Source organism: Nomascus leucogenys, chromosome 14, assembly GCF_006542625.1.
Source record: "Nomascus leucogenys isolate Asia chromosome 14, Asia_NLE_v1, whole genome shotgun sequence".
In the NCBI taxonomy this organism is placed as follows: Eukaryota; Metazoa; Chordata; class Mammalia; order Primates; family Hylobatidae; genus Nomascus; species Nomascus leucogenys.
Window position 1 is genome coordinate 11,750,534 of NC_044394.1, and position 60,948 is coordinate 11,811,481.

Sequence of the window (60,948 nt, forward strand, 5' to 3'; positions counted from 1 at the left end):
TATCATCCACATAATCTAACATATAATTTAACCTGTCTAGACATAGAACCAGGAAAATATGACGCATAAGAAAAAAAGTAAACAATGGATTAAGACATTGAAATGGCCCACACGCTGGGATTAGAAGATAAGAAATTTAAAATAAGCTATTGTAAGCATATTCAAGGATTTAAGGAATAGATGGTCATAAGAGTGAATATATGGAGAATCTCAACAGAGAAGTAAAAACGATAAAGAAATAATGGGACAAATTTTAGAACTGAGGGACAGAATATCTTATATAAAAATGACATCGTATGCACATACCAGTAAATTAAAGATGGCAGAAAAAAACTATCAGTGCACTTAAAAACAGATCAAGAACAATTTCCCAATACAGTTAAGAATACAGAGGAAGAAAAATAATAAAAATAGGGCCAGTCTAGAACTAATATAATTGGAGTCCTAGAAAGAGTAGAGAAGGAGAAAATGAGACAGAAAAAGCTATTTGAAAAAGTAAAGACCAAAAGTTTTCCTAATTGTCAGCATATATCAACTTACAGGTTTAAGAAACTCAAAGAACAGAATAAAAATAAAGAACCAAATGCAGACATACCATAGTCAAACCACTGGGCAAAAAAAGAGTAAATCTTGAAAGTAGCTAAAGGGAGGGAGAAAAATAATGTACATACATGGAAACAAATAGACAGATGACCTGTCATCAGAAATGACAGTTTAAAAAGCAATGAAACCACATCTTCAAAATAAAAAAAAAAACCTGTCAACTCCAAATTCTATAACTAGAAAAAGTAATTCTTGAGAAAATAAAGATTTATTCAGATAAAAGAAAGCTTCGAACATTTGTCATTAGCAGACCTAAATACAAGAAATGCAAACGGAAATTTTTCAGGCTAAAGAAAGATAACAACAGATGGAAATTCTGAACTACAGGAAGCAAGGAGAAGCTCTAGGAATGGCAAGTGCATCAACATGAAAAACTAAGGCTTTTTTCTTTTAGTTTTATAACAAACAACTGATGGTTTAAATAAAAAATTAAGTGTACTGTTGATAATGTATGTAAACTATTCTAAATTAATAGCTCTGACAGGAGACTAAACGCAACAATTTTGCTGCAACATTTCTTTATGTTACATGAAAACGTTGACTGTTAACAGTAAGTGGACTGCGATAAGCCCAGGATGCTGATTATAATCCCTAGAGAACCACCACATCATATGAAGACATTCTTCTAAAATGCCAATAAAGGAATTAAAATGGAACGCCGAATATTGTTCAGTTAATATAAAAAGGCATGAAAGAAAGAACAGAGGAGCAAAAAATGATGGAACAAATAGAACATAAGAGCAAAAGAGGCCGGGCGGTGGCTCAGGCCTGTAATCCCAGCCTTTGGGAGGCCGAGGCGGGCGATCACGAGGTCAGGAGATGAGACCATCCTGGCTAACACGGTGAAACCCCGTCTCACTAAAAATCAAAAATTAGCCGGCGTGGTGGCGGCGCCTGTAGTCCCAGCTACTCGGAGAGGCTGAGGCAGGAGAATGGCGTGAACCCGGAAGGCGGAGCTTGCAGTGAGCTGAGATCGCGCCCCTGCACTCCAGCCTGGGCGACAGAGCGAGACTCCGTCTAAAAAAAAACAAAAAAGAAAAAAAGAAAAAAAAAGCAAAATAGTAGGCTTAAATCCAACCTTATCAATAATTATTTCAAATGTAATTTAAATACTCCAAATAAAACACAGATTGTCCATCGGTATATTCTGTTGTATGAATATACCACATTATCTTTATTCATCTGCCAATAGACATTAATAAAAGTACCTATAAGAGATGCATGCCAAATATTATGGTATAGATAAGCTGAGAGTAAAATAATTTCCAAGTATACCATGGAAACAACAAGCATAAGAAATCTTATGTGGCTATATTAATAGAAGAAAAAGTAGACCTCCAAACAAGCAATATTACAACAGAAAGCTATTTCATAATGATAAAATGTCAAGTACTTATGAAGACATAATGCTGTATTGCTAACTGATAGAATAACTAAAGAAAGTTAAGATAAAATAATTTTGACAACAGCTTGACCTAATCAATATTGACCAAGAAGATAGAATATATGTTCTATTATGCTACACGTGAAACATTTATCAATAGACTATAGACCACAAAATATCCCTCAAGAAGTTTCAAAACACTGTAATCATAGAAAGTATGCTTTCTGACCATAATGAAAATGAGTTGAAATGGGTAAAAACAAGCTACCCAGGAAAGTCTACACTACTGGAAGATTTAAATACACCTTAAAATGCCCTTTAGCTCAAGGAAGAAATCATGAGAAACACCTTAAAATACATTGAACTGAATACAAATAAAAATATACTATATCAAAATGTGTGGGATAAAGTTAAGCAGACCCAGAGTAAAGTTTTTGTATAAATGCTTATTCTAAAAAAGAGAAGTTCAAAACAAGTGAACTAATTTTCTACCTTAAAAAGAAAATCTAAAACAAGAGAGCAAATTAAGTCCAAAACAAGTAGAAGAAAGGAAATAAAACAGAAATTAGAAATCAATGAGACAGAAAACAGACACAGGAGAAAATTAACATGGCCAAAAGTTAGTTCTGTGAGAAAGAAAGAAAACGCAAATTATAAATATCAGGGATTAATGAGATTATACAGTTGTAGACACAAGAGACATTAACAAGATAATGGAATATTGTGAAACATTTTATACCAATTTTCATTACTTGGATGAAAGGGTGAATTCCTTGAAAAAAACATAAAAAAATTCACAAGATTAAATGGAACATATGAATTGACATTTATTAAAGTAATTAATTGTCAAATACTTGCACATAAAAACATAAAACTAAAGAAAATAAAAAAATAAGCAAACTCCAGATCCAAAGAGTTTTGCTGGTGAATTCTTTCAAACATTTAAAAAAAATAAAATGTTTAAATTATTTCAGAAATAAAGAAGGGGGAAATTCCAAACTTGTTTTATGAGTCAGAATTCTGATACCAAAACTACAAAACCCAGGAATGCAAAACTGATTTCAGCTTAAAGAGCTATCACCATTCTAATCTGTGATTCTAATGAATTTGGCTATCTTAGATACTTTATACACGTGGAATCACACAGTTTGTCCTTCTGTGACTGATTTCCTTTACTTAGCATTAATGTCCTCTAGGTTCATCCATGTTGCATATTGCAGGGCTTTCTGTTTTTAAAGCTGAATAATACTCCGTTCCATGAATATACCACATTTTCTTTATCTATTCATCTGCCAATAGACATTAACCTTATTCCCACATTTTGATTAGTGTAAATAATGCTGCAATGAGCCTGAGAATCAGAGAATCATCCCAATTTCAATCCTTTCAGATAAATAACCTGAAGTGAGATTGCCAGATCATATAGTAGTTCTACTTTCTTAATTTTTTTGAGGAGCCACCGTACTGCTTTCCATAGAGGCTGCACAGTTTTACATTCCCAGAAACACTGTACAAGTGTTCCAATTTCTCCCCATTGTTAACACTCATTATCTTTTTCTTTAATAAGATCATTCTAACAGGCTTGAGGCAATATCTCTGTGGTTTTGATTTGCATTTCCCTGATGATTAGTGATGCTGAGCATTTTTTTCATGTACCTGTTGGTCATTTGGATATTTCATTTGGAGAAATATCTATTGCTGATTAAAAAAAGAAAAAACTCTCAGCAAGCTAGAAAAAGAAATTTTCTCGAAGTGATGGAAAGCATCCACAACAAAACATATAAACAATATTATATTTAATGGTGAAAGCGTAAATGTTTAAACCACATAGATTAGGACAAGAAAAGGATGTGTGTGTTCGTCACCTCTATTCAACATTGTACTGGTGATTCCAGATTTTGAGTATAAATATTCAGGGGACAACTGTTGTCACTGAAGCCCAAATCTTGGTCATCCTCAGAAAAAAAAAAAAAAAAAGTTGATTAGGTTGTATATAATCTAATTCTACTTGCTTTGGGCTTAATTTTAGAGAAATTCAATTAAGTTGCTTAATTTAAGCAACTTTTGCTTAAATTAAGCAACTTAATTGAATTTCTCTAAAATTACAGCTTGTATCAACTCTAGAACTTATTGGGCACCTCCTAGGACATAAACACTGGAATTTGGTGAGAGACATCAGGTAGGAAAGAGCCTGGCTCTGACATAAATTCAACACACAGAGGGGGACACATGTTATGAGACTGACCTGCCTTCTCCATCTCATAAAAGGGGTTCTTGTTGCTGGTAACACAGATTAAACTATTTCAATTACATTCAAGATAAAAGGATTAGCAATTGTATGTAAGATGAAAAAATCACCCTCAGGAAGACAAAAGTCTCACAAAAGGATATTTAAACTAGCCAACACTTTGAAATTTAGGCAGAGATCGCGCTTTCTGGGTGAACTAAAGTAGCAAGAACAAAGTAGAGGCTCCAATTCTAGGAAAAAGGGGCCCTAATAAGGTTTACGATCCAGAAACTCAAGAAATCCAGACAGAAGGATGCAGTCTCCGCATTCAAGGCAGTAGCAATACCTGGATTACTAAGCCAATCCCCAAAGCAGGAACTCATAAACACAAATTGGATTGAGGAAGAAGCTTGCCCACCAGAAGATTTAGGTTATTACAAGGTAGAATGTGATAGAGAAAACGAGCATGGGACTGGAAACAAAAGGAGGAAGCCCCATGATTACAACTAGAATATAACTGTCAGAGATGGTGCGGAAACAAGACTGAAGAGAGAACTCCTTAAACCCCACGTGCCTTACGTCAGGACTGATCCTGGACACAGGCTGGAAAGCATAGCCTGCAAGTGCTGAGGGAGGAGGCGTGGGCTCAGCTGTGAGAAGGAGAAGGACATACAGCTGAAAAGCAGATACGGGTCTTGAAATCACGCAGAGGGTTTGGGCCTTTGTTGCTCTCTGCCAGCAGCTGCCAGTAGTTCTCACACTTGGCTGGCATCAAAATCACCTGGGGCAGTGGTGGGGAGGGGGAGAGTGTTGTAAAACCACAAGTGACCAGGCAGAAAACACCTGTATGTTTTCCAATTCAGTAAGTACAGAAATCTTAATTGGAACAAGGGGAGGTCAGACATTGATAGTGCTGTGGACTGCTCCAGGGACATAAGCATGATCTTTAGAGAAGTGGCTCTAACCAGTTGAGGGCAACCACTGGACAGAGAGAGGTCCAGACCAACCGTACACAGAGACATCATGCAATTACACTTTAGCAACCTCTCCAAATAACATGTCTCTTAGTGAAACTTGGGAGGTTGAAAATTAAAAACATAAAATCCAGTGGCATTTATGTATCCTAGGCACTTACATTTGTCTGGTTCTTCCACCTTGCCTTTGCTTGGTTAGAATTTTGGGTAGATAAGAGGTGGATTTACATGTGCTGGTGTGAGAACTTTGATACACTCATTTAGACATTGACCTACTATCTTGATGTTTGAAAGCTACAACCCAAAGAAATTTGTCTTTTTACATAAAACAAATTCAGCCCTTGCCTTCCTTATAGATTACATCTTCCACTAGCAGTAATAAAAAAGTAACAATATGCATAAGTCAAAGTATCTTCTTAGATCCTCTGTAGTGTTTTATTATTTAGTTGTGTGAATTAAAGTAACTCTCAAAATTTCAAGGATGCCTGAGAAGCAATTCATGTTCAAAGGCTGCCCTCTTGTGACAATGTGTTGTATGTTTTACTGTAAAAGTAATCTTCTTTCACCTTATAACCTCTACAATCCAATTCATAACAGCATAAAAAGGAAATAAAACCTTACATAATTTTGAATTTTAGAAAGTACCTTGTTTATATGGCTCCTTTAGAGAATGAATAGTCAATTTGGTAAATATTCCAGTGAGTTGAAGATTTCAATCCATCTCACTTAACTAGCTTGATGGATGTATTTCTAAACCTATACGACCCACTCCTCTGCTTTTAAAAAATTAAAGTTAGCTGTAGATTGAGATGTCAGTGACACAGTTTATAGAACATAACTTAGATTGTCATCTACATTACTGTAACTACAAATACCACCCTCAGATTGAAGAATCAGTTTTATCAGTAAACATCTCTAATTGAACTACAAATGGTGTATGTCTTCTGGCTTTTACAAGCTCTTGGTCTAACGCAGGGGATATATGATGTAAAAATTACAAAACAAGGCCACGCGCGGTGGCTCACGCCTGTAATCCCAGCACCTTGGGAGGCCGAGGCGGGTGGATCACAAGATCAGGAGATCGAGACCATCCTGGCTAACACGGTGAAACCCATCTCTACTAAAAATACAAAAATTAGCTGGGTGTGGTGGCGGCGCCTGTAGTCCCAGCTACTCAGAAGGCTGAGGCAGGAGAATCGCTTGAACCCAAGACGCGGAGGTTGCAGTGAGCTGAGATTGCACCACTGCACTCCAGCCTGGTGGCAGAACAAGATTCCATCTCAAAAATAAATAAATAAATAAATAAATAAATAAATATAAAATAACAGTGACTATAATGTTTTGTGATGTTAAACTTTGAGAGCTTTTTTTTTCTTTCTTTTCCCAAGTCCCTTTCCCAGTTCCAGGAGCAGTTATTCTAAGCTCATTGACGTAAAGGAATAGAAAGAAAAGGTTTGGTGGAAAAAATAATAACCTGCTATCATTTCTGTCTTTTGTTTTTTAAAAGCTTGAGCATTTGGGAGAATTTGGAAAGATTGTGGAGTAAGTGCAAAGAAGGAATTCGCTAACAAAAATTATATAGGGTAAAATGAGTTTTTTCCAGGTTAGAAAATACTCACTCCCTACACTCCTACCTTCCTTTCCCATAGTTAAGAAGAGGAAAAAGCAAAGGCCTCTTGGTAGCAGTGGTGACTTAGGCAGTTTCTTAGAAATATTCTAGAAGGCATAGTCATCTTTAAAAAAAAAAGCTACAAGGATATGTCTAAGCAGAAGGGACCATGGGCCAAATTACGAGTAGATTTTTGCATTCCAGATATGGTAAAGAAGAAGCAGGAAGCCGGTGGGCCTAAACAGGCCACACAGAAATGGACAAGGAATAGGCCAGCAGCAGCTTGTGGGGACAAGATGTCAAGCCCCAAATGTTAAACCCACCATCCATCCTCCAAATTCTGGCTCTGTTTAACAAGGCTGTGGTCTGGCACTAGGTGCCACCTCAGTGACTAAAGCATAATTCCCCGTCTCCTGGGAGTGTTGACAGCTGACTCCTGGCAACAACACTCACAGCACAGTAAAGTTCCTTCACCCAAGTTCATGTCCCTTCTCAAGGCATCCCACATCCGAGAACTGCTTGGTACAGAAATATAATGGCCTGGCTTGCTTGCTCCAATTTGAGCTCATTAGGTAAACTCACCAAGATCCCTGTAGAGCGGGCTGCGGCCATGATAGTGATTGCATTCCAGCCAGCTTCCTGCTCTGCCCAATCCTATTGCTTTCACTCTTCGCAGGTGTTGGGAATATCCATTTCAACTTCCTTGCATGCAAATCTCCAACTCCGAGTCGGTTTCCTAGGACACCTGACTGGTGACATCTCTATCACTATCACAGTACTTAGAGGGGAGCATCTTAAAATGATTTAAGGCTAACTGCCCTAAGAGCACAGACAGATGGTGGCTTAAAATAGAATTTAAGTGGGTTTAAAAAAACATGAAAAAAGTTGACATTGCACGCTCATATGAGCTTATGGATCAAACCATGCATATGATTTCTAAGATCCCTTGTGCAGTATATATTTGCACTGTTTATAAATGACATCCCCTTGAATTGAATTCAGTGCAATTCAAAACAGTAATTTGTGGGAAAATTAGGTATGCAGATAGCCTAGACTCTACAGAGGCTCACATCATTTGGAGAATAATAGTGAACTGGCTGGTCTATGAGGGAAGAAAACAGTGAATATAGACTACTAGTGAACAAGGATATTTTCCCATATATATTCAAATTAAGGTGAATTTCTTTACAGAATTATGCCTCAGAAAAAGTATTTCCCTATATATGAATCCTCACAAGTTTTCCTACGATGAGTGCTTTTGTGATTATTTTGAATAACGAAGTAATATTTAAGGAAACTCTCTTGCCCTGAATGTACTTTATGTCAATTGATGTTGCATATAGAGATCATCAGAGTCAAGCTACAAGAAAAGGAGGAACATTACTTAGCAAAGACTTAGAGAATTAGTCCTAATAGTGTGAAATCACAATTTCAAGTGAGGGAATAAATGCAGCTTTTAATGATTACTTAAATGAAGTTTAACTGTAGCAGGATCTACAAGAAATTGGCAACCTTTGGCTCCGGTAACAGAAACTCAGGATATACGCCTTTCAGGGCTTTTGGATTCTGCATCATATTGAGAGAGACTCCTTTAAACAAGCAATAGGAAACTTCCTGTGACAACATAATAAATTCAAAAAGTTCTGTAACTCAGACAATGTAGATAGAAGTGAGGACTTTGGCCTAGACAGCCCTGTTCACTCTAAAGATGGATTAAACAATGAAAAAGATATTGATATCAAAAATTCAATCGGGAATTTGATTAAAGCATTTCATTAAATGTGATAATTTCTTAGTATATTATCTCACATATGCAATATTCATCTGTAACAAATTAAATACAAGTAAACATTTGACTATATTATCTGCAGCATAATTTACATATCAATTTACATATTCAGTTTTGCTCACGTGAAAACTTGGATCTTCTCAAGAAGAAAATTTGTGAAATCTTTAATTCCTCATCCCCAGAAATGTAAACAAGTCAATATCAATACTGTAAGTCAGTGATTTGTTCCTAGGAAGACAGTAAAAATTTTACAAAAATGTTTTAGACCCCTTCTCATTGTAAACCTAGAAAACAGAGAAAGGCTCTCTGATGGAAAAAGACACACCTTAGGGAGGAGGACATTGCAATGGGAAAATGCCTGACAAAATAAACTATGTAGATTCAAATGGTAATGGAAGACAAGGTCTTTAAAAGAAAAACGATCAACCTGGAAGCATGGGGGAGTAGAAACAAATAAAGGAAAAATGAAGAGGCTTATGTAATTGTTTCGATATAGTTATCTTCAACTATACAGATCAACAACAAGGTCTTAACTCCTTTTATATCCATGAACTGGCTTGTCTTCATTGAAAGTAAACATTCAAAGCCACTGTGATTGAACTAAAAAGTCAGAGTAACATTTTTGTACTCTCCCAATTTATTCTTGATTAGTGACTAAGGTATTAGGTTTCATTTCTTCTCAGTTCCAATAAAAATCAACTTTAGTTTCTGCTAATGCCTTTTCATAAAATGTAAAATACTGATTACTAATGATTTTCTAGTGTTGCGTAATTTAAAAAAATAAGATTTAATTTTCCCAGTAATAAGCAGAGTTTAAATTTTTTTTTCCACATAAGTTTATCATTCAAAATTTCAGACCTTGCTATAATTGCCACAAAAAAGTCTCGATGTCACCTCCTCTGAAAACTATTTTAGGCAGAATAGATGGGCCAATCTGAGTCACAAGCAATAACTGTGTCTTGTAACTCTACGTACTATTATCCAGAGTTTCTGCTGTGCCACAGTGGTGTCTAGAAGAGGAGAAATTTTCCTTCCTCCGGTGTTCCGTTTAATTAAGAGGGCTCCACATAGCAGATGAGCTCCCAGTGTTAATTTAGTCAAATTCTTTGAATTCACTTGGCGTTAATTTCCCCAGTACACACCCTGCCAGTAGGATGGTTGGACTAGAAGGGATTGTGGTGTCATTTGTTTTGCATAGATCAAACTAAAATTTCTTCTCCATCCAGCTTTTGTGGCAGAGAATTTGTTAACAAATTTGTTCTTTTCCAATTTCTACAATCGGTTCCCTAAGACAACATATTTTCCTTTGCTCCCATTTGGCCTTGGTCAAGTATCATAGCCTGTGTCATCAGCTAAGTTATAGTAACTGTAACCTAAAAAGACACAACAGGTCGTGAGCCCGGGTGGCCATCCCCTCCCTGTGTAAATCTGTGGGCACAAAGAGAAATGTGCTCTTACTGAATACAGCATAATCCTGTACGTTCTACAAATGTTCTTACTTATTCAGGAAATTATTGACGTTTTGTGGCCTAACACAGCAGTAATTTTCATAATTATGCTATGAATACTTAGGAAATATAGATCCTATAAAGTACAGATTTTATGATATAGCTACTTGGTCGTTCTTACTGGTGTTATTATTCCAGGATCATTTCTACTTTATTTACGGGACTTTTTACTTTGTCAGAGGCGATTTCAAGTCTCTCTGTACGGTCATGCTTATTTCACTTTGTATTTCTTGAGTTTGTCCAAATTTTATGTATTTCTACAGTATCTTATTTGGGACATAAAGATTCCTAAATATTATATATTTATTATAAATTGTATCTTTCAATATTAAGATTTCCTAATTCTGACACTACAATTTCAATTCCTAGTTTCTTCTCTTGTTTCTTTCCCAGGTAATATTTTTTGCTGTCATTTTACTTTCTGCTTTAGGTACTCTCACTGGGTCTATAGTATATACTTGCTGTGTGTTGTGTGTGCTTTTGTGTTTTCATAACACACTTTAATGATCTGTTTTTCATGATTTCCCCCAATTTTTGGTTGTAATAGGTATTTTTTCAATTTCTGACATGAAGGTTTTTTCCCTTATTTTTAATAGTTTCTATTTTATTTGAGGCTGAGGCACTAGAATCACTTGAACCTGGGAGGCAGAGGTTGCAGTGAGCCAAGATAGCACTACTGCACTCCAACCTAGGTGTGGAGAGACACTCTCTCATTGAAAAAAAAAAAAAAAAAAAGACAAGCCCTCAATTACAAACTTCTTTTGGAGTCAATCAGAAGTTATTAAGTGCTATAGTTTGTCTGATACAGAATTAAACATTTAAAGTTTTTTGTTTTTGTTTTTTTGAGATGGAGTCTCGCTCTTGTCGCCCAGGCAGGAATGCAGTGGCGCGATCTCGGCTCACTACAATGTCCGCCTCCCTGGTTCAAGCAATTCTCGTTACTCAGCCTCCCAAGTAGCTGGGATTACAGGCGCCTGCGACCACACCCGGCTGATATTTGTATTTTTAGTAGAGACGGGGTTTTCCCATGTTGGCCAGGCTGGTCTCGAACTCCCTACCTCAGGTGATCCACCCGCCTCGGCCTCCCAAAGTGCTGGGATTACAGGCGTGAGCCACCATGCCCAGCCACATTTAAAGTTTTGACATAAACTTTAGGGTTGGTAAGAGCATTAAGTGAGTTAATTGCATACGTGTTAGCTATTGCATCACAAATTACTGAAATGTTGTAGTTTACTGTCAAATTATTACAAGTTGCTAAAAGTAGACTTGCATGGGAATCTAAAGTACAATAAAAATAATGCTTAATTATTAGCCAAAGTGCTCTCTCAGCTGAAATGTTTACTCATTGGTCTGCCATGAATGCTTTCAAATACCAATCATTCTCTTTGGTGTTCAGGAAAAGATCAGTATCCAGACTTAAATTTGGGAGCTCTGAAAGGAAAGCAATGAACTCTCCCTCCAACACTTTCGGATGTTTTTATGGACTACCTCAACCCCATGGGCCCCCACGGTACCCTCATGATACTTTTGGGAACCATGATGTCTCTTTCTTCTGAAAAGCTCAGTGCTGCACTCTGGTACTATTGCCTGATATTAATATGTAGTTATTTATTTTTTAACTTTATGTGTATGTCTGATCCTTCCCAACTGGAATGGAAGCTCCTCAAGAACAGGATCTGACTTGGCACAGTGGCTCACGCCTGTCATCCCAGCACTTTGGGAGGCTGAGGCAGGAGGATTGCTTGCGCTCAGCAGTTTGAGATCTGCCTGGACAACATGACGGAACCACATCTCCACAAAAAAACACAAAAATTAGCTGGGTGTGGTAGCACTTGCCTGTAATCCCAGCTACTCAGGAGGCTGAGGTGGGAGGATTGGTTAAGCCTGGGAGGTTGAGGCTGTAGGGAGCCATGATTGTGCCATTGCACTTCCAGCTTGGGCATGCCTCTGACTAAAAAAAAAAAAAAAAAAAAAAATAAATAAGTTACAAATTAATATCATACGAGCCTGTGCTTCAGTACAGTGATTAGAAAGGTCCTAAAAGGCCCTGATGCCTGAAATATGTCTCTCAAAGACATGCTTCTGTGCCTCAGATTCTCCACTATTGCTTACTTCTTTTATTTTTATTTACTTATGTATTTATTTATTTATTTATTTTTGAGACAGAATCTCGCTCTTGTTGCCCAGGCTGCAGTGCAGTGGTGTGATCTCAGCTCACTGCAACCTCCGCCTCCTGGGTTCAAGCAATTCTCCTGCTTCAGCCTCCTGAGTAGCTGGGATTACAGGTGTCCGCCACCATGCCGGGCTAATTTTTTTGTATTTTTAGTAGAGATGGGTTTTCACCATGTTGGCCAGGCTGGTCTCAAACTCCTGACCTCAGGTGATTGCCCACCTCGGCCTCCCGAAGTGCTGGGATTACAGGTGTGAGCCACCACGCCCAGCCATGTATTTATTTTTTTGAGACAGGGTCTTGCTGTCTTGCCCAGGCTGGAGTGCAATGCTGTGATTACGGTTCATGGCGGCCTCGACCTCCTAGGCTCAAGAGATCCTCCTATCTCAGCCTCCTGAGTAGCTGGGACCATAGGCACCACCACATTAGCCACCACGCCTGGATGATTTTTTTTTTTTTGAGACGGAGTTTTGCTCTTTTTGCCCAGGCTGGAGTGCAATGGTGTGATCTTGGCTCACTGCAACCTCCACCTCCCAGGTTCAAGTGATTCTCCAGCCTCAGCCACCCTAGTAGCTGGGATTACAGGCATGTGCCACCGCATCCAGCTAATTTTGTATTTTTAATAGAGATGGGGTTTCTCCATGTTGGTCAGGCTGGTCTTAAACTCCCCACCTTAGGTGATTTGCCCACCTCAGCCTCCCAAAGTGCTGGGATTACAGGCTTGAGCCACTGCTCTTGGCTGATTTTTGTATTTTTTGTAGAGATGGGGTTCCACCATGTTGCCCAGGCTTCACTTGCTTTTGTTAGATAAAATGTTGTCTCCAGGCCAGATGTGGTGGCTCACACTTGTAATCCCAGCATTTCAAGAGGTCGAGGCGGGAGGATCCCTTAAGCCTAGGAGATTGAGACCAGCCTGGGCAGCATAGTGAGACCTCTGTTTCTGCAAAAAATAAAAAATTAGCCAGTCATGGTGTTTCGCACAAGGTACTTGGGAGGCTGAGGCGGGAGGATTGCTTGAGCCCAAGAGGCTGAAGCTGCAGTGAGCTGTGAGTGCACCACCAGACTCCGGCCTGGGCAAGAGAGTAAGGCTCTGTCTCAAAAACAAACAAACAAGGCTGGGTGCAGTGGCTCACGCCTGTAATCCCAATACTTTGGGATGCTGAGGTGGGCAGATCACTTGAGGCCAGGAGTTCAAGACCAGCCTGGCCAACGTGGTGAAACTCCGTCTCTACTAAAAATACAAAAATCAGCCAGATGTGGTGGTGTGTGCCTGTAGTCCCAGCTACTTGGGAGACTGAGGCACGAGAATCACTTGAACCCAATAGGTGGGGGTTGCAGTGAGCCAAGATCATACCAATGTATTCCAGCCTGGGTGATAAAGCAAGACCTTGTCTCAAAACAAAAAACAATAACAACAACAACAAAAACAAAAACACAAAGAACAAAACAAAACAAAACCAAAGAAACACAAACTTTGTCTCCAGAAGGCCTCTATTAGAATCTAAATACCTAACCTTCGAGGTGTAACTCACTAGCACGTTGTCTCTCTAACAGTTTCCTAGCAGACAGTTCAGGTCTAGGATTGTATCCAGGGACAGAGCTAGAGAAACCGAAGCCCCATTGTGGGGATGCTGATGAGGTAGACCCCTCAGTGAGGCCAGTGAACAGATAAGTCCACTGGGCTAGCCACCTGTGAGATGGGGCAGAGGAACACCTAGATAGGTTAAAGGGCATCTTGACACAACCAGAGTTTATCTGCAGCGTAGTCTTCACAAACCAAGCCAGAACCGCATGAGAGTGAATTCCCATCTGGCTTTGGGGGACAAATGACTCATCCAAGGCTACACTCACAGCACTGAGTGGCGACTGGGAGCCAGTGAGCTCTGCTGACTGCTCCACTTTCAGAAATACTTGCAGATCTCAATTATCTAATTGCAATTGCAATGAGAACCAAAGCAGGGGAGCAGAGATAAACAATTTCTGAGGTAACCAGACGGCCTTATTAACTCAAGTTCTCACCTAAAATTGCCCTCAAGAATCCTGTGGGAATGGGTTGCAGTGGTGTGGCCCTGGATTCACAGCCGACAGAGCTTCTGAATTCTGAGTGATCTGTACACAAACACACCTCTGCCTGGGTTACACGGTAAGGGCCTCATGTACATAATCGCAGCATGCTTTCCTAGAAATCGCTTGGTAGCGTGATGGGTGGGATTCAGAAGTCAGCAGGAACCCAAAGTGAGTGGAGGGTCATGGCCATGAGTCAGAGGCCTCTGTCCTTCAGCAGCCTCCAACAGGAAGCAGACAGGGAAGGTTCCTATAGTTACAAGGGCTTGGCTGGTTTATTACTTTCATTCTAATGGGCGTTTTTACAAGGCATAAGCAAAGTACAAAATATTTTATAGCCATTTGGAGAGGAAGTCCGCCACACATTTCAAAGAATGAATGCCCTCTGTAAGGATGAGCAGCTAACTACAAGCTCCTTTTGGAATTGACTAGAAGTTATTAAGTACCACGGCTTACCTGATACTCAGATAAATATTTCTCCAAGTTTTGACTCCTGAGAAGTAAACTTCCAGGTTGACAGCACCGAGGCTATGTGGTATACTAAAAGGGTGTGGGTTTTAGAGTCCCACAGACCTAGGACCAAGCTTTATGGCCACCATTCACCAACACCAACAACAGGATCTTGGGATTTACTTAATTGTGGTTAACTGGTTTTCTCATTTGTGAAATAAAAATAAATGATACCTAGCTCACAGTCTCTGTGAAGATTAAGTGAGATAATATGAAAGAAATCACATTGTACTTAACAAATGTTTCATGTTCTTTTCTCCTCCTTTATATGTGTTAAGCTGAATTAGCAAACTACTAAGGAAGATTTCTTTTCTTTTTTTTTTTTTTTTTTCTGAGATAGGGTCTTGCTCTGTCGCCCAGGCTGGAGTGCAGTGACATGATCATGGCTCACTACAGCCTTGACCTTCACCTCCCAGGTGCAAGCCATCCTCTCGCCTCAGCCTCTCACGTAGCTGGGACACAGGCATAAACCACCATGCCTGGCCAATTTTTTTTATTTTTAGTAAAGACAGGGTCTCACTGTGTTGCCCAGGCTGGCCTCAAACTCCTAGGCTCTCCAATCACATTCGGGATTAGGTAAAAAATTAAAAACAAAAAAATAAAAAAGAACTTCTGGGCTTAAGTGTTCCTCCCACATCAGCCTCCCAAAGTGCTGGAATTACAGGAGTGAGTCACAATGCCTGGCCTAAACCACTCACTCTTTTTTTTTTTTTTTTTTTTGAGACCGAGTTTTGCTCTTGTTGCGCGGACTGGAGTGCAATGGCACGATCTTGGCTCACTGCAACCTCCGCCTTCCTAGTTCAAGTGATTCTCCTGCCTCAGCCTCCTGAGTAGCTGGGATTACAGGCGCGTGCCACCACGGCCAGCTAATTTTGTATTTGTAGTAGAGACGGGGTTTCTCCATGTTGGTAAGGCTGGTCTCGACTCCTGACCTCAGGTGTTCCGCCCGCCTAGGCCTCCCAAAGTGCTGGGATTACAGGCATGAGCCACCATGCCTGGCCTTTTTGTTGTTTTTTCTTTTTTCTTTTTTTTTTTTTTTTGAGACAGGGTCTTGCTCTGTTGCCCAGGCTGGAGTACAGTGGTGCGATCTTGGCTCACTGCAACCTCTTCCTCCCAGGTTCAAGCCATTCCCCTGCTTCAGCCTCCCAAGTAGCTGGGACTACATGTGGGCACGACTGCAGCTGACTAATTTTTGTGTTTTTAGTAGAGACAGGGTTCTACCATGTTGGCCAGGCTGGTCTCAAACTTCTTCTTTCTTTCTTTCTTTTTTTTTTTCCTTGAGACAGAGTCTCACTCTGTCACCCAGGCTGGAGTGCAGTGGCGTGATCTCGGCTCACTGCAACCTCCACCTCCTGGGATCAAGCAATTCTTCTGCCTCAGCCTCCCGAGTAGTAGCTGGGACTATAGGCGCATGCCACCACATCCAGCTAATTTTTGTATTTTTAGTAGAGATGGGATTTCACCCTATTGGCTAGGCTGGTCTCGAACTTCTGACCTCAAGTGATCCACCCACCTCAGCCTCCCAAAGTGCTGGGATTACAGGCATGAGCCACCGAGCCCAGCCCTACTTAGGAAGATTTCTGGCCAGTAGCCAAATAGGACTTTGAAAATCTTTAAGAGTAGGAAGAATCTAAAAAATAATCTTCAAAAAAGAAAGCAGCATGTTTCATGAAAATGTGTAATTATGTAGAAATGGTTGTGGCCAGCCAATGCTAATTCTACTAATTCTGTGTACTAGAGTTATCTATATGGATATGTAGAAACTCCTCGAGGGAATGTGTGAGGATGGAGAATTCATCTTGTTGACCATGAATCTCTACAGAACTAGTACAGAGCCTTATAGTTTGATAATTCATTAAAACAGAATCATTTTATATCCCCTTCCCACTAACTGGTTCTGAAATACCATTCTCCTTGGATAATTTTGTTTTTTTGTTTTTTGTTTGTTTGTTTGAGACAGTCTCACTCTGTTGCCCAGGCTGGAGTGCAGTGGCGGGCACCATCTCGTCTCACTGCAACCTCCACCTCCCAGGTTCAAGTGATGCTCCTGCCTCAGCCAACCAAGTAGCTGGAATTACAGGCATGTGCCACCACGCCCGGCCAGTTTTTGTTTTTTTAGTCCAGTCGAAGTTTTGTCATGTTGGGCAAGCTGGTTTTGAACTCCTGGCCTCAGGAGATCTGATTGCTTTGGCCTCCCTAAGTGCTACGATTACAGGCATGAGCCACCGTGCCTGGGCTCTTCAGGTAATTTTGGATCCCCTAAAGGCTCACCCACAGGCCGGCTCTCATATTTTTGCCCACACTTTATGTTCAAAACATGCATCAGTGGTTACCTATGCTTTCAGACAGAATATTCCTACAAGAGTGAGCCAGCTTGCACCACAGACAAGGCAAACTATGCCTGTGTCCTTATCTATAGCTGCACAATCCCACTGGTTAGTGATCTCCATTCCATGGACCCCCTGCTGTCTCATACAAAGCATTTCATACTTAAGGATAGAAGCAAACTGCCATGTCCTCTATGCCACGATGCTTACTAATCCTTCACCACTCTGAGATATTCTTGGAGCTATTTATAGCTAATTTTCCTGGGCTGACTTTTGACCAAAGAGGAGATGGAAACTTGGTTCTTAACAGTGCTCCAACTGTGTGATTCAACTTGGCTGCATTCCAGCAAGTTCTGTGAGTTGTTAATGGAGGTGAGAAAGGAGTGGAGTGGGGAGTCACAGGGATGCTAACTGTAGATTTGCTTTTTCTCTTTTTTTTTAAAGTTTGTTTTTAGAGACAGGGTCTTGTTCTGTTGCCGAGCCTGGAGGGTAGTGGCATAATCATGGTTCATTGAAGCCTCAAACTCCTGGGCTCAAACGATCCTCCCACCTCAGCCTCTCAAGTAGCTGGAACTACAGGTATGCACCACCAGGCCTGGCTAATTAAAAAAAAAAAAAAAAAATTGTAGAGACAGGGGTCTTGCTATGTTCCTCAGGCTGGTCTCAACTCCTGTTCTCAGGCAATCCTCTGACCTCAGCCTCCCAAAGTGCTGGGGTTTCAGTTGTAAGCCACCATGCCCAGCCCTGTAGATTTGCTTCCTTTTTTTTTGAGACGGAGTTTCGCTCTTGTTGTCTAGGCTGGAGTGCAATAGTGTGATCTCTGCTCACCGCAACCTCCACCTCCAGGGTTCAAGTGATTCTCCCGCCTCAGCCTCCTGAGCAGCTGGGATTACAGGCATGCACCACCACGCCCAGCTAATTTTGTATTTTTAGTAGAGACGGGGTTGCTCCATGTTGGTCAGGCTGGTCTTGAACTCTCAACCTCAGGTGATCTGCCCACCTCAGCCTCCCAAAGTGCTGGGATTACAGGTGTGAGTCACAGCGCCCAGCCTAGGTTTGTTTTCTATAGGACTTTATATTGTTATCCTCATCACCACTATTTTAACAAGCTGCTAGTTTACCTAATAAATCCTACATGAAATAGAAATGTGGTCATTATTGGCTGGTCCAGTGGCTCACGCCTGTAGTCCCAGCACTTTGGGAGGCCGAGGCGGGTGGATCACAAGGTCAGGAGTTCGAGACCAGCCTGGCCAACATGGTGAAACCTCGTCTCTACTAAAAATACAAAAATTAGCCGGGTGTGGTGGTGCACACCTGTAATCCCAGCTACTGGGGAGGCTGAGGCAGGAGAATTGCTTGAACTCGGGAGGCAGAGGTTGCAGTGAGCTGAGATCGCGCCACTGCACTCCAGCCTGGGTGACAGAGCAAGACTCTGTCTGGGCGGGGGGCATAAAGAAGAAGTTTTGAGACCAGCCTGGCCAACATGGTGAAACGTTGCCCCTGCTAAAAATACAAAAATTAGCCAGGCGTAGGCTGGGCACGGTGGCTCACACCTGTAATCCCAGCACTTTGGGAGGCCGAGGCGGGCGGATCACAAGGTCAGGAGATTGAGACCATCTTGGCTAACACTGTGAAACGCCGTGTCTACTAAAAATACAAAAAAATTAGCCAGGCGTAGTAGCGGGCACCTGTAGTCCCAGCTGCTGGGGAGGCTGAGGCAGGAGAATGGCGTGAACCCAGGAGGCAGAGCTTGCAGTGAGCCGAGATCGCGCCACTGCACTCCAGCCTGCGCAACAGAGCGACACTCCATCTCAAAAAAAAAAAAACAAAAAAAAAAAAATTAGCCAGGCGTGATGGCGGGCGGCTGCAATCCCAATCCCAGCTACTTGGGAGGCTGAGGCAGGAGAATCGCTTGAACCCAGGAGGCAGAAGCTGCAGTGAGCCACGATCACACCACTGTGCTCCAGCTTGGGCGACAGAGCAAGACTCCATCTCAAAAAAAAAAAAAAAAAAAAATGTGGTCATTACTTTATCTATTCACAACACTTCCCTACAGACTCCTGGAGTTCACCTTCTTTCCGTAAACAAGGGAACCAACCAACAGACATGACATATCCTCCCTCCCCCACTACCCTATCCACATTCTTGGTTTCCTTTTTCTTTCACTTCCTTCTGGAACTTGAGAGCTTGTTTGGAGGTTCTAGCAGGGGAGCACAGCTACTTGTATACCCTTGACTGAAGACCAGTCCTCCTCTATCGGGGCTGGTCGTCCTCCTCGACCTAACATGCAGCTTCGGGAGGGACGCACATGGAGCGGTGAGAGAGGAAGGGGACGCCTACCTATCCAGCCAGATCAGCTGAATCAACCCTGGTGATCAATGGGGTGACAGATGTCGTAGGAACCTTATCAAGGTGGGTATTCTGAGTCAGTTTCGTGTACAGTGATGATGTGTGTTATGTATGGCTCAGCCAGACTATGACACTTGACAACTCCCTCATCCTGAGTAGGAGTACAAATAAAATTAAGTTTGTGACATGTAGTTCATTCTTTTTTTTTTTTTTTTTGAGGTGGAGTCTGGCTCTGTCACTCAGGCTGGAGTACAGTGGTGCAATCTCAGCTCACTGCAACCTCTGCCTACTGGGTTCAAACGATTCTCCTGCCTAGCCTCCCAAGTACCTGGGATTACAGGCGCACACCACTATGCCCAGCTAATTTTTTTTGTATTTTTAGTAGAGACAGGGTTTCGCCATGTTGGCCAGGCTGGTCTTGAACTCCTGACCTCAAGTGATCTGACTATCTAGGCCTCCCAAAGTGCTGGGATTACAGGCGTGAGCCACCACGCCAGGCCCGTTTAGTTCATTCTTACTACACACCTTGATTTTCCATGAACATCTCAGGAATCGGAACATACAGATAATTCCAGAAAGGAGAGGAATCTGTGTATTTTTCCTTTTTTGTTTCCTTATTATGCCTTGTGATAAGCCAATGCATGAGTTCTTAACCAGCTCCATGAGAACCCACAGAGACAGCCTCGTTTGACCCAGTCTGGTTATCAGAAGAGGGAAGTTCCTTATAATTGTGTATGTATACCTGATTGGTTCACAGATGTCCTTAAACATGAGAACCACTATGTCTGAAAAAAACTCTCAAGTTTCACTGGGGCTGTTGCACACCCTATAAATGACCCATCATAAAGACCTCACCCCTCTCTGATAGGATAAGGCAAAGGTTAAGGTCCATCCTGTTAGCCACACTCTATTCCTTCTAGCTAGGCCAGAACATAATATCTGGAACCAACTGTTCCCTCTCTCAGCTGGCTGTAAGAATGCTGTATGCTTTTTTTTTTTTTTTTTTTTTTGAGACAGGCTCTTGCTCTGTCGCCCAGGCTGGAGTGCAGTGGTGGGATCTCGCCTCACTGCAGCCTCTGCCTCCTGGGTTCAAATGATTCTCCTGCCTCAGCCTCCCGAGTAGCTGGGATTACAGGCACGCGCCACCATTCCAGGCTAATTTTTATATTTTTAGTAGAGACGGGGTTTCACCATGTTGGCCAGGCTGGTCTCGAACTCCTGACTTCAGATGATCCGCCCACCTTGGCCTCCCAAAGCGCTGGGTTACAGGCTGTATGCTTTTTATAGTGTTGGGTGGTTAAGTCTTACACAAAGTAAATGCCCAGTAAATACTTATTACTGGTCATGACTCAACCATTCAGGTTGTTATTAAGCTAAGACCAGTCACCCCACAGTCCCTGCCATACCATATGCTCCCAGAGAGAGCACTTCTGGCCCTCCCTATGATGGCTGCCACCACCACTACTTTGTAGGGAAGAACAGTCATCCTGACGGTTAGTCATCCCTAACCTTTGGACTAACTATTCACAATTCACTGTAGGCTGATTTCTCATTGCGCCTTATATTCCTATGTGCCTCAGTCACTAGAAGAATAAGCCTTCTAGATCATCCAACATGGATAGATCATCAACAGTGGATACTATCCCAGTACCCTGAGTCCACTGCTAATCTGATCAAGCCCCTCTCCCTCCCCTTCCCAAATTCTTCCACTGTGCCTTTGCAACTCCGTATCTGTCGCCATCAAACGTCTTCGTAGCCTCATCCTCTTTGAATGTTCCCTTCACCACTTGGCAATAAATGAACCTGGCTGTCCCTGAGCACCCCATCTCCTGAGCAGTCCTCTGAGGTAGAAGCTGCTTTACTTTTCCCCTGACATTTCAGGCTCCTAAGGGCCAGGGGGTGTAGTAGGTTTCCTACTTGCCATTTCCAAACTGTTCCTTGCCTCTCCTCCTTCAGACACACAGCTTCTTTGAAGCCTCTCTGATGACCCCCTATCCTTCCAGCTCACTTACTCAAGAACTCCCACTGTCTCAGTTCTTCAACTGTGTCTGACACCATTTCTCTCTCTTCTCTTGTCTTCACTTCCCAACCTCACTTAAGTTCCAGGGCCCAGCATTTTTATTCCACATTTGCAAATACTGTCCACAACAATCTTATCCTTCTCTCTTCTATCATATTTTATTTCTAGACAGAGTCTCGCTCTACAATAGTCACTTTTAAAATTATTTATTAGCCAGGCGAGGTGGCTCACGCCTGTAATCCCAGCATTTTGGGAGGCCAAAGCAGGCAGATCACCTGAGGTCAGGAGTTCGAGACCAGCCTGGCCAGCATTGCGAAACCCCATCTCTACTAATAATACAAAAATTAGCCAGGTGTGGTGGCACATGCCTATAATCCGAGCTACTCTAGAGGCTGAGGCAGGAGAATTGCTTGAACCTGGGAGGCAGAGGTTGCAGTGAGCTGAGATAAGGCCACTGCACTCCAGCCTGGGCAACAGAGCAAGACTCTGTTTCAAAAAAAAAAAAAAAAAAGACTACCATTCAGACCATTCAGCGAACTCCAGCGCCCAGGTGGCCTGGTCCTCCATCTCACCCTTTGCTCCACCTTGCCCTTAGCCTGAGCCCCCCTGCACCCTGCTCCTTCTCCCCCTGGCCATTTGGGGTCACAGTGCACCAAGAGAAGAGGACGCCACCTTCCCGGTCTCATCCCTACTCAGGTGTGCACCTTTGCTAGGGCCCGTGCCTCCACCCAGGTCAGAGCTTGGAGATTCACCCCCTTGCTTTCACGTTTAAATAATATGCAGGCAAGGGCCGGGTGCAGTGGCTCACTCCTGTAATCCCAGCACTTTGGGAGGCCGAGGCGGGCAGATCACGAGGTCAGGAGATCAAGACCATCCTGGCTAACACAGTGAAACTCCGTCTCTACTAAAAATACAAAAAACTAGTTGGGCGTGGTGGCGGGCGCCTGTAATTCCAGCTACTCAGGAGGCTGAGGCAAGAGAATGGCGTGAACCCAGGAGGCGGAGCTTGCAGTAAGCCGAGATCACGCCGCTGCACTCCAGCCTGGGCAACACAGCGAGACTCCGTCCCAAAAAGAAAAAAAAAAAAAAGATGCAGGCAAAAGGCTGTTGTAGAATAGGCGCTGCACACTTGTTCATAAGCACTTGGTAGAAGCACATAATAGGTGCTTAATATTTACTGAAAAGTCTAGTACCTAGTAAGTGCTCAAAACTTGATGAAAGGCCAGATGCGGTGGCTCACGTCTGTAATCCCAGCACTTTGGGAGGCCAAGGCGGGCGGATCACCTGAGGTCAGGAGTTTGAGACCAACCTGGCCAACATGGTGCAACCCGTCTCTACTAAAAATAAAAAAATTAACTGGATATGGTGGCATGCACCTGTAGTCCCAGCTACTCAGGAGGCTGAAGCAGGAGAATTGCTTGAACCTGGGAGGCGGATGTTGCAGTGAGCCGAGATCTGGCCACTGCACTCCAGCCTGGGCGACAGAGACTCTGTCTCAAAAACAAACAAACAAAAAACAAAACAAGCAAAACCTGGTGAAAATAAAGCACCTGTCAACAATGCTTGGTGCCCAATGCCTGGCACTTAATATGTGCTCCATGAGTGGCAGTTCTAATTGTTGCTATATTCTATCAGTGTTCCACACTAATTGACATAAACTTTACAAATATGCTGAGTTGGCCAGGTGCAGTGGCTCATACCTGTAATCCCAGCACTTTGGGAGGCAGAGGTAGGAGGATTACTTGAGTCCAGAAGTTCAAGACCAACCAGAGCAAGATGGCAAGACCTCCAACTACATTAAAAAAATAAATAAATAAATAAATAACATTCAAACTCCTAACCATTCCTTAAGGCACTGTATAAGCTCACACCTGCCCTCTCTCAGTCACCAAATCTCCTCTCTCAATCACCAGACTCCAGCCCCATTGACCTCCTTTCTGTTCTTCCAGCATACCTTGTCCATCTTATCAATAGCAATATGAGACATTAGGTCAAATGTGTTCCTGAAATCAAGATAGGTTATTATTTAAAGCAGTAGCTCTCAGTCAAAAGTGGTATTGCCATTCTCAGAGGGCTGGGAAATGTGTGGAGGCTTTTTTGAGGACTGTCAAAATGACTAAGGGGATTGAATGGGTAGAGGTTAATCTCCATGAAACGTTATGAAGAATATCCTATCTAAAATTCCAATAGTGCTCCATGTAGAGATATTTAGTGCAAAACATTCTTGTGTCCACAAAAAGACTTGTGTAAGAATGTTCATAACAACTTTATTCATAATAGCCCCAAATTGGAAACATCCTGCATTTTGCTAATCTGCTGCATTACGTTGTTGTTGCTGTTGAGACGGAATTTCGCTCTTGTTGTCCAGGCTGGAGTGCAATGGCAAGATCTCAGCTCACTGCAACCTCTGCCTCCTGGGTTCAAACAATTCTCCTGCCTCAGGCCCCTGAGTAGCTGGGATTACAGGCATGCGCCACCACACCCAGCTAATTTTGTATTTTTAGTAGAGACGGGGTTTCACCATGTTGGTCAGGGTGGTCTCAAAGTCCCAACCTCAGGTGATCCACCTGCCTTGGCCTCCCAAAATGCGGGGATTACAAGTGTGAGCCACCGCACCTGGCCTTGCTTTTAATTGTAATAGAGATCACTTAATAAGCATCTACCTGTTAATTAACTAAACATTATGTTTAATTGCTTACTATATAGTGCTTTATATTTTACAAAAGAATTTAAAGTGGAAAAAGATATGAAAAAGGGTTTTTTTCATGGTAAAGGGTTAGAAGTTTTGCTTTTGGAGACAAAGCTAATTTTTAGGCTGGGTGTGGTGGCTCACACCTGTAATCCCAGCACTTTGGGAGGCTGAGGCCGGCAGATCACTTGAGGTCAGGAGTTTGAGACCAGGCTGGTCAACATGGCAAAAACCCATCTCTACCAAAAATACAAAAATTAACTGGGTGTGGTGGTGCATGCCTGTAATCCTAGCTACTCAGGAGGCTGAGGCATGAGAATTGCTTAAACCTCGGAGGCAGAGGTTGCAGTGAGCCAAGATCCTGCCACTGCACTCCAGCCTGGGTGACAGAGCGAGACTCCGTGTCAAAAGAAAAAAAAAGTTGGCTAGGCGTGGTGGCTCACGCCTGTAATCCTAGCACTTTGGGAGGCTGAGATGGGCAGATCACTTGAGGTCAGGGGTTCCAGACCAGCCTGGCCAATCTGGCAAAACCCCCATCTCTACTAAAAATACAAAAATTAGCTGGGCCTGGTGGCATGTGCCTGTAATACCAGCTACTTGGGAGGCTGAGGCAGGAGAATTGCTTGAACCCAGGAGGCACAGGTTGCAGTGAGCCAAGATCGTGCCACAGCATTCCAGCCTGGGCAACAGAGTGACACTCCGTCTAAAAAAAAAAGAAAAGTTAATTTTTAATGACAGATATAATGACATGGTAGAAATTTTACATATACATTTACATATTATATATATATTAAGGTGAATTCTGAATGTACAGATGCAAACTATTGTTATAAACTTAAACCAACTAAATATTATCCCCCACTCTGTGGAGTATATCCTATGAACTCAGGTTCTTTGGGATATGTGAGAAAAATTAATGAACAAGTAGCATAAATATAAAACTATTAACAAAGAAGATCTAGAATAGAGAGGGATTTGCTGCATAGTGGTTAAGGACTTTTACTCTTCATTCTATATAAAGGACTTTTGTTTTCTACTCATCTATTACTCATAGGATAACAAAAATTTTTAGAACTGGTAGTCTAATTATATATATATATGTGTACATATATATGTGTGTATATATATGTGTATATATATATGTGTATATATATGTGTGTATATATATGTATACATATATATGTGTATATATATATATGTGTATATATATATATATATGTGTATATATATATATATATATATATTGTTTTTTTTTTTTTTAGACAGAGTTTTGCTCTTGTTGCCCAGGCTGGAGTGCAATGGTGTGATCTTGGCTCACCACAACCTCCGCCTCCTGGGTTCAAGTGATTTTCCTGCCTCAACCTCCCAAGTAGCTGGAATTACAGGCGCGTGCCAGCATGCCCAGCTAATTTTTGTATTTTTAGTAGAGACAGGTTTTCACCAGGTTGCCCAGGCTGCTCTCAAACTCCTGACCTCAAGTGATCCACCCACCTTGGCCTCCCAAAGTGCTGGGATTACAGGCGTGAGCCACCGTGCCTAGCCTGAAAATATTAATAAATGTGCTTAAATATGGCATTAGAACTACAAAAGATTCACAATTAAAACATAAAATGAGTAATTTTGAGCAGAGAATGACAAATTGAGAAGGTGTTAAAGAGGTATTAAAATAAACAATACCGGCCGGCGCAGTGGCTCATGCCTGTAATCCCAGCACTTTGGGAAGCTGAGGCGGGTGGATCACCTGAGGTCAGGAGTTCGAGACCAGCCTGGCCAACGTGGTGAAACCCAGTCTCCTACTAAAAATACAAAAATTAGCCAGGTGTGGTGGTAGGGCCTGTAATCCCAGCTACTCAGGAGGCTGAGGCAGGAGAATTGCTGGAACCCAAGACGTGGAGGTTGCAGTCAGCCAAGATCATGCCACTGCACTCCAGCTTGGGTGACAGAACGAGACCCAATCTCAAAAAAAAAAAAAGAAAAAGAAAAAGAAAAAATACCCTGGATCGGCCGGGTGTGGTGGCTCAAGCCTGTAATCCCAGCACTTTGGGAGGCTGAGGTGGGCGGATCACCTGAGGTCAGGAGTTCGAGACCAGGCTGACCAACATGGAGAAACCCCATCTCTACTAAAAATACAAAAAAATTAGCCAGACGTGGTGGCACATGCTTGTAATCCCAGCTACTCAGGAGGCCGAGGCAGGAGAATTGCTTGAACCTGGGAGGCGGAGGTTGTGGTGAGCTGACTGAGATGATGCCATTGTGCTCCAGCCTGGGCAACAAGAGCAAAACTCTGCCTCAAAAAAAGAAAAAAAAAAAAGAGAAAAGAAAAAATACCCTGGATGTATACTCAGATACAATGAGTCAGAGATTCGTCTGGTATTTTGTCATTTATTTAATAATTATGCTTACTCAATTCACTTTATTATAATTAACAATAAATAGCTGTCCAGTTATAAAAAGATGAAGTTCTCCAGATTAAGTAAACAGATTTAGACCTCAGAATGGAACATTTTGCCAATAAAGCCACAATAACCAGTTAGATTATTCTTGGGAAAAGTACATGTAATTTGGAGAAAGGCAAACTTCCTGAAAACATCCAAAATTCAGCAGACAACAAAAATCTGGTTAACTTGTTCCTGATCTGTTAGTAATATTCTTTTTTTTTTTTTTTTTTTTTTTTTTTTGAGACAGAGTTTTGCTCTTGTTGCCCAGGCTGGAGTGCAATGGCGAAATATTGGTTCACTGCAACCTCTGCTTCCCAGGTTCAAGTGATTCTCCTGCCTCAGTCTCCTGAGTAGCTGGGATTACAGGCGCCCGCCACCACGCCTGGCTAACTTTTTGTATTTTTAGTAGAGACAGGGTTTCACCATGTTGGCCAGGCTGGTCTCAAACTCCTGACCTTAGGTGATCCGCCCGCCTGGGCCTCCCAAAGTGCTGGGATTACAGGCGTGAGCCACTGTACCTGGCCTAAATAGCTTATTTCATATATCAAGTGAAATTTAAGTTATACAAAACAAATTATAGAGGTACTTAGAACAGCATGACTATTTACATTAATCAATTTGCCTGCACTTCAACAGAATACAACATAGAAATGATTGTTTTAATATAAACATAAGCTTTGATTTGACATATACTTGTAGAAATTAATCAAACTTAGCTGAATCTTAAAATTGCTTTTTTACCTTTCCTCTTTTTTTTTTTTTTTTTGATATGGAGTCTTGCTCTGTTGCCAGGCTGGAGTGCAGTGGTTGGATCTCGGCTCACCGAAACCTCCGACTGGTTCAAGCAATTCTCCTGCCTCAGCCTCCTGAGTAGCTGGGATTACAGGTGCCTGCCACCACATCTGGCTAATTTTTGTATTTTTAGTTGAGACGAGTTTCACCATGTTGGCCAGGATGGTCTCGAACTCCTGACCTCGTGATCTGCCCACCTCTGCCCCTAACAAGGTGCTGGGATTACAAGCATGAGCCACCGTGCCCAGCCTCCTTTCCTCTTTTTAACTCTTACTTTTATGATTTCTTTAGTGGATAAAAAGCTTTTAAAAAATAGGTTACAATGATATTACAGCTAATAAAAAAACATTAAAAACACTAAATAGTATATATATGAAGTCTTTATTTTAATATTGTAATAATATAGTGTATTGTGAGTTGAATTCATTTGCACGGAAATCGATTACGGTCCTTTGTTTCTATTTCCCTATATTTTCTTTCGGAAGGCCTCATCAACATTGTTCTTTAATAGTAACCAAAACCTGAAATCAGCTCGGTTCTCAGTATTTGGCTCTATGGGAACACCTTTTCTTTTCTCTCTCTCTCTTCTTTTTTTTTTTTTTTTTTTGAGACGGAGTCTTGCTCCTGTCGCCCAGGCTGGAGTGTAATGGCACGATCTCTGCTCACTGCAACCTCCGCCTCCCAGGTTCAAGCTATTCTCATGCCTCAGCCTCCCGAGTAGCTGGGATTACAGGCATGCGCCACCACGCCCGGCTAATTTTCTATTTTTAGTAGAGATAGGGTTTCTCCATGTTGGTCAGGCTGGTCTCGAACTTCAAACCTCAGGTGATCCGCCCGCCTCGGCCTCCCAAAGTGCTAGGATTACAGGCCTGAGCCACCGCGCTCGGCCTGGGAACACCTTTTCTTACATCTTCAAGTGCCAGAAATGCTTATGAAAACGAGAAAAGAATTATTAAGAGTAATTATAAAGAAACACTCATTTTCTTCCCAAGAGAGCCAAGGAGATTTCTTCTTTCCTCTTCTTTATTTATTTTTTTTTTTTTTTTTTTTTTTTTTTTTTTTTTTTTTTTTTTACTAATTTCAAAGGAGTATAATTAAATTGCCAGGTAAAAGCTCAAAGGTCTTTTTTATAGTGTTGTGGTTTGTATTCCCTTTAGCCTCCACGTTCCTCTATCCAGTCCCCGCACCCATTCCCCCAGGCCCCGTTCTTCAAGGCTTCAGAGCAGCGCTCCTCTGGTTAAAAGGAAGTCTCAGCACAGAATCTTCAAACCTCCTCGGAGGCCACCAAAGATCTCTAACGCCGCCATGGAGAGGAAGCACCTGGGGCGGGGCGGGGCGGGGCGGAGCGGGGCGCGCGGGCCCACACCTGTGGAGGGGGCGGTGCCCCAACGGCAGCGCCGGGGCTGGGGGAGGGGAGCCTACTCACTCCCTACTCCCGGGCGGTGACTCATCAACAAGCACCAGCGGCCAGAGGTGAGCAGTCCCGGGAAGGGGCCGAGAGGCGGAGCCGCCAGGTCGGGCAGGTGTGCGCTCCGCCCCGCCGCGCGCACAGAGCGCTAGTCCTTCGGCGAGCGAGCACCCTCGAAGCGGTCCAGGGACCCCCCTCGTCGCTGTCCTCCAGACGCGGACCTGCGCGCCCCTCACGGTGCCTGGCCGGCTCCTCGTGCCCCACTCCCGGCGCACGGCTTCCCGCGAGTCCCCGGCCCCTCCCGCGCCCCTCTTCTCGGCGCGCGCGCAGTATGGCGCCCCCGCAGGTCCTCGCGTTCGGGCTTCTGCTTGCGGCGGCGACGGCGACTTTTGCTGCGGCTCAGGAAGGTGAGGCGCGGACTTGGAGCAGAGTTGTGGAGTTAGGCTGGGCTGGGGGGCAGCGGCCCCCGGCCCCCGAAACGGGAATAATAGGGAGGGGACCAAGAGGCCGCGCTTTCCAGCCTGGAGACCGGACGACGCGACAGTGCCCCGGCCCAGGCCCTCCGCGCGGTAGGAAACGGCGAGGCGGCGCTCACTCGCGGCGTCCCGGGGAGCTGCCTCACTTTGCAGCTTTGCTCGCCTCGGTAGGGAAATGGCCCGGGGCAGAGGCGGGGGACAGGCGGGGAACGGTGTGGCCACGTCCAGGTTTCCTGCGGCCATCGAACCGGTGTCTCGCGCCCTGGCGCACCCACGTCCTCGGTTCGGGGTGGCCTTGGGGTTCTTTGGAACAGCCCACAGCCCCACCCGGTGGCGGAGTCTCTGCGACAGGGACCAGCGGGCTCGCCCTTGTCCTTGCAGCGGGCCCCGGATGTGGGCCTCAGGCGGGGACAGGTGCCCGCGGGGAGGCCTTCAGGGCCTCTATGCACCTGCGCGCGGCAGGCGGCCTGGACTACACAGGGCGTGTGGGTGTTTTCCCTTTTCTAAGGATCATATGAGTAATGCCAAGCTTATTGTAGGGAACGCAGAAATAATAACCGTAAAGAGTAGAAACCTATAATCCCAGCATTTTGAGAATCCCATAATTAGTAATTTCTTTCTTTTTTTTAATTTAATTTTATTTTATTTTATTTTATTTTATTTTATTTTTTGAGACTGAGTCTTGCTGTGTCCCCAAGCTGGAGTGCAATGGCGCGATCTCGGCTCACTACCACCTCCGCCTCCCGGATTCAAGTGATTCACCTGCCTCAGCCTCCTGAGTAAAGTAGCTGGGATTACAGGCGCGCGCCACCACCCCCCGCTAATTTTTGTATTGTTAGTAGAGACTGGGTTTCTCCATGTTGGTCAGGCTGGTCTCTAACTCCTGAGGGCATGATCCGCCCGCCTCGGCCTCCCAAAGTGCTGTGATTACAGGCGTGAGCCACCATGCCCGGCCTATTTTATTTTTTTATTTGAAACAGCCTTGTTCTGTCGCCCAGGCTGGAGTGCAATGGCACTATCTTGACTCATTGTAGACTACGCCTCCCGGCCTCAGATCATCCTTCTGCCTCAGCCTTTATGCCTGGCTAATTTTTGTATTTATTATTTATTAATATTATTATTATTTTTGAGACAGAGTTTCGCTCTTGTCGCCCAGGCTGGAGTACAACGGCACAATCTCATCTCACTGCAATTCAGGCGATTCTCCTGCCTCAGCCTCCCAAGTAGCTGGGACTACAGGCATGCACCACCACGGTCAGCTAATTTGTATTTTTTGTAGAGACGGGTTTCGCCATGTTGGCCAGGCTGGTCTCGAACTCTTGACCTCAGGTGATCCACCGACCTTGGCCTCCCAAAGTGCTGGAATTACAGACGTGAGCTACCGTGCCCGCCGAATATTTGTATTTGTAGAGACGAGATCTTGCTATGTTGCCCAGGCTGGTCTCGAACTCCTGGGCTCAAGTGATCACTCCGTCTGGGCCTCCCAGAGTGCTGGGATTACAGGCGTGCGTCACCACACCCGGCCTTAAAAACAAGATTTAAAATGGTGACTGGTATGTTGCACCATTATTCAAATGTTAGACATGTAGTTTGATTTCAGTTTCTCTTAACTGTGGAATAAACAACTTGGCTGCCGTGTCTCTCTCTCTCTCTCTTTTGGAAACAGTGTCTCGGTCTGGCGTTCAGCCTGGAGTGCAGCGGCACATTTACAGCCCACTGCATCCTCCATTTCCCAGGCTCAAGCAATGCTCTTACTTGGACCTTCCAAAGTGCTGGGATTACAGGCATGAGCCACCGGTCCGGCATCTCTTGATTGATTTGTAAGATGGTGCCTAGAAGTGGAGTGGCGTTTGCCAAAGGTCTCTGGAAGGGCTTTTACACTTTCACCAATGGAGTGGCCTAAATTCAGTAATTATACTCTCAAAGTAATGCACTTTAGTCAACTCATGTTTTTCTGGCTTCAATCTGGGACTACATGCTTAATGTTAAATTGCTTTAAAGTGGTCATAGCTGCTACAGGTTTGTGCTCAGAAAGTCTGCACCCGACTGGTCTGATTTAAATTTCATGCCCCTTAGGGATGAACAGTGTGTTTTAAGCAAGTACAGGATGGGGCTGCAGAAGATTTAAACGCTTGAGAACAAGTGCTGTATTTTCCCCTTTTGTGACCCCAGTATTGAGTTTAGTGTTGGGCAAATTAAAGGTGGTTCATATCGATTATAACTTGAACAGGGAAAAATTGAAGTCAACTTAGGGTACTTGAGATACAAAGGATCAATATAAAAACTCTGGTTTGTCGTGCTAGCTTTTTCTTTTTTTCCCTCTTCAGTTGAACTGAGGAGATAGTTTTTGTTTTTAATGATTGTGCTCTTTTAACTAGACAAAAGGAATTAGATAGTCTTGCCAATTCGAAGTTAAATGAACTTTTGAGGTTGTTAAGGACAAAACTATTAAACTGACATCAATAACCCAGAATGGGCTGCTTAGTATCACTTTCCAAATCAGGTACTAGGATTTAATTTAGTTAGGAAACTCACTTATAGGGAGGACTACAACTGCATTTGAAAGTGTAATTTTTCCAAGATATAAAATGGTTTAAAGATTGAATATATTCGTGTTAAGCCCCAAAGGAAACATCCCTCATTTAACAAAATGGGGTGGGAGAGCGAGAGGTGAGGATTCGCAGATCCTAGAATTGGAATTGTTGATTTTTTTGTAAAAGAGGCAGTGACAGCTGGGCATGGTGGCTCACGTCTGTAATCCCAGCATTTTAGGAGGCTGAGGTGGGTGGATTACCTGAGGTCAGGAGTCCTAGACCAGCCTGACCAACATGGTGAAACCCCGTCTCTACTAAAAATACAAAAAAAAAGCCGGATGCGGTGGCTCACACCTGTAATCCCAGCACTTTGGTAGGCCGAGGCGGGCGGATCACGAGGTCAGGAGTTTGAGATCGGCCTGGCCATTATGCTGAAACCCCATCTCCACTAAAAATACAAAAATTAGCCAGGTGTGTTGGCGGACCCCTGTAGTCCCAGCTACTCGGGAGGCTGAGGCAGGAGAATCGCTTGATCCTGGGAGACAGACATTGCAGTGAGCTGCGATTGTACCACTGCACTCCAGCCTGCGCGACAGAGTGAGACTCTGTCTCAAGAAGAAAAACAAAAAAAGGCAGTGACTAACAGGGGTGTTATTTAGCAGGACAGGAGTGTGGAAGGAGCTAAGACTGGGAGTTTCACAAAGACAAAGCTAGAAATGACGCTTGGAGAGCTGTGTTCTTGTTTTAAAAAATTGTAACAGGAGGCCAGGCACAGTGGCTCATGCCGATAATCCCAGCACTTTGGGAGGCTGAGGCGGGAGGATTGCTTGAGGCCAGGAGTTCAAAACAAGCCTTGGCAAAATGGTGAAACCCCATCTCTACAAAAAGTTAAAAATTAGCCAGGCATGGTGGTGCATGGCTGTAGTCCCAGCTACTTGGGAGGCTGAGACGGGAGGATCACTTGAGCCCAGTAGGTCCAGGCTGCAGTAAGCCAAGATTGTGCCACTGCATTCCAGCCTGGGCCACAGAGTGAGACCCTATCTCAAAAAAAAAAAAAAAAAAAATCAAAACAGGAATGCATGCAGATTAAACTATGTGTCTGTATACAGTATGCAAACTTCAGCAAGTGCCAGGCACTTAGGCAGTAGTCTATAGCTGAAAAATAAGACATTCAGCACCACTTTTTAAGGTTTTGTGTCCTTGTAACTTTAGGCATTATTATTACAATATAACTTTGCTGGGACATGAGAGTTAATAGATCCACATTTTAAAGTAGATTTTTTTTTTTAATTTTCTAGAATGTGTCTGTGAAAACTACAAGCTGGCCGTAAACTGCTTTGTGAATAACAATGGTCAATGTCAGTGTACTTCAATTGGTGCACAAAATACTGTCATTTGCTCAAAGCGTGAGTAAAATATCCTTATTACCTGTAAGCTTTATTTTGACTTAATACTTCTTTAATTGATGTGCCTTGAGTTGGAAAGAGTTTTATTGGCTTAAATCTGAATCATGTTATAAAGTAAGTGTGGGAACACATAAGTTTCAAATAATCTTTGACCCTGGAACTTTAATTTTTTTTTTCATGTGATCATGAAATCAGTTATTTTTCAGTTTGGCATTAAGGTTTCTTTTTCAGTGGCTGCCAAATGTTTGGTGATGAAGGCAGAAATGAATGGCTCAAAACTTGGGAGAAGAGCAAAACCTGAAGGGGCCCTCCAGAACAATGATGGGCTTTATGATCCTGACTGCGATGAGAGCGGGCTCTTTAAGGCCAAGCAGTGCAACGGCACCTCCACGTGCTGGTGTGTGAACACTGCTGGGGTCAGAAGAACCGACAAGGACACTGAAATAACCTGCTCTGAGCGAGTGAGAACCTAGTGAGTGGGGCTGCCAATACTACTTGTTTTCATGCTGTTCAGATTCATTTAATTAAATTTATTTTTGATTATGTAATACGATTTCATGGTTTAGAATTCAGAAGATATGAGTGTCCAGTGAAAAGCTTCTGGCCGGGCGCGGTGGCTCAAGCCTGTAATCCCAGCACTTTGGGAGGCCGAGGCGGGCGGATCACGAGGTCAGGAGATCGAGACCATCCTGGCTAACACAGTGAAACCCCGTCTCTACTAAAAATACAAAAAATTAGCCGGGTGTGTTGGCGGGTGCCTGTAGTCCCAGCTACTCGGGAGGCTGAGGCAGGAGAATGGCGTGAATCCGGGAGGCGGAGCTTGCGGTGAGCGGAGATCGCGCCACTGCACTCCAGCCTGGGGCACAGAGCAAGACTCCATCTCAAAAAAAAAAAAAAAAAAAAGAAAAGCTTCCTTCTCATTCCAGTCCCCCCCGCTACCTAGTGGACCTCCACAGAATTGATGTTATTCATTATTCTATAACCTTCCAGAGATAGTTGATGAATTTGTTATATATCTGTTTTGTTATTTTTACATAAATGGTAGCATACTAGGTATAATTTTTCTTTTATATCTTTACTTAACATTATTCAGTATTTCATAATTGCATTAGTAGTAAATGTATGTAATTTAACCTATGTATTTGCTCACTGATTGTGTTTTAAAAGTGAGATATGCTTGTTTTAGGGATTGTTTAATGAAAAGGAACAGAAACCCACTCACGCTAGCTTAAGCAAAAAAAGACTTCATTGGAAGGGACTAGAAACTGGAAAGGATGTCAGGACCAAAGTGGGCACTTTCTGTTTTTCTATTTTGGTCTTCTAGAGCCTCGTTGTCACTTTTCTCTTTGTGCCCTTTCTTTTGTTTTTTCTTTTTTCTTTTCTTTTTTTTTTTTTTTGAGACGGAGTTTCCACTCTTGTTGCCCAGGTTGGAGTGCAGTGGCACAATCTCAGCTCACTGCAACCTCTGCCTCCCGGGTTCAAGCAACTCTCCTGCCTTAGCCTCCTGAGTAGCTGGGACTACAGCTATACCACACCTGACTAATTTTTGTACTTTAGTAGAGATGGGGTTTCACCATGTTGGCCAGGCTGGTCTCCAACTCCTGACCTCAGGCAATCCACCTCCCAAAGTGCTGGATTACAGGTGTGAGCCACCATGGCCGGCCCTTTCATGCCTTTTCATCTTTTCAGTTGAACAGGGCATGACACTGCCAGCTAAACTTTGACTTCATGTGACTTTATGTATTGTGCCTAGGGAACAGACGGTCAATATTAGAAAGGGTGTTCCCTCCTGGGTGTGTCCTTTATGAAGGATATGTAAGGGAAGAAATTATGGGAATATCTACTGCATAAATTTTTTTTCTCTTAGTCCTTATAATTCAAGAATTTTAGGATTAGCTTATTAGGAAAATAGTATAAAAGACTGAGTTAGAGTTAACTGACATTGTCTTTTTACTTTATAGCTGGATCATCATTGAACTAAAACACAAAGCAAGAGAAAAACCTTATGATGGTAAAAGTTTGCGGACGTAAGTGCAATTAAATGCATCATATTATTCTTGCACAATTGGTGGCTCAAATCTTCCATCCTACACCGTTAGAAAAACCAAGTCTAAATGCTTTTTTATATTTCTGAAAAATAAAGTTACTTGAAATAGAGTTGCAAGAATAGCACAGAGATTCCGGGAATACACTTCACTCAGATTCACCAATTAACATTTTGGCACATTTGCTTTTTATATGTGTATGTGTGGATGAATATGTGTGTGTGCTTTATATTAGTGTATCTATGCATGTATAAATATTTTTCCCAGAAGCACATGAGAGCAAGTTGTAGACATTAGGCCCCTTTACTCCTAAGTACTTTAGTGTATCTTTTGCTAAGAACAAAAGGCATTCTTTTATATAAACCACTATACAACGATCAAATTTAGGAAATTTTTTTTTTTTAGACGGAGTCTCGCTCTGTCACCCTGGCTGGCGTGCAGTGGCGTGATCTCAGCTCACTGCAACCTCCACCTGCTGGGTTCAAGCGATTCTCCTGCCTCAGCCTCCCAAATAGCTGGGACTACAGGTGCCTGCCACCACGCCCTGCTAATTTTTGTAGTTTTAGCAGAAACAGGGTTTCACCATATTGGCCAGGCTGGTCTCAAACTCCTGAACTTGTCATCCTCCCCCCTCCACCTCCCAAAGTGCTGGGATTACAGGTGTGAGCCACCTCACCCGAGCCTTGATGTTTCCTCTTAACTAAAAACAGGTTATGCATTTTTGACAGGAAAACTACTTAAGCGATCTTGTGTCCTTTATAATACTTCACATTAGGAGTTGCATGATGTCAGCTTGTCCCTTTACTAGTAATGTAAACTTTGGTTAAAGTGGTATCCACCAGGATTTTCCACTGTGAAGTTACCATTCTCCCTTTGTAATCCATAAATAATCTATGGGCAGATACTTGGATACTAAGTAAATGTTCTTTTTCTAATTAAACTGGTACCCAGCAGTTTGAATATCAATGGATGATTCTAGCCTGAATCAATTATTATTATGATAGTTGCAAAATGGCAGAAAAATTTTAACTTTAATGACAATTTTAGACCCTGAGCTATCTGCTTAAAGAGTAGTGCTTCTTACTGTTGTGTGGTACAAACATTTTTTTTAATACAGATTTTAAATTCTTTACAGTGCACTTCAGAAGGAGATCACAACGCGTTATCAACTGGATCCAAAATTTATCACAAATATTTTGGTATGATTTTTTAATAAGTGAGCTTTAGCAGACAGTTGGTGAGACAGTATGTTTTGAGTATAAGGACAGCCAGTGATTTAAGTGGTGGTTAAATGCACTTACTGGAGCAACAGTTTCAGATGTGAGTACTTAATGTGAATTTCCTGTTACTGTTTTTCTGTTTGTTTGTTTCTTTAAGACAGACTATTGCTCTGTTCCCCAGGCTGGAGTGTCATGGCAAGATCTCGGCTCACTGTAATCTCTGCCTCCAAGGTTCAAGCAATTCTCATGCCTCAGCCTCCTGAGGAGCTGGGACTACAGGCACATGCCACCATGCCCAGCTAATTTTTGTATTTTTAGTGTCGACAGGGTTTTGCTATGTTGGCCAGGCTGGTCTCGAGCTCCTGGCCTCAAGTGATCTGCCTGCCTCAGCCTCTCAAAGTGTTAGGATTAGCGGTGTGAGCCACCACGCCCGGCCCATTGTTTTTGGTTATCATTGTTTTCCTTCCATAGCCTTTGAAAAGCCTAGTTTTACCCCTAAAGAAAACATAGTATCTCTTAGTATCTCTAAAACATTTGAGTTTTCTTATCCTGGAGAACCTGTCCCTGTGGATGAGCTCCAGTCACATCTTAAAGTAAATATGCACCAAAATTACTTTTGTTAAATGTAGTTTTGGTGCATATTTACTTTAGGATGTTACTGGAGCTCCCATCTTCTCTGCTTTAGGGAACTAGTCCTTAACCAGTTAGCCCTTACTTAACTCTTTAAACTCTGGTTTAAAAAATAAAAAGAAGCTTGAATAGTGTGACAGAACTCTTTAAAGGCAGTATGAATTTGTTCAAGACTCTTTAGAACATGATGGCTGGGTGCAGTGGCTCACGCCTGTAATCCCAGCACTTTGGGAGGCCGAGGCAGGTGGATCACAAGATCAGGAGATCAAGACCATCCTGGCTAACACAGTGAAACCCCGTCTCTACTAAAAACCTACTAAAAAGTTAACCAGGTGTGGTGGCAGGCGCCTGTAGTCCCAGCTACTCGGGAGGCTGAGGCAGGAGAATGGCATGAACCCAGGAGGCGGAGCTTGCAGTGAGCCGAGATCATGCCACTGTACTCCAGCCTGGGCAACACAGAGAGACTCTGTCTCAAAAATAAAACAAAAAAAACAACATGGTAAATGCATACTGCGTTTTACCTTGCATTTCTTTTTCTTTCTTTTCTTCTTTTTTTTTTTTTTTTGAGATGGAGTTTCTCTCTTGTTGCCCAGGCTGGAGTGCAATGGCGTGATCTCAGCTCACCACAACCTCTGCCTCCCAGATTCAAGCAATTCTCCTGCCTCACCTTCCCTGGTAGCTGAGATTACAGGCATGTGCCACGACGCCCGGCTAATTTTGTATTTTTAGTAGAGATGGGGTTTCTCCATGTTGGTCAGGCTGGTCTCGAACTCCCGACCTCAGGTCATCTGCCCACCTCAGCCTCCCAAATTGCTGGGATTACAGGCATGAGCCACTGCACCCGGCCTTACCTTGCATTTCTTTAGTAATTTAGTTTTAAAGTAGTTCTAATCCAAATAAAATACTTTCATATCTTATTTAAAAATCTTTTCAATATAAGAAAATTCTCTTAGGAAAAATTGTACATTGTAATTATGTTTGGTTGCATGGCTGTCTTACTTCCCTTTGATAGATTTAGAGACCTCCCAAAGATTTCTTGATTAGTGATAAACTTAATTATCCACTAATGGAAAGGAACAGTGAGTGATGCATGTAGATTATAGAAAATCAAACACTGAATGTTCTGATTCCCAAATAATGTTATTTTCAAATGATTTTGATTATATTAGTATTAATTTGTATTATTCAATTTTTTCCCCAGTATGAGAATAATGTTATCACTATTGATCTGGTTCAAAATTCTACTCAAAAAACTCAGAATGATGTGGACATAGCTGATGTGGCTTATTATTTTGAAAAAGATGTGAGTATAATCTTCTTTATTCTATTCCTGTGTTCAGGAATGTAGTCTATCATGCCTCAATGAATTAAATATATTTCATCACCTTTTTCTCCACTTATAGATCAACCACATGGTTCTGCTGCTGCCATTAATTTTGTCCTCCCTGTCACTCACATGCATCTTGCTTGTTTGTATATTTATGCCTCTTATCAAATTGTTCTGCCTAAAATATCTCTCCTCTTTCTTATAATTCTTATTTATTATCTACTTGGTGGTTACTTAGTTTGTGCATATATGCTCCCCTATGATATTTATAATTTACACAAATAAGAGTCTGTTAAAAAAGACTATGTAACTGGTATGATTAAAATATTTTGTTTAAACTTTAATATAGTATAGTGAGGTATTTTCTGCTGAAATACGAGGTTTGCTTCAAAATAATCTGGGCAGGGGTGAAGGGATAAAAGGAAGAAGAGATGAAGTAAGAGAGGCTGTGTGTTGTCCTTGCATCTGGGTGATAGGTACATGGGCATCATTGCACTACTCTACTTTCGTGTATGTTGAAAGGTTCCTGTAATAAACAGTTTTTTAAAGTTCCAATAGATTAGACTGTTATCACTAAAACCATAAAGATTCTTGGCAGCGGTTCTTTTGGCATACAATTTGTATGTAATTATATGTGGCCATGGTTGGTTTTCTTAAATATTTTTAATTCCTTTTCTCCTTTTCAATGCAGGTTAAAGGTGAATCCTTGTTTCATTCTAAGAAAATGGACCTGACAGTAAATGGGGAACAACTGGATCTGGATCCTGGTCAAACTTTAATTTATTATGTTGATGAAAAAGCACCTGAATTCTCAATGCAGGGTCTAAAAGCTGGTGTTATTGCGGTTATTGTGGTGGTGGTGATAGCAATTATTGCTGGAATTGTTGTGCTGGTGAGTACAGAACAAGTAAAATTTCATTTAAGGGTATATTTTTTCAAGAAAAAGTAATAATGGCTGGGCGCGGTGGCTCACATCTGTAATCCCTACACTTCGGGAGGCTGAGACAGGTGGATCACTTGAGCCCAGGAGTTTGAGACCAGACTGGGCAACATGGCAAAACCTTATCTGTACTAAAAATACAAAAATTAGCCAGACATGCTGGCTTGCACCTGTGGTCCCATCTACTTAGGAGGCTGACATGGGAGTAGTCAGTTGAACCCAGGAGGTCAAAGCTGCAGTGAGCCATGATCACACCACTGCGCTCCAGCCTGGGCAACAGAGCAGGACCCTGTCTCAAAAAAAAAAGAAAAAAGGTAATATGAAAAAGTAACATCCATATTCCAAAACATTCGGGGAAAAAAAATCTTCATTTTTAAATAATTTTTTATGGTGAATGAATGTATTGTATTTCTGGTCTCTTTTTACAAAAGTTATTTTATGAAGCAAGAAAGGACACTAATAGTAAAAAGCTGTGGCTGTGCACCTCACAGGCCAGTTAAATTGCCATCTAGCAGCAAGTGTCTTTCAGTTCTCACTGCAAACAATTCAACACCTAGTGCAAAATACCTGAACCCCCAAACCACTCAATGAGATGAAACAACAGAACACAAAGTTAACGTTAGCCATAGAAAAGAGTTAAAAGTGATATGTGAATCAATACTTCCAAGTAAAGATGAGCAAATTGAATTTAACAGTGCTTCAGCAAAAGAATGTATTGCTTGAAGAAGTAAAAGGTTTATTTTAGGAATGTAAGGATACTTCGGTATCAAGAAATCTTACTAACACTGGCCAGGTGTGATGGCTCAGGCCTGTAATCCCAGCACTTTGGAAGGCTGAAGCGGGTGGATCACTTGAGATCAGGAGTTCAAGACCAGCCTGGCCAATATGGTGAAATCCTGTCTCTACTGAACATACAAAAAATTAGCTGGGCGTGGTGGCACGTGCCTGTAATCCCAGCTGCTCAGGAGGCTGAGGCAGGAGAATAGCTTTAACCTGGGAAGCGGAGGTTGCAGTGAGCCAAGATCATGCCACTACACTCCACCCTGGGTGATAGAACAAGACTCTGTCTCAAAAAAAAATTTAAAAAAAAAAAGAGGCCAGGCACGGTGGCTCACTCTCAGCACTTTGGGAGGCTGAGGCGGGTGGATCACGTGAGGTCAGGGGTTCGAGACCAGCCTGACAAACGTGGAGAAACCCCATCTCTACTAAAAATACAAAATTAGCCGGGCATGGTGGCTCATGCTTGTAATACCAGCTACTCAGGAGGCTGAGGCAGGAGAATCGCTTGAACCCAGGAGGTGGAGGTTGCGGCTGAGATCATGCCATTGCATTCCAGCCTGGGCAACAAGAGTGAAACTCCGTCTCAAAAAAAAAAAAAAAAAAAGATCTTACTATACTAACACAACAGAATTCAGAAATAGGTTTGAGCGTATTTGGGAACTTAGATTTCCAGTTCAATCAACCATGTTTGGCTCTCCATCTGGAACAAAACGAAAGTTGAATTCCTATTTCACTCCACCAGGCTGGCCATATTGCCCAGCTGTGTGAGGGTGGCATGTCCAGAGCACAGCAGTAGGAAAGGAGTTGGGCAGTGTATCCATTTTCAAAGACATTTACATTTTTAAAAATATAAAAAAGTAAAGTCCCAAGAAAATTAATTGAGGGAATGTTTGTACAACATTGTGGTAGGGGAAACCATGTAAGGCAAGAAATCAAGAATCCATGAAAGAAAAGATACATATATGTGTATGTATATTTTGAGAGAGTGTCTTGCTGTGTCACCCAGGCTGCAGTGCAGTGGCATGATTATAGCTCACTGCAACCTCCAATTCCTGGACTTAAGTAATCCTCCTGACCCATCCTCCCAAGTAGCAAGGACTACAGATATGTGCCACCATACCTGGCTAATTTTTTAATTTTTAGTAGAGATGAGGTCTTGCTATGGCTGCCGAGGCTGAGCTTGAACTCCTGGGCTCAAGCAATTCTTTTGGCTTAGCCTCCCAAACTGCTGGGATTACAGGCATGAGCCATTGTACCTAATCCTATATATATATATTTTGGCTTCATTAAAATTAAACATTTTATATGGCAAAGAAACCGTAAAGTAAAAAATATCAACGATAGGCATGAAAAAAATATGGTGCATAAAGCAAAAATGGATGTTATACATAATATACAAAGAGTTCTTACAAATTGATGAGGAAACCTAAAGAAAGAATGACAACAGGTAGGGATAGAGAGTTAATAGAAATTTCAGATGGCAAATGGACACGAGTTGTTAATGCTGGAAGTCTGATTGTCCTGTAGAAATAAATGAAAACACAAGTGCAGTAAGGAAGCACATTCAGTTATTGTATCATAGCATTGCTTATAAGAGTGAATCTGGCCAGGCGTGGTGGCTCACGCCTATAATCCCAGCACTTTGGGAGGCTGAGGCAGGTGGATCAACTGAGGTCGGGAGTCCGAGACCAGCCTGACCAACATGGAGAAACCCCGTCTCTACTAAAAATACAAAATTAGCCAGGCATTGTGGTGCATGCCTGTAATTCCAGCTGCTCAGGAGGCTGAGGCAGGAGAGTCACTTGAACCCAGGAGGCGGAGGTTGTAGTGAGCCGAGATCATGTCATTGCACTCCAGCCTGGGCAACGAGAGCAAAACTCCGTCTCAAAAAAAGAATAAAAACAAACAACAAAAAAAGTGAATCTGGAAAATAGCCTGAGTGTGTATCAGTAAGAGAGTAAATTGTGTTTCTTGTATCTACAATAGGGAATAATGTCAATGAGTTTGATCTTTATCTTTGGATCTGGAATGGTTGCTATGATGTTGATACAGGCTGTGCACAAGGTGTTGATGATACTGCATGATCCCATTTTTAGACCCCAAAACTTAGATGCATGTGTTTATGTATGATATTTGTATTAGTGTGGAAAAGGAGGATGTGGAAGAATGTACCCCAAACTGTTAAATTTCTTTCTTTTTTTTGGAATGGAGTCTCGCTGGCCAGACGCAGTGGCTCACGCCTGTAATCCCAGCACTTTGGGAGGTCGAGGCGGGCGGATCACGAGGTCAGGAGATCGAGACCATCCTGGCTAACACGGTGAAACCCCATCTCTACTAAAAATACAAAAAAATTAGCCGGGTGTGGTGGCGGGCGCCTGTAGTCCCAGCTACTTGGGAGGCTGAGGCAGGAGAATGGTGTGAACCCGGGAGGTGGAGCTTGCAGTGAGTCGAGATCGCACCACTGCACTCCAGCCTGGGGGACAGAGCAAGACTCCGTCTCAAAAAAAAAAAAAAAGAAATGGAGTCTCACTGTGTTGCCCTGGCTGGAGTACAGTGTCATGATCTCGGCTCACTGCAACCTCCGCCTGCCAGGTTCAATTGATTCTACTGCCTCACCCTCCTGAGTAGCTGGGACTACATGCGGAAGCCACCATGTCCAGCTAATTTTTGTATTTTTTAGTAGAGACAGGGTTTCACCATATTGGCCAGGCTGGTCTCGAACTCATTACCTTATGATCCGCCTGCCTGGGCCTCTCAAAGTGCTAGGATTACAGGCATGAGCCACTGTGCCTGGCTTCTTCTTTTTCTTCTTCTTCTTATTTTTTTTTTTTTTTTTTGAGATGGAGTCTTGCTCTGTTGCCCAGGCTGGAGTGCAGTGGCACGATCTCGGCTCACTGCAACCTCTGCCTCCCAGGTTCAAGCCATTTTCCTGCCTCAGCTTCCCAAGTAGCTGGGACTACAGGCGTGCACCACCATACCTAGCTAATTTTTTTTGTATTTCTAATAGAGATGGGGTTTCACCATGTTGGCCAGGCTGATCTCGAAATCCTGATGTCAGGTGATCTGCTCACTTCGGCCTCCCAAAGTGCTGGGATTATAGGCGTGAACCACCATGCCTGGCCTAAACTGTTAAATTTCTTTAAAGATGATTCATTGTTTCCTTTTTTTCTTTCTTTCTTTCTTTTTTGTTCTCCCATTGGATCCAGCATTGTTTTTTATTTTATTTTATTTTTTTGGTTTGTTTCACTTGTGGTAGACTTTTTTTTGTTTAGTAGTGAAAATTTTTATTTTATTTTATTTTATTTATTTATTTATTTCAGACAGAGTCTCCTTCTGTTGCCCAGGCTGGAGTGCAATGGTGCACGATCTTGGCTCACTGCAACCTCTGCCTCCCGGGTTCAAGCTATTCTCCTGCCTCAGCCTCCCGAGTAGGTGGGATTACAGGCGACTGCCACCACGCCTGGCTAATTTTTATATCTTTAGTAGAGATGGGGTTTCACAATATTGGCCAGGCTGGTCTTGAACTCCTGACCTAAAGTGATCCACCCACCTTGGCCTCCGAAAGTGGTAAGATTACAGGCATGAGCCACCGTGCCTGGCCTATTTTATTTTTATTTTTTTTTTAGAGATGTAGTCTCACTCTGTCACCCAGGCTGGAGTGCAGTGGCGCCATCTCGGCTCACTGCGACTTCTGCTTCCTGGGTTCAAGTGATTTTCCTGCCTCAGCCTCCAGAGTAGCTGGGATTAAGGCGCCTGCCACCACGCCTGGCTAATTTTTTTGTATTTTTAATAGAGTCGGGGTTTCATCATGTTGGCCAGGCTAGTCTTGACCTCCTGACCTCAAGTGATCCGCCCGCCTTGGCCCCACAAAGTACTGGTGAGCCACCACGCCCAGCCCACCTTATTTATTTTTAAGAGACAGGGTCTTACTCTGTAGCCCAGGCTGGAGGGCAGTGGTGCAATCTCCACTCACTGCAACCTCTGCCTCCTGGATTCAAGCAATTCTGGTGCCTCAGCCTCCTGAGTAGCTGGGACTACAGGTGCGCGCCATGACACCTGGCTAATTTTTGTATTTGTAGTAGAGATGGGGTTTCACCATGTTGGCTGGGCTGGTCTGAAACTCCTGACCTCAGATGATCCCCCCGCTTCGGCCTCCCAAAGTGCCGGGATTACAGGCATGAGCCACTGCACCGGCGTGAAATTTTTAATTTAAGAAACAATAAATGTTTATGGATAGATGTTAAAATTAGTTTTTTTCAGATCAAAATTATGTCCATTAAAAGCATATATGTCCGTTTAGATAACCTTTTTTTGAGTAGCAGTCCTAAAACAATAGTTGTCTTTCTTCCACTCAGGTTATTTCCAGAAAGAAGAGAATGGCAAAGTATGAGAAGGCTGAGGTAAATGGATTACTTACCTAAATAGAAAGGCCCCTGTTGAATCTCTTACTCCTAATCACTCTACCTTCCTACACACTGATGCATTTCACTTATGCTGGCGTCCCTGTATACTTTTGTGTTTAGGTTCTTAGGGACAGTCTTAGAATGTGCTCTTACCTAAATCTTCCTGCGTGAGTCCCATGGCAGATCACCATCTATTTTCTGCCTCATAGAAGAGTGGAATGGGAAGCCTATGGTTTTTATTTTACAAAGCGTCAACATCTAACAGAATCTTCTAAAGGCATACTCCAGTGGATTCACCTTGGAGAAACTCATTGTGACTAATGATCTGATTTATTATCTCTATGCCAGTGAAATAATCATTTAATATGAACTTAATTTGTCATAATCTATTGTGTACTAACTAGTCATCTATACTAGTATGACATCAAAGTGTCAGATTGTTAGTGTGTTTTAGTCCCTTGGAATTGAATATGAACGCTTGTCCTTGAACCCTATCAATAACATTTTTCATATATCTATCAATTTTTGTGTATCTTTGTAGTTGTATATGGGCCACTTACTAATATTTTAGCAAGTAATAAAAATAGAAATGTTAAGGAATATTGGAAAAAATCTAATAGAACCAGAAAGTTCTAGCATTTTTTTCCCATTCTGTAGTAGGTCATCTGGCTTATTTTGTTTGGTGACCATGAGTCTAGAAGACTAACCCTGAATTGAACTGTAACAGACAGGCAGAATGACAATGTAGTGTTGTAGTGCAGAGCAGTACAGACCTGGGTTTGGCTGGACAAAGTTATATAACCTCTTTAAGCCTCCATGTTTCCTCATCTGTAAAATGAGGATAATAGATAGTATGGACCTGTTGCAAGGATTAAATATAATCGGTGTAAAGTGTTGGTCCCATGCTTGCCACATAAGAAAATATTTGTCAACAGAGTAGTAGTCATCGTTATCATTGTCTCAGTTTGCCTGTAACTAGTTGTGTGATCTGAGACAATAATTTTGAACTTGAGTTTCCCCACATATAAAATGAACGATTGATAATAGAAAGTAAATCAGTTTTTTCCTAGCCTTAAAAATAGTATGCATTTAATAAAAATCTTATTCTTAAAGATCTAGCTTACCTCCAACTTGCCTCAGTCACTTTGGCGATCTTGTCTCTAAATAGAACCTTGAAAACACTTAAATGTGTGTTTCCTTGCAATATAGCTTTTTCTTTTTTTATTTAAATAAGTCTTATAAACATGGAAAAAATTATCTTGTGTTCCTTTAATTTCATTTTTATTTAATACTATTTTCAGAATGACCAAAAGATTGAAAAATTATTTAGAATTTCTTTCTGTACTTTTTCCTGTTTCAGATAAAGGAGATGGGTGAGATGCATAGGGAACTCAATGCATAACTATATAATTTGAAGATTATAGAAGAAGGGAAATAGCAAATGGACGCAAATTACAAACGTATGTGCATGGGACGAAGACATCTTTGAAGGTCATGAGTTTGTTAGTTTATCGTATATTTGTAATAGTGAAACCTGTACTCAAAATATAAGCAGCTTGAAACTGGCTTTACCAATCTTGAAATTTGACCACAAGTGTCTTATATATGCAGATCTAATGTAAAATCCAGAACTTGGACTCCATAGTTAAAATTATTTATGTGTAACGTTCAAATGTGTGCATTAAATATGCTTCCACAGTAGTTTGAAAAACTATCTGATTTGTGATTGAAAGCTGCCTTTCTATTTACTTGAGTCTTGTACATACATACTTTTTTATGAGCTATGAAATAAAACATTTTAAACTGAATTTCTTAACTTGGACATTTCAAATTTCTTCTTCTTTTTCTTTCTTTTTTTTTTTGAGACGGAGTCCCACTCTGTTGCCAGGCTGGAGTGCAGTGGCACAATCTCGGCTCACTGCAACCTCCGCCTCCTAGGTTCAAGCGATTCTTCTGCCTCAGCCTCCCGAGTAGCTGGGACTACAGGCGCCCACCACCATGCCTGACTAATTTTTTTATTTTTAATAGAGACGAAGTTTTACCATATTGGCCACACTGGTCTCTGACTACTGACCTCGTTATTGGCCCACCTCTACCTCCCATAGTGCTGGGATTACAAGCGTGAGCCACCAAGCCCGGCCTCTTTGTTTTTTTGTTTTTGTTTTGTTTTTTCTTTCTTTTTTTTTTTTGAGACAGGATCTTGCTCTGTAGCCTAGGCTGGAGTGCAGTGGCACGATCTCGGCTCACTGCAGGGTTCAAGCGATTCTCCTGCCTCAGCCTACCAAGTAGCTAGGATTACAGGTGCCCACCACCATGCCCGGCTAATTTTTGTATTTTTAGTAGAGACAAGTTTTCTTTTTCTTCTTTTCTTTTTTTTTTTTTTTTTGGTGAGACAGGGCCTTACTCTGTTGCCCAGGCTGGAGTGCAGTGGCACGATCTCGGCTCACTGCAACTTCTGCCTCCCGGGTTCAAGCAATTCTCCTGCCTCAGCTTCCCAAGTAGCTGGGACTACAGATGTGCACCACCGTGCCCGGCTTATTTTTGTATTTGTAGTAGAGACGGAGTTTTGCCATGTTGGCCAGGCTGATCTCGAACTCCTGACCTCAAATGATCCACCCACCTTGGTCTCCCAAAGTGCTGGGATTACATGCGTGAGCCACCGTGCCTGGCCCTATTTACTCTTTATTAAGTGGAAGTGGATCATCATAAAGGTCTTGATCCTCATAGTTTTCACTTTGAGTAGGCTGAGGAGGAGGAAGAGGAAGGGTGGTTCTTGCTGTCTCCGGGTGGCAGAGGCAGAAGAGGTAGAGGAGGTAGAAGGGAGGCAGGTGCACACTGGGTGTAACTTTTATTGAATAAAATGTGTTTAAATGTACCCGCACAATTCAAACCCATGTTCAGGGTCAGTTGTAGTTGTGACAGACCCAATGGCCCACAGAGTCTAAAATGTTTATTGGAAATGTTTGCTGACCCCTGCTCTAGGATGCTGGGGGAAAGCTATTCCTAGGTAGGTGTCTCAGCAGACACGGAAAGCAGCCTATAATATTGCCCCAGCAGGTGGGGTATGGGACAGATGCTCAGGGAGGCTGCTGGCTGCTGTCCACCGCAGGCCCAGAAGCGTCCTGGAGAAGCCACCCCATGCTGCAAGAGCCGGATGATGGAGCAGCCCTGGATGCTGCAGGAGCCTGTTAAACCAGGACACCAGAGCTAGGAAACAAAACCTTCCTTTTCAGTGCCTCTCTAGCACCCTCTGCTGACAGAGCTTCAGATCCATTTTCACAGAGAGGTGCAAAGGGTGAATTTGCTTTTTAGTTTTGTGTGTGTGTGTGTGTGTGTGTGTGTGTTTTGAGATGGAGTTTTCACTCTCGTCTCCCAGGCTGGAGTGCAATGGCACGATCTCAGCTCACTGCAACCTCCACCTCCCAGGTTCAAGTGATTCTCCTGCCTCAGCCTCCCAAGTAGCTGAGATTATAGGCACCCACCACTACACTTGGCTAATTTTTTTTTTTTAATTTTTGGTAGAGATGGGGTTTCATCTTGTTGGCCCAGGCTGGTCTTGAACTCCTGACCTCAGGTGATTCGCCTGGCCTGAATTTGAAACTAAGAGGCAATAAATTAATAACTGGCACACTCTTCAACCCACTGCCTTCTAGACTCTCTCCTGTCTCTTGTGAAGCTACTTTCGCTAAGGTCAACACTGACCTGCTAATTGCTAGTGATCCTCTTCCCCCGGTGTTGAATCATTTGCTTTCTCTGCAGCTTATCACCATGATGACTTCCCCATTCTCTACCCTAGTGTGTTTTCTTTTTTTTCCTTTGGCTTCACTGGCATGAATCTCTCCTGATTTTTTTCCTCTTCTACTGATTCTGTAATACTGATGTTCCCAGAATTTGTCCTTAGTTCTATTTTTTCTCCCTTTTTCTTCCTGGAGGATTTCATCCATTCTCTTGCCTTTGTTATCTTCTGTGAGGCTCAATGAGAACAGAAGCACCATCTCCATTTCTGTTCTTTTTTCCTGAGATCTATAGTAAAGTATGTATATTTCACATAACTAGTTTTTAATGATTTAATCATCTTCATCCACAAACGTATTTTATAGCTTGTATTCTCAGAATCAATTGATGGCATTGCCATGAACCAAGTCCCAAATTCCTTCTCTTTTACTTCCTCCATTGTTTAGTCGCTAGACCCTGTGATTCTCCCTGAGAAATAAATGCTCCTCTAAACTGCCTTCTCTTACACACTTTCCCTGGTCTCTTTATCAACAATGTATTCCCTCTCCAGCCCAAACCTCATATTGCTCCCAGGATTATTTGCCTAAAGTTGATCACAGCACTTTTTTACAACACAAGATGTACCCCTTTCCCCTGCCAGAGGGGCATATATAAAGCCTTTCAGTCTGGCCCTGTAGTGAGCACCTTTTCTCCTTTTGGCTGTCTGGCATCCCATCTCCTCTGCAATTTGGGAAGAATTATCTGCATGTTTTGTGACAGCGAGGTCTCTACCTCCCTCTTCAGAAGTTTAAGGGCAGAGATCTCTCATAGTTCTCAGCATCCAGGGCACAGGCACCCCCACACAGGACTTGCAGTCTTGTGATGGAAAGAAGTAAGAACAGTTGAGAAAACACCCATGGGCAGTGGTGGCATGTGACCAATGGCAGTTATAGGCATGTTGCAGTGGTGGCATCCCAGCCCTTGGTCATCTCTGCCCTACGTGACCCTGTGGCCATCCAGCTGTGGTTGCTCTCCTTGGCCTCCCTTGGCTGCTGATTCCTCTCCCCTCCCATTGCCAATACCCTGTTCCAGAGCTTTATCATATGCCTGGATTAATTTAATTTCTGACTTTCCCAATACCAAATTCTCCCCACTCTCAATCCTTTCCCAACGTCATTCCCAGAATAACTAAAATCTAGTCACAATCTACCTTATTTCTCACTGTACCTCCAATACATCAAATTTTCCTGCATTTAAGATTTCCCTTCCCATTCCTCAAATGTTCCTGTTCTTCCTCCTTCCTTCCTCCCTCCGTCCCTCCCTCCCTTTCTTCCTTTCTTCCCTTCTTTTTTTTTTCTTTTTTTTCCCTGAACAGGGTCTTGCTCTCTTCCCAGTCTGGAGTGCAGTGGCACAAACACAGCTCACTGTAACCTCTACCTCCAGGGCTGAAGTGATCCTCCCGCCTCAGCCTTCTGAGTATATATAGGACCACAGGTGTGCACCACTACGCCTGGCTAATTTTTTAAATTATTATTTTTTTGAGTCAGAGCCTTGCTCTGTAGCCCAGGCTGGAGTGCAGTGGTGCAATCTTGGCTCACTGCAACCTCTGCCTTCTGGGTTCAAGCAATTCTTGAGCCTCAGCCTCCTGAATAGCTGGGATTATAGGCACCCACCACCACACCCAGCTAATTTGTTGTATTTTTAGTAGAGATAGGGTTTCACCATGTTGGCCAGGCTGAAATAATTTTATAATTTTTTTGTAGAGACAGGGTCTCACTGTGTTGCCCAGGCCAGTCTCGAACGCCTGGACGCAAACATCCTCCTACCTTGGAGGATGCAACACCGAAGTGTTAGGATTACAGGCGTGAGCCACTGTGCCTGGCCCCTCTGTCCTTCTATACCTTGACTAGGGTTCTATCTACCTTGGAGGATGCAATACCGAAGTATTGGGATTACAGGCGTGAGCCACTGTGCCTGGCCCCTCTGTCCTTTTATACCTTGACTTGGGTTCTGTCCTGCCTTTGCCGATGTTCTTTCTTAGGCTTGGGAAACCCTCTGCTTAGTCAAGGCCTAGCAGATCTTCTTTTACAAATCCTTTCACCACTTTAACCTCATGTTTTTCTACTATCAACACTAACAGCACTTTTGGTAGATACACTTTCCCAATTCTTTCCTACCATCCTAAGACATGTTCCCCCTGCCTCATTAAAAATTTCCACTGAAGGCTGGGTGCTGTGGCTCATGCCTGTAGTCCCAGCACTTCGGAGGCCAAGGCAGGCAGATCACCTGAGCTCGGGAGTTTGAGACCAGCCTGACCAACATGGAGAAACCCCGTCTCTACTAAAAATACAAAAGATTAGCTGGGCATGGTGGTGCACGCCTGTAATCCCAGCTACTCAGGAGGCAGAGGCAGGAGAATTGCTTGAACCTGGGAGGTGGAGGTTGCGTTGAGCCGAGATCGTGCCATCACACTCCAGCCTGGGTGACAGAGCAAGACTCCGTCTCAAAAAAAAAAAAAAAAAAAAAAATTTCCACTGAAGGCGGGGTGTGGCAGCTCAAGTCTGTAATCCTAGCACTTTGGGAGGCTGAGGCGAGAGGACTGCTTGAGGCCAGGAGTTCAAGACCACCTGAGCAACATGACAAGATGCCCCATCTCTAAAAAAATAAAAATAAATAAAAATTCCCACTGACCTTAGCCTTCTAACAAGCTACTATTCCCATCTCTCTTTTTCCTTCTTATCAAACTTTATTTTTTATTTATTTTTGAAATGGGGTCTCAGCCTGTCGCCCAGCTGGAGTGCAGTGGCGCAATCTTGGCTCATGGCAACCTCCTGAGATGGGATAATTCCCTTGACCTTGACCCCCTTTGTGGGCAGGAACTGGAGTGGCTCCTTTCAGCCCACTGCTGGCCACTTTTTGGAAGAGGAAATGTGTGAGCAAGCAGTGTGGGAACCAGAGTGAACGAATGCTGGAACTGGTTGGTCGATCCTCTCTGGCGGGAGCAGGCTCTGTACGGCCCTGGCAGCAGCGTCCAAGCCCCTGCCCTCTTGGCACCTGGGTTCTTGTCTGGCGTCCAGGAAGAATCAGGACAAAGGAATGGATTGAAGGGGTAGTGTATGCGGAGGATTTTACTGGGTGATGGAAATGGCCCTCAGTGGGATGGCAGCTGGAATGGGGATGGTGCAGGAGGTACCCTCCAAAGTTAGCTGCGTCTGTCTGCAGTCTCTGACATTCAGTAGCTTCTCTGCTCGCTGCTCAGCCGCTTATGTTGCTCTGCCAGCTGAAGTCATTATGGGCACAGGATAGGGGCATGGCAGGCCAAAAAGGTAACATTTGGGCAGAAAAATGGGGTCAGCTGTTTTCACTTAGGGCCATGGTTCCAGGCCTTAGGGGTGGGGTTTGGCCAGTAGCCCAGCCATTCTGTACCACTCTGCCTCCCAGGCTTAAGCCACCCTCCTACCTCAGCCTCCCAAGTAACTGGGACTACAAGAACCCACCACCACGTCTGGCCATTTTTTTTGTATTTTAGTAGAGATGGGGTTTCACCATGTTGGCCAGGCTGGTCTTGAAATCCTGACCTCAGGTGATCCACCCACTCAGCCTCCCAAAGAGCTGGGATTACAGGCATGAGCCACTATGCCCGGCCCCTTTCTTATCAAACTTTAAAAGGGAACTAGCCCATTCTGCTTTCAGACTGAACTGTTCAACCTATAGAGTTTCCGTTCCCCATGTCAACCAACCAAACTGCTTTCTCAAAAAATGACTTAATGGCCGGGTGCGGTGGCTCACGCCTGTAATCCCAGCACTTTGGGAGGCCGAGGTGGGTGGATCACCTGAGGTTGGGAGTGCGAGACTAGCCTGACCAACATGGAGAAACCCCGTCTCTACTAAAAATACAAAATTAGCAGGACGTGGTGGCACATGCCTGTAATCTCAGCTACTCAGGAGGCTGAGGCAGAAGAATTGCTTGAACCCAGAAGGCAGAGGTTGCAGTGAGCTGAGATTGCCCATTACACTCCAGCCTGGGCAATAAGAGCGAACCTCTATCTCAGAAAAAAAAAAAATTCAGATCCTTTGTCCATTTTTACTTTTTATTTTATTTTATTTATTTAGAGACAGGGTCTCGCTCTGTCCAGGTTGGAGTGCAGTGGCGCGATCTTGGCTCATTGCGTTCTCCGCATCCTGTGTTCAAGCCATTCTCCTGCTTCAGTCTCCCAAGTAGCTGGGATTACAGGCACCCATCACCACAGCTGGCTAATTTTTTGTATTTTTTTAGTAGAGATGGGGTTTTTACCATGTTGGTCAGGCTGGTCTCAAGTGCCTGACCTCCAGTGATCCGCCCGCCTCGGACTCCCAAAGTGCTGGGATTACAGGGGTAAGCCACCGTGCCCAGCCGCTTTGTCCATTTTTAAATTGAGTTCTTTATCTTCGTATCATTAAGATGTAAGATGTATATGTTCTGGATACACAAGCCTATTATCAAGTATAAGTTTTGAAAATAATTTCTTGGCTGGGTGCAGTGGCTCACGCTTGTAATCCCAACACTTTGGGAGGCCAAGGCCGGCGGATCACTTGAGGTCAGGAGTTTGAGACCAGCCTGGCCAACATGGTGAAACCCCATCTCTACTAAAATACAAAAATTAGCTGGGCGTGGTGGTACACGCCTGTAATCCTAACTACTCAGGAGGCTGAGGTAGGAGAATTGCTTGAACCCAGAAGGCAGAGGTTGCAGTGAACCGAGATTGTGCCACTGCACTCCAGCCTACATGACAGAGCAAGACTCAGTCTCAAAAACAAAACAAAACAAAATTTATACGATAAATAAATAAATAAATAAATCAGTTTCAACACCAGCTGGTGCAGGGGGAGGGCAGGAATAAATGGAAATAATTTCTCCAAGAAAATACAGAGAACATAAAAAGATACTCAACATTATTAGTCATTCGGGAAATGCAAATCAAAACACAATAAGATACCATTTTCCACACACTAGGATAGCAATAATCAAGAACACAATATAATAACAAGCATTGGTGAGACTTTGGAGAAGTTGGAACCCTCATACATTGCTGATGAGAAAGTAAAATGTTGCAATTGTTTTGGAAAATATTTTGGCAGTTACTTAAAATGTTAAACATAATCATATGGGTTGTAGTTTAACATAAGTATTACAGTTAAACATATGTTAAAAGGCTGGGGCCCGGTGGCTCACATCCCAGCACTTTGGGAGGCCAAGGCAGGCGGATCACCTGAGGTCGAGAAGTTCCAGACCAGTCTGACCAACATGGAGAAACTCTATTCTACTAAAAATACAAAATTAGCTGGGCATGGTGGCACATGCCTGTAATCCCAGCTACTCGGAAGGCTGAGGCAGGAGAATCGCTTGAACCCGGGAGGTAGAAGTTGTGGTGAGCCGAGATCTCGCCATTGCACTCCAGCCTGGGCAACAAGTGAAACTCCGTCTAAAAAAAAAAAAAGTTAAAACTATGAGCCAGCAATTCCACTTCAAGGTATACATCTAAGGGCAATAAAAACATGTCCGCCTACAAACTTGTACACAAATGTTCACAGCAGCATTATTCATAATGGCCAAAGAGTGGAAATAACCCAAATGCCTACCAAATGATGAAGAGATAAATAAAATATAGCCATACAGTGAAATATTTAGTAATAAAAAGATGTGAAGTACTGATACATGCTACAACATGGATTAATGTTAAAAATATGCTAAATAGGCCGGGCGCGGTGGCTCACGCTTGTAATCCCAGCACTTTGGGAGGCCGAGGCGGGCGGATCACGAGGTCAGGAGATCGAGACCACGGTGAAACCCCGTCTCTACTAAAAAATACAAAAAATTAGCCGGGCGTGGTGGCGGGCGCCTGTAGTCCCAGCTACTCGGAGAAGCTGAGGCAGGAGAATGGCGTGAACCCGGGAGGCGGAGCTTGCAGTGAGCCGAGATCGCGCCACTGCACTCCAGCCTGGGAGACAGAGCCAGACTCTGTCTCAAAAAAAAAAAAAAAAAAAAAAAAAAAAAAATGCTAAATGAAAAAAGCCAATCACTAAAGACCCTATATTGTATGATTCCATTTATATGAAATGTCCAGAAGAGGCAAATCTATAGAGACAGAAAGTAGATTAGTGGTTGTCAAAGGCTGGGGAGGAGGACATGAAGAGTGACTGCTAATGAGTATGAGGTTTCTTTCTGGAGTGACAAACTTCTAAAATTAGATTGCAGTGATGATTATGCAACTCTATTAATATACTAAAAGCTATTGAATTGTACACTTTAAATGGGTGGATTGTATGGCATGTGAATTATATCTCCATAAAGCTGGGTTTTGTTTTTTGTTTTTGGTTTTTGTTTTTGAGACAGAGTCTTGCTCTGTCACCCAGGCTGGAGTGCAGTGGCGAAATCTCAGCTCACTGCAAACTCCGCCTCCCAGGTTCAAGCGATTCTCCTGCCTCAGCCTCCCGAGTAGCTGGGACTACAGGTGAGCACCACCAAGCCTAGCTAATTTTTGTATTTTTAGTAGACATAGGGTTTTGCCATGTTGGCCAGCTGGTTTTGAACTCCTGGCTAACATGGTGAAACCCCGTTTCTACTAAAAATACAAAAAATTAGCTGGATGTGGTGGCACCCTCCTGTAATCCCAGCTACTCGGGAGGCTGAGGCAGGAGAATCGCTTGAACCTGGGAGGTGGAGGTTGTAGTGAGCCGAGATTGCACCATTGCACTCCAGCTTGGGCAACGAGAGCGAAACTCTTGTCTGAAAAAAAAAAAACAAGCAAACTCACACACACACACAAGATTATTTACGCCAAGTGGGGTTGCGCATGCCTGATGCCTGTAATCCTAGCACTTTGGGAGGCTGAGGCAGGCGGATCACCTGAGGTCAGGATTTCGAGACCAGCCTGGCCAACATGGCAAAACCCCATCTCTACTAAAAAAATACAAAAATAAGCCAGGTGTGGTGGTACGAGCCTGTAGTCCCAGCTACTTGGGAGGCTGAGGCAGGAGAATAGCTTGAACCTGGGAGGTGGAGGTTGCAGTGGACTGAGACTGAGCCACTTCACTCCAGCCTGGGTGACAGAGGGAGACTCCATCTCAAAAAAAAAAAAAAAAAACCCAGCCATGTTGAGGTGATAATTTTACTGGATTCTATCAATCATGCTATGTCTTCCAGTTATATTTTTGCAAAATTCCTCTTATTTTCAGAAATTCAGTTTCCCATGTGGGAGTGGAAAGTATATAAAATATCTGTGGGCCGGGCGCGGTGGCTCACGCTTGTAATCCCAGCACTTTGGGAGGCCAAGGCGGGCGGATCACGAGGTCAGGAGATCGAGACCACGGTGAAACCCCGTCTCTACTAAAAATACAAAAAATTAGCCGGGCGTGGTGGCGGGCGCCTGTAGTCCCAGCTACTCAGAGAGGCTGAGGCAGGAGAATGGCGTGAACCTGGGAGGCGGAGCTCGCAGTGAGCCGAGATCACGCCACTGCTCTCCAGCCTGGGTGACAGAGCGAGACTCCGTCTCCAAAAAAAAATTAATTAATTAATTAATTAATTAAATAAAATAAAATATCTGTAAGACAACTGAGACATGAATAATACAGGGTTGTTGTGGGAGAATAGAAAATTCCAGGCAGGAGGCCAGGCATGGTAGCTCACACCTGTAATCCAGGCTCTTTGGAAGCTGAGGCAGGCAGATCACCTGAGGTCAGGAGTTTGAGATCAGTCTGGCCAACATAGTGAAACCCTGTCTCTACTGAAAATACAAAGATTAGTTGGGTGTGGTGGTGCACACCTATAATCCCAGCTACTAGGGAGGCTGAGGCAGGAGAATTGCTTGAAACTGGGAGGCATACGTTGCAGTGAGCTGAGATTGCACCCCTGCACTCCAGCCTGGGCAACAGAGCAAGACTCTGTCTCAAAAACAAACAAAGAAAAAAGAAAATTCCAGACAGGCATTTCATATGACTAGTAAAAAGGAAACTGTTGAAATAGCTGCATAAGCTAGAGGCTGATTAGATCCTGAGAACCAGGATGTGGGCCAAGCTGGCTAGGTCCCACTGGATGTAATATGGCACTGGATTTGACCTAGGTTTCACCTGGAACCTCATTGTTCGCTCATTAACATACTCAGTCACACCCCCTCGGCACCACCACAGTTCCGAGAACACCTGTATTTGGTGTAAAAATGGGTGGCACCACGGTTCCAAGAAATCTTCACCTTTTTCTGGAAATCTTCATGAATATTCCACTCCTTGGTTAAAAAAAACCATAAATAAAGAGGCCAGATGCAGTGGTTCATTTCTATAATCCCAGTACTTTGGGAGGCCAAGGTGAGTGGATCGCTTCATCCCTGGCGGTTGAGGCTGCATTGAGCCGTGATTGCTCCACTGCAATCCAGCCTAGGCAACAGAAAGAGACCCTGTCTCAAAACAAATAAACAAACAAAACAGAAAAATAAAAACCCATAACGATAGAAACCTCAGACCCCATAGCATGACATTCTTGAGTATGCTCACACTCCCCTTTCTTGAGTGCGTACTTCTCGATTGGCAAGAAATCTCTGTACTTTCACTATTTTCCAATTCGTCCCTGAATTCCTTCTCATTTGGTGTCAAGAGCCTGGACACTGGCTAGGGTCAAAGTCCCACCGGAATCATGGGACCTCCCCTAGTCCCCCGGGATCACAACTGTTGGATATACTTTATTTTTTTTAATATTTATTTATTGGCCGGGCACGGTGGCTCATGCCTGTAATCCCAGCTCCTTGGGAGGCTGAGGCGGGTGGATCACCTGATGTCAGGAGTTTGATACCAGCCTGGCCAACATGGTGAAACCCCATCTCTACTGAAAATACAAAAATTAGCCAGGTGTGGTGGCGGGCACCTGTAATCCCAGCTACTCAGGAGGCTGAGGCTGGAGAATCGCTTGAACCCAGGAGGCGGAGATTGCAGTGACTGGAGATCATGCCATTCCACTCCAGCCTGAGTAATAGGAGGGAAACTCCGTCTCGAAAAAAAAAAGGCCGGCGTGATGGTGCATGCCTCTAATCCCAGGTACTCGGGAGGCTGAGGCAGGAGAATTGCTTGAACCCCAGAAGCAGAGGTTGCAGTGAGCCGAGATCACGCCATTGCACTCCAGCCTGGGCAACAACAGCAAAACTCTGTCTCGAAAAAAGAAAAAAGTGTTTACTTATTTATTTTTGAGATGGAGTCTCACTCTGTTCTCAGCTCACTGCAACCTCTGCCTCCTGGGTTCAAGTGATTCTCCTGCCTCAGCCTCTCAAGTAGTTGGGATTACAGGCGCCCACCACACCAACTAACTTTTTTTTTGAGACCGAGTCTCACTCTGTTGTCCAGGCTGGAGTGCAGTGGAGCAATCTCAGCTCACTGCAACCTCTGCCACCTGGGTTTAAAGTGATTCTCCTGCCTCAGCCTCCCCAGTAGCTGGGATTACAGGCGCCTGCCACTGCATCTGGCTAATTTTTGTATTTTTAGTGGAGACAGGGTTTCACCATCTTGGCCAGACTGGTCTTGAACTCCTAACCTCGTGATCCACCCGCCTCAGCCTCCCGAAGTGCTGGGATTACAGGCCTGAGCCACTGCACCTGGCCTAATTTTTGTGATTTCCGTAGAAATGAGGTTTCACCGTGTTGGCCAGGCTGGTCTTGAACTCATGACCTCAAATGATCCACCTGCCTTGGCCTCCTAAAGTGCTTGGATTACAGGGGTGAGCCACTGTGCCCGGCCCTGGCCTGATCTACTTTAAATAAGAATTTATCAGCCAGGCTCAGTGGCTCACTCCTGTAATCCCACTTTGGAAGGGCCTAGGCAGGTGGATTGCTTGAGTCCAGGAGTTCAAGACCAGTCTTAACATGGTGAAACCCTGTCTCTTCTAAAAATATAAAAATTAGTGGGGCATGGTGGGCTGCACCTGTAGTTTCAGCTACTTGGGAGGCTGAGGTGAGAGAGTCACCTGAGCCTGGGGAAGTGGAGGCTTCAGTGAGCTCTGATCATACCACTGCAATCTAGCCTGGGTGACAGTTAGACCCTGTCTCAAAAAAATAAATAAGTTAAAAAAAGAATTTATCATGAATAGCTAATACATGCACATGGTTGGAAACAAAGGATATTGTTAAAACAGTTTCAGATGGGCACGGTGGCTCACACCTGTAATCCCAGCACTGTGGGAGGCCGAGTTGGGTGGATCATGAGGTCAGGAGATCGAGACCATCCTGGCTAACACGGTGAAACCCTGTCTCTACTAAAAATACAAAAAAATTAGCTGGGCGTGGTGGCAGGTGCCTGGGAAGGCTGAGGCAGGAGAATGGAGTGAACCTGGGAGGCAGAGCTTGCAGTGAGCCGAGATCACACCACTGCACTCCAGCCTGGGCAACAGAGTGAGACTCCGTCTCAAAAAACAAACAAACAAACAGTTTCTTAGACAAATTGATTACAAGTGCATATCAAATTTTAATTTCAAGCTCGTTTCCTTTCCAAGCAGGCTAAATATTCCTCTTAGACATTTTGTAGAAAAGAAGCATGTTAGAGTCATTAGTATTAGCCTGGAGAAAGCAAACAATGTCTGGAATCATTAGCTAAGATCTTCTAAGTCTAGTTAAAGGTAACTGTCTTGTGCCAAGGCTGACAGTGAGCTAAATGAACCTTTTTTTTTTCATCTTGCTCTGTTGCCCAGGCTAGAGTGCAGTGGTGCGATCATAGCTCAATGCAGCCTTAAACACCTGGACTTAAGGAATTTTTCCACCTCGGCCTCCCAAGGACTACAGGTACATGCCTGGCTAGTTTTTTAAACTTTTTTTTTTTTTTTTTTTTGAGACAGAATCTTGCTTTGTTGCCCCCACTGGAGTGAAGTAGCGTGATCTTGGCTCACTGCAACCCCCACCTCCCGGGCTCAAGCTATCCTCCTGCCTCAGCCTCCCAAGTAAATAGAACTACAGGCATGTGCCACCAAGCCTGACTAATTTTTGCATTTTTAGTAGAGACAAGGTTTCACCACGTTGCTCAGGCTGGTGTTGAACTCCTGAGCTTAAGCGATCCTCCCACCTCAGCCTACCAAAGTGCTGGTATTACAGGCATGAGCTGCTGTGCCTGCCTTACAGTTTTTTATAGAGATGAGATCTTGCTATGTTGCCAGGCTGGTCTCCAACTCCTGGGCTCAAGTGCTCCTCTGGCTTCAAGTCTTCTAAAATGTTGGGACTACAAGCATGAGACACCATGCCTGGCCAACTCATTAAAGTCTATCAGAAATGGTAGCCCTCTAAAGGGGTAGCACATGACATCAGACTATAATACTCAGGTTTGAGGCTGGGTGTGGTGGCTCACACCTGTAATCCCAGCACTTTGGGAGGCTGAGGTGGACGGATCACTTGAGATCAGGAGTTCCAAACCAGCCTGGCCAATATTGTGAAACCCATCTCTACAAAAATTACAAAAATTAGCCAGGTGTGATGGTGTGCACCTGTAGTCCCAGCTATTTGGGAGGCTGAGGCAGGAGAATCACTTGAAATCAGCGGGGGTGGAGGTTGCAGTCAGCCGAGATTGTGCCACTGCACTCCAGCCTGGGAGACAGAGTGAGACTGAAAAAAATAAAAATAAAAATATAAAATAAATAAAACTCAGGTCAGAAACACATTTTCTTTCTCAGTATACAGTCCTACTGCAGATTCTGTAAGCACACAGACGGTTAAGCATACAGAATCTGGAAGAAGACTGGATTCTAGATCTATCACTTACTAGCTCTGTGATCTGGCGCAAGGCCAGGCAATTGAATTTTAACCTGTAGGCCTGAGATTTCTTTCTTTTTTTTTCTTTTGAGACAGAGTCTCGCTCTGTTGCCCAGGCCGGAGTGTAATGGTGTGGTCTCGGCTCACTTTAACCTCTGCCTCCCGGATTCAAGCGATTCTCCTGCCTCAGCCTCCTGAGTAGCTGGGATTACAGGTGCCCGCCACCATGCCAGGCTAATTTTTGTATTTTTAGTAGAGATGAGGTTTCACCATGTTGGCCAGGCTGATCTTGACCCGCTGACCTCGTGATCCGCCCGCCTCAGCCTCCCAAAGTGCTGGGATTACAGGCGTGAGCCACTGCGCCCCCTAGAGATTTCTAAATTGAGCTGATTGTCAGGAACATCCAGGGAGCTTTCAAAAAGGATTCCAGGCTAAGGCCGGGCGGGGTGGCTCACGCCTGTAATCCCAGCACTTGGGGAGGCCGAGGTGGGTGGATCACCGGAGGCTGGGAGTTTGAGACCAGCCTGACCAACTTGGAGAGACCCCCATCTCTACTAAAAATACAAAAATTAGCCGGGCGTGGTGGCGCATGCCTGTAATCCCAGCTACTCCAGAGGCCGAGGCAGGAGAATTGCTTGAACCTAGGAAGCGGAGGTTGCAGTGAGCCGAGATTGCGCCATTGCACTCCAGCCTGGGCAACAAGAGCAAAACTCTATCTCAAACAAACAAACAAACAAAAAACAAAACCAAAAAAACAAAAAATGATTCCAAGCTGGGCGCCGTGGCTCACACCTGTAATCCCAGCACTTGGGGAGGCCGAGGCGAGTGGAACAGGAGGTCAAGAGACCGAGATGAGACCATC

At 43.5% G+C, this 60,948-nt stretch overlaps 1 protein-coding gene across 1 annotated transcript; it reads left to right on the forward strand.

Annotated features, from left to right (window-relative positions):
* The first annotated feature begins 28,908 nt into the window (after nt 1–28,908).
* Nucleotides 28,909–46,430, forward strand: EPCAM (epithelial cell adhesion molecule). Its single transcript, XM_003262356.4, has 9 exons — nt 28,909–29,268; nt 33,170–33,277; nt 33,509–33,749; nt 35,239–35,304; nt 36,458–36,521; nt 38,374–38,475; nt 39,191–39,391; nt 44,575–44,619; nt 45,983–46,430. Exons 1-9 carry the CDS (start codon nt 29,193–29,195, stop codon nt 46,022–46,024), a joined length of 945 nt encoding a protein of 314 aa, XP_003262404.1. The 5' UTR covers nt 28,909–29,192; the 3' UTR covers nt 46,025–46,430.
* Nucleotides 46,431–60,948: the final 14,518 nt, after the last annotated feature.

Coding starts and splice junctions, on each gene's coding strand:
- EPCAM (XM_003262356.4), top strand. CDS start 29,193: ATGGCGCCCCCGCAGGTCCTCGCGTTCGGGCTTCTGCTTGCGGCGGCG. Junction 33,278..33,508: donor TACTGTCATTTGCTCAAAGC/GTGAGTAAAATA, acceptor TTTCTTTTTCAG/TGGCTGCCAAATGTTTGGTG. Junction 33,750..35,238: donor TCTGAGCGAGTGAGAACCTA/GTGAGTGGGGCT, acceptor TTTACTTTATAG/CTGGATCATCATTGAACTAA.